The sequence below is a fragment of the Dendropsophus ebraccatus genome, chromosome 4 (genome assembly GCF_027789765.1).
Source record: "Dendropsophus ebraccatus isolate aDenEbr1 chromosome 4, aDenEbr1.pat, whole genome shotgun sequence".
Taxonomy (NCBI): domain Eukaryota; kingdom Metazoa; phylum Chordata; class Amphibia; order Anura; family Hylidae; genus Dendropsophus; species Dendropsophus ebraccatus.
This window is the reverse complement of record NC_091457.1, coordinates 44718840-44790928: the sequence shown is the minus strand read 5'-3', so window position 1 is coordinate 44790928 and position 72089 is coordinate 44718840. Positions and strand designations below refer to the sequence as shown.

The following is a 72089-nucleotide window of genomic DNA, read 5'->3' as shown; positions in this document are numbered from 1 at the left end:
ACACCCATAGAGAATGACAGGAGAGTCCAGCGCTCCGTCATTCTCTATGAGCGTTGGACTCATCTGAGGAGCGCGGGCTGCAGCTGCTGAGATCTCAGTGACCCGACCATCTCCAGAAGCGGGACCCGGCAGGATTAGGTGAGTATAAGGGGCTCTAACAGGGGGTCGGGAGCCTGTCACCCCGTCACCGGGGGTGACAGGTTCCCTTTAAGATTGTCTGGGTGGTCTATTCAAGAAAGCTTATCCTGGACTCTGTTCCTATTCTGTACCTGCACCCACACACTGTGCTACCCTTACAAAGCCTTGTGCCAATCTATCCGGGGGTGGGGATCACCACTCCTGGCCACCATAACAAATGCCCAAGTAAAACACCAGCTAGCCCACAGCTGTTACCATCTAGCAACCCCGGGTCACAGCAGGTGGTAACATTGACTCGTATATCATAGTGTTAACTGTTTCATGCTGCTTGTGACTGACTCCCTTTAAAGGGGTCAAGCCAGCCCAATGATCACTACAGATCTGGCATCTCTCACCCGTGGTGAGTTTTCTTGAAGGGACTGGGCAATGAAATTCCATCACTGCCGACACCTATCTCCTTGGCCTCATCTATAGGTGTAGTCTCGGGAGAGCCACATACACTTTAAACTGACAGTCAAATCTGCCGCAAGTGCAGGTTCTGCCAACATAAAGTGCATGGGGACCTTTAGGCCTTGTTTACATCTAATAATGACACTCTGTTGGTCTTGCATATCATTATACAGACAAATAGATATTCTGGCTTTTACTGCACTATACACCTAACATACCTATAGGATTTAAGACCAAAGGCTGTTGATGAGTATATTTGGTCTACTTCACAGCGGTAAACATAATTGTCTCACAGAATAATGAGGTAAATTAGGCTTCTCTATCCCACAAATAAAACATATGAATCATTAAGCAAACTAAACGTAATCACAAACTGACCACATTTAGTCTATTCAACCCCTAGGTCCACCATGTATAAATGTTGCAATACTCTTTTATTGGTAGTCCAACGTAGTACTGATAATGTGAGTATGACCTTAACCTCTTACTCTATAATCGTCATGCAGCCGTTAAGGGTAAACAGAGAGGGCTCCCGGCGTGACCCTTCTCTGCAGCCCATGATCCCCAGTTGCTATGTGCAGCTGGGGACTGCGGGTATTAGCCGGAGTGGCCGATCGCCGCTCCCGGCTAATTAACTATTTAAATGCAGCTGTCAAAGCTGAGAGCTGCATTTAAATAGTATCTGTGCCTAGTGGGGAGATCTCCCCCCCCCCCCCCCCCCCCCCCCCCCCCCCCCCCCCCCCCCCGCAATACAATCTCGAAGGAGAGATCCCTTGTACTGAACCGGCCGGGGCTCGGCAATCAGTGTATCTGGTCTGCTGCAGACCAGAATAATAGAGCACCGATCTGATGGATCATTGCTCTATTATATACACAGCATTGATCTCAATGAGAGATCAGTGGTGTGTATATAGAAGCCCCCAGGGGACTTCTAATTGCTGTATGTAAAAAAAAAAAAAAAAAAAGTTTTTTTCTTAATAAAAAATCCCCTCCCCTAATAAAAGTTTAAATCACCCCCATTTTCCCATTTTATAAAAATAAATAAATAAATGTGTTATAAGTGTTATAAGGATGGGAATAGAGCAATTTAAAACACATTTTGCTTTTTTTTTTAAAGGTTTTAATTTTTTAAAAGCCGTCAAATTAAAAAAAAGTCATGCAAGTTACATATCGTTGTAATTGTACTGACTTGAGGAATATAGATAACATGTCATTTTTACCATAGGACGAATGGCGTAAACACGAAACCCCTCAAAATAAAAGGAATTGCACCTTTTTTTTCCAATTTCACTGCGCATATATTTTTTTTCTGGTTTTGCAGCATATTCTATAGAAAAATTAAGTCTGTATTTGCAAAGCATAATTGGTTTCGCAAAAAATAAGGGCTCATGTGGGTCTATAGGGGAAAATATGCAAGAGCAATGGCTTTTTAAACACGTGGAGGAAAAAACGAAAGCGCAAAAAAGAAAACTGGTTAAGGAGGATTTCCAGGAAAAAATAATTGATAGCCTATCCACAACATAGTCCAGGTACTGACATCTATTAACTGTTTGGCGTTCACAGTACATTGAAAAAGGAGCTGGAAGCAGTTGGCTCCATTCCCTCTGCAGCACTGGGGTTTTCCATCATCGGTGCCTATTAAAGTTAATAAGAGCTAAGGCTGCGGTACCCTGATGCTGTTCTACATGAGGAACAGAGCAAACTGCTTCCAGCTCCAGGGTGCAGGGTGGGTGTGGACTTGCAGATTGGTGGTACTGCCAGGTGTTGCCACTCTACATAACAACTGTTATTAGCCTATCAGTCATGTTTTCAAGGAAACTTCCAGAAGTTGGCTGAATTCAACAATTTTTGCAGGAACGGACAACCATCTAAGGTGTAGTTGAGTTTAGGACACATTGGGGAGATTTATCAAACTGGTGTAAAGTAGAACTGTCTTAGCCCCTAGCAACCAATCAGATTCCACCTTTCATTTTTCAAAGAGTCTGTGAGGAATGAAAAGAGGAATCTGATTGGTTGCTAGGGGCAACTGAGCCAATTCTACTTTACACCAGTTTGATAAATCTCCCCGATTGTGGAAAACAAATCATACTTGTTGAAATAGTTGTATTGTGTTAGATGCAGCTACATGGTTATGTGAGCTCTCAGCTGACGTCACACTGTTGCTGACAAAGTCAACCTTTGCCCATGGGACTGTGTGAGGCGGAAATTTTTACAAAATGACCTGTAATCACAAGACTGAGATAATGTTTAGCATTTTGCTTCTCTGTGCGGGAATATCATGATTGACTGGGCACAATCATTCCACAATACGGTATTCTGGAAATTTACCATAAGCATTACTGTATTAACTAAAGGAAACCTATGTTATTTCTTACAGGAAAAACCATTTATGACCAATTTACGGTTTACAGTTTCCATAATATAAAAATGATTTCAAGAATACTTTATTTCTGAGTTTTCTCAGATCTGCTGCCTTTGAAAAGCCATTGGTACAAAAGTTTATCAGAGCCAGATTTTAAAGAGTACAATAGCCAGGATTTTAAGGAAAGGGCAATACCCAGGGCCACCGACACAGTTTTCTTAAAGGGGTTTTCTGGGACTTTAATAGAAAAACCTCTCCATTTGATGGATGAGGTCTGGCATACAGGGTACTGGGATTTCTTAGCTCTATACATTTATGGCACATGATGGGAATGTGTTAAAATATTGTAATGTCACACAGGGACTGTGGTTGAGTGTTGTATGTCATATATGCATTTATTAATTGCTAATGTGCAAATATACAACTGACCACCTATTTAGCTGCTCTGTTGATGGGCCAGCTCTAGGAAATGAACTGATTTCTTTTGTGGACCAAAGTTAATGTCTCATGGGCAAGAGTTTGGCATGCCTGATCTAAGGCTTCTCAGCAAACAAATGCTAGGTCATGAAGTCACTCAGAGTATGAGGCTCTATCGCAGGCAAGGAGGGAGGGGAATGAACAGGTTATATCGAAGGTCAAGTCCCAGCCCCACAACTGATTGGGGCCTGGGACTCCAAACTCCTGTATAAAACTAAAGCTGACTGGCAGCTGCATCTGCCAGTCAGGATGACAGTAACTGTGTGCAGCTGAGAGCCCGGCCCAGAAGTGGCCGCAGCGTTATGGCTAAGGACGCCGCTGAGCGCGTCTGACAGGTTGGCCACATGCTGTGGCCGTGCTGGGAGCCGAGCCCGCGGCCTGGTTCGTTACATTGCCTTTGTTATAAAATTAGTGATATATTTATTCATAAGGAAATAAATTATCATACAATAATGTCATCTGCGAAAGAAGAAGTTTCAAGAATAACAAAGCCTTGGGACTGAAAATAAGGAACTTATTATTATTACAACTTCTACTTTCTAAACCGATAGTTATGGTAAGTCCCATGTAAGTATTAGTAGTAACACATTTTAATGGGAACAAAGACAAAACTAAGGGCCTGATCTGGAAATCTGGAAATTTTGAAATGTGGCAAGAAACACTGTTCTCTAACCTTACACCAACAATCACTTGGCTTTCTTTATGCCAAAGTGCATACAAGACTAAAGTATAAAATTTAAACAAATCTGGTACAAGCCATGTACAGCAGTTTTTGGAAAAAGAAATTTGCACCATTGTGTTACATTGTGCACATCAGATGGTGGTAGTAGCTTCCCCAAGGCACACCATGAAAGATTTCAAAAATCTATGGGTGCTATTAATGTTGTTGTGCAAATTGGAGGTAAGAAGCTTATAGGGCAACTCCAGTGATTTTTTTTTTGTTTAAAATCAACTGGTGTCAGAAAATGCCAGAGATTTGTAATTTACTTCTTTTAAAAAAATCTCAAGTCTTCCAGTACTTATCAGCTGCTGTATGCCATAGAGAATGTGGTGTATTCTTTCCAGTATGACACAGTGCTCTCTGCTGCCTCTTCTGTCTGTGACAGGAACTGTCCAGAGCACTAGCGAATCCCCATACAAAACCTCTCCTGCTCTCTAAGACTGGTAAGAATACACCACCTCCTGGAGGGCATACCGCAGCTGATAAGTACTGAAAGTAAATTACAAATCTCTGGCACTTTCTGGTACCAGTTGATTTGAAAGATTTTTGTATTTTTTTTTTATTTATCTACTGTTATTGTTTTACTGTATTACTGTTTTACTGTTTTAATGTATATGGCACCTATATATTTCACAGCACTTGACAAAGCTTGTTGTGACACTCACAGTATCTAAAGGGGCTCACAAATTCTGTGTAGATTCCATGCAGACTTGATTTTCCAAAGTGTGTAAATATTTCTTACAAATCTCATCCACATTGCTGCTACTATAAACATTCCATGCTGAAAAATTCACAGTATATATGCTAAACGTGGCTGTACCCTAAAGCTAACATGTGAGCTACAGAAAACAGGAAAAGTCAACTGTAGTGGGCAGTATATAAATGGAGGTGCCTTAATATTTACAACTAAACATGAAAAAAAAAAAAATTCTATGATAATAATGTTTCTCTAAGTGAAGCGTCACTGTTACTAATTGTGTGGAGTAAAATATTACAAAAATGCCTTTCTGTATTTTAGTATGAGTCATTTTTGTCCTGTGGCCTCTGGAATGTATAGTTGGAATCCCAGATAGAAGTCATCAGCAAGTGCTAATGTGTTTGGTGAATGACCTTCCTGTCAACAGAAGAAGGGAGGAATACTTGGCAGATAACTTCCTTTTCCATTCCATTCCATGCACATGCTCAGTATATTGGGTAATGCAAGTCATGCCGGAATGTGGCCAGTTAAAAGAAAAAACGTCTTTATCCAGTTTTTCCATGTGATTGCTGGAAACTTATAGGTGATTTTTGCATGGCAACCATTGTTTTTTCATTCTTGTTAGGAAACATGTACTTAAAGTAAAGTAAATACATTGGGCACATGGTGGCTAAGTGGTTAGTACCGCTGTCTTGCAGCACTGCTTGGGCACTCCAAAATTATATTGGAAGGATAGCTACCTATGAAATTGCCCTAGTGTGAGACAGCACCACTTGTGTCTATGGAATGTGTCTGGGTTAAGGCTTAGCCTCAAGAGAATGAGGTGAAACCGCAATATCAAACACAGAAGATGGATAAGAGCAATGCTGTCTAAGGCTATGTTCACACTGCGTATGAATCTGTCCATAGATCGTACGCCACCGTACATGTGCGGCTGAAACTACGGGCGTGGGAAAAATAGACATGCAGCCGGATGCGTACGAACCGCGAACATACGCCTGTAGTAGAGTTATGCTTCCCTAGCTTGTTTCGAAGCGATCTGAGGCAGGTCATTTACTTGGAAATCTTCGCCCAGCCCGTAAACCTCACAGAACCTTTTGGGTCTAAAAATCAAGTTCAATTTGGCTGAGTACTATAGTATATATAGTATAAGTACTTCGTACGGGACGGCATGGAAATCCACGGCCGTGAGTTTCAACATTTCCGTCCTCAAACAATGGTCTTGTTCATTTTTCACGGTGCCGTATACGATCCGGCCGTAAGCTCATACGTAGTGTGCACTATGCGGGCCTATATCGTATACTATCAAGCGAATGCATCAACCTCAAAACTACGTGCGTATATTCGCGGTTCGCACTACGGACGGATTCATACGCAGTGTGAACATAGCCTTAACCCCTTGCCGCATAAGGACGTACCGACACGTCCAAATCTGCATACAGTTCCTGCAGATGGACGTGCCGGTACGTCCACGGGATGACAGGGGCGCAGGAGCTGCACTCCTGTCATCCCCGGCGGGGCCCGGCTGTCAGTGATAGCCGGGCACCCGCCGCAACTGCCGAGATCCGCGCCGTGCCCGGATCCCGGCAGTTAACCCCTTAGTGACCGCCGATACGGCGGTCACTAATGGGCCGGCGCTGCAGTGCTTTTCATCTCCCCCCACCGTGAATCCACGGTGGGGGGAGATGAAATAAGTGAATCAGACCCCAGATCAGCCCCCCCCCCTCCTAGTAGCCAGTCACTAACCCCCCTCCCCCGGCGGCCATCTTGGTTCCGATGTATATCTTCGTTCCCGAGTATATCTGTTCACAGCGATGGAAATGTAAAAATTTATTAAAACCCCATGCTCTCCGCCACCGGAGGTAGCGGAGAGCATGGGGCAGTGATCGGGGACCCCCCTGTGGGGTCCCGGAACAGGCGATCGGCGGTATATACTATATGCCGCCGATCGCCTGTTCACAGTGCAGGGATGCACTTTTTATCCCCTGTTACCATCAATGATTGGTGACAGGGAATAAAAAGTGTCATTGTCCGTCCCCCAAGTCGCCCCCCACCCCCCCAGTCACCCCCCGTCCCCCAGTCACCCCTCTACCCGTTATACGTTAACTGCTCCTGGAGCTCCTTCCTCCTCGACGTCCTGGCTGGTTATGAAGTGCGCATGCGCTACATAACCAGCCAACTCTGAAAATTTAAAGTGACAGAGACCAATTTGGTCTCTGTCACTGAACTATGATTACTGTGATAGAAAATATCACAGTAATCATAGTAATACAGTGAAAATGAATGTGTAAAGTACAAAAAGTGACAAACACACAAAAAAATAAAACACACACTTTTTATTATAGTAATAATTGCAGTTTACTCCTAAATTACCCCTACCCCCCCCCAGATTACCCGTAACTACCGCAGGTTGCCCGTAACCCCCCCAGGTTGTCCGTAATCACGTCAGATTGCACGTAACCCCCCAAATTACACGTAACCACCGCACGTTGCCCATAACCACCGCACGCTGCCCGTAACCACCGCACGTTGCCCGTAACCACCGCACGTTGCCCGTGACCCCCTCCAGATTGTCCGTAATCACCCCAAATTACATGTATCCACCCCAGATTACCTATAAGCACTTCAGTTTATCCGTAACAAATCTAGATTGTCTGTAACCCCCCCAGGTTGCCCTAACCACCGCAGGTTGCCGTAATCATGCCAGATTACATGTAACCCCCCCAGATTGCACGCAACCACCGCAGGTCGCCTCTGACCACCGCACCTTGCCTCTGACCACTGCACCTTGCCTCTGACCACTGCACCTTGCCACTGACCACCCCAAATTGCCAATGACCCCCTCCAGATTGCCCGTAACCATGCCAGATTACAGGTACCCACCCCAGATTACCTATGAGCACTTCAGTTTATCCGTAACCACCCCAGATTGCCCGTAACCACCCCAGATTGTCCGTAACCACCCCACGTTGCCCGTAACCACCCCACGTTGCCCGTAACCACCCCACGTTACCCGTAACCACCTCATGTTTAACGTAACCACAGCAGGTTGCCTGTAACCACCCTAGATTGCCTGTAACCACAGCAGGTTGTCTGTAACCACCCCAGGTTGCCTGTAACCACCCCAGGTTGTCTGTAACCACAGCAGGTTGTCCGTATCCACGTCAGGTTGCCTAACCACCCCAGGTTGTCTGTAACCACAGCCGGTTGTCCGTATCCTTGTCAGGTTGCCTGTAACCACCCCAGGTTGCCTGTAACCACCCAAGGTTGTCCGTATCCACGTCAGGTTGCCTATGACCACCCCAGGTTGTCTGTAACCACAGCCGGTTGTCCGTATCCTTGTCAGGTTGCCTGTAACCACCCAAGGTTGCCTGTAACCACCCCAGGTTGCCTGTAACCACCCCAGGTTGTCCGTATCCACGTCAGGTTGCCTGTAACCACCCCAGGTTGCCTGTAACCACCCCAGGTTGTCTGTAACCACAGCAGGTTGTCCGTATCCATGCCACGTTGCCTGTAACCACCCCAGGTTGCCTGTAACCACCCCAGGTTGTCTGTAACCACAGCAGGTTGTCCGTATCCACCCCACGTTGCCCGTAACCACCCCAGGCTGTCTGTAACCACAGCAGGTTGTCTGTAACCACAGCAGGTTGACCGTATGCACGCCACGTTGCCCATAACCACCCCAGGTTGCCTGTGACCACCCCATGTTCACCGTAACCACCCAAGGTTGTCCGTATCCACCCCAGATTACCCGTAACCACCCCATGTTCACCGTAACCACCCCAGGTTGTCCGTATCCACCCCAGATTACCCATAACCACCCCAGGTTGCCCGTAACCACCTCCAGATTACCCGGAACCACCCCAGACTGTCCGTAACCATACTGTTACTAACTGCGGTTTTGCTCCAGCAAATTGGCGCTCCTTCCCTTCTGAGCCCTGCTGTGTGCCCATACAGTGGTTTATGCCCACATATGGGGTACTGTTCTACTCAGGAGAACCTGCGTTACAGATTTCGGGGTACATTTTTTCTCCTGTTCCTTGTGAAATTTTGAAATTTCAAACTAAATGAACATATTATTGGAAAAATTCGAGTTTTTCATTTTTACTGGCCAATTTTGAATACTTTCCTCCAATACCTGTGGGGGCAAAATGCTCATCCTACCCCAAGATGAATTCTTTGAGGGGTGCACTTTCCATAATGGGGTGTCTTATGGGGGAGGTTCACTCCGCTGGCACTACAGGGGCTCTGCAAACGCACCTGGCTCTCAGAAACCTCTTCAGAAAAATCTGCACTGAAAATGCTAATTGGCGCTCCTTTCCTTCTGAGCCCGGCTGTGTGCCCATACAGGGGTTTATGCCCACATATGGAGTACCGTTGTACTCAGGAGAACCTGCGTTACAGATTTTGGGGTGAACTTTCTCTCCTGCTCCTCAATAAATTGAGAAATTTCAAACTAAAGGAATATATTATTGGAAAAATTCGTGTTTTTTATTTTTACTGTCTACTTTTGAATACTTTCCTCTAATAGCTGTGGGGTCAAAATGGTCACCACACCCCAAAATGAATTCTCTGAGGGGTGCACTTTCCAAAATGGGGTGACTTATGGGGAGATTTTACACCGCTGGCACTACAGGGGCTCTGCAAACGCACCTGGCGCTCAGAAACTTCTGCAGCAAAATCTGCATTGAAAAAGCTAATTGGCGCTCCTTCCTTTCTGAGCCCCGCTGTGTGCCCATACAGTGGTTTATACGCACATATAATGTACCGTTCTACTCAGGAGAACCTGCGTTATAAATTTTGGGGTAATTTTTTTCTCTTGTTTGTCGTGAAATTGAGAAATTTCAAACTAAACGAACATATTATTGGAAAAATTCGAGTTTTTCATTTTTACTGTCTACTTTTGAATACTTTCCTCTAATATCTATGGGGTCAAAATGGTCATTACACCCCAAGATAAATTCTCTGAGGGGTGCACTTTCCAAAATGGGGTGACTTATGGGGAGATTTTACTCCGCTGGCACTACAGGGGCGCTGCAAACGCACCTGGCGCTCAGAAACTTCTTTAGCAAAATCTGCATTGAAAAGGCTAATTGGCGCTCCCTTCCTTCTTAGCCCGGCTGTGTGCCCATACAGTGGTTTATGCCCACATATGGGGTACCGTTCTACTCAGGAGAACCTGCGTTATAAATTTTGGGGTAATTTTTTCTCTTGTTCCTCGTGAAATTGAGAAATTTCAAACTAAGCGAACATATTATTGGAAAAATTCGAGTTTTTAATTTTTACTGTCTAATTTTGAATACTTTCCTCTAATACTTGTGGGGTCAAAATGCTCATCCTACCCCAAGATTAATTCTTTGAGGGGTGTACTTTCCAAAATGGGGTGACGTTTGGGCGGGTTCTATTCTGCTGACACTACAGGGGCTCTGCAAATGCACCTGGTGCTCAGAAACTTCTTCAGCAAAATCTGCATTGGAGAAGCTAATTGGCGCTCCCTTCCTTCTGAGCCCCGCTGTGTGCCCATACAGTGGTTTACGCCCACATATGGGGTACCGTTGTACTCATGAGAACCTGCGTTACAAATTTTGGGGTGCTTTTTCTTTCATGTTCCTTTTTAAAATGAGAAACTTTAATCTAAACGTATATATTATTGGAAAATTTTAATTTTTCATTTTTTTATGGCCTAATGGTGAATACTTTGCTCCAACCCCTGTAGGGTTAAAATGCTCATTATACCCCTAGATTAATTCTTTAAGGTGTGTAGTTTCCAAAATGGGGTCACTTATGGGGGTTTCCAGTATACAAGCCTCCTAAATCAATGTAAAAAAAGAACTGGTCCCTAAAAAAATCAGTTTTGGAAACTTTCATGAAAATGTGGTAATTTGCTGATAAATTTCTAAGCCCCGTAACACCCTAAAAAAGTAAAATATGTTTATGAAATGAGGCCAGAATAAAGAGGACATATTGGTAATGTGACTTAGTAACTAATTTATGTGCTACGACTTTCTTCTTGTAGAAGCAGAGAATTTCAAAGTTCATAAAATGCAAATTTTTTTAATTTTTCATGATATTTTGATGTTTTTCACAAAAAACACACAAAGTAGTGACCAAATTTTGCCACTAATATAAAGTGCCATATGTGACGAAAAAACTATCTCAGAATCGCTAGCATACGTTAAAGCATCACTGAGCTATGAGCGCATAAAGTGAGACAGGTCAGATTTTGAAAAATGAGCCTGGTCATTAAGGCCCAAATAGGCTTAGTCTTGAAGGGGTTAAGGTGCCTATACACTTTATACTTACGACATCCCTTCACACTCTAGGTTATGTTCCCACAACATCTTTTTAGGTAAAAAAAAACATAGCTTTATGTCTACAAAGGAAATGACAATACCACAGAGCTCATTGTAAACTTACCAGCTGTAATGTCTTCACCTCTCAGGCAATGGGAGTATTTTTTAGATTGTATGGTATGGGTGAACTTGTTGATCAGTAAGAATTGAGGGTTTAGGTAGAGGGGCACTAAAATGTGTGTTAGTTTGTATTCATAGAAACTAACAATAAGAACTAATAGGTTGTTTGTGAAGCAACCCAAAAAAGTAAGAGTCCTCAAGACTCTCAAAGAGCTTAAAGAGATTCTGTCAGTAGGTTTATGTTGTCCTATCTAAGGGTAGCAAAACACTAGTGACAGAAAAACTAAGCAGAATGATGTATCACTTACATTGTTCTGTGCAGCTGATTCAGAGATTTACCCCCTAAATGACAACAATGAAATGGCAAATTAGTCCTTTCCATTATATGCATGTGCTCAGTAGTCCTGAATATTCATCAGCGCCAGCACACTCAGCCCACTGATTGATGATTGGCAGTTGTCTATCTATACTGTGCAGGAGCGTCGCTAAACTTAAATGTCCAGGGCCCAAGCCCCAAAGGAATAAAGCCCCTAGGCTAAAACATTTTTGCAGATGGGGGGGCTTTAATAATGATGTAAGCTGATTCCCAGGCATTTGCGGTAGAGCTCAAAGAGAATGGCGGCAGCAGCTCTGCTGGGAAGGAGGCAATGGCTGCAGCTGTAGGTGATGGGGCCTTGGTGAAGAGTCTGCAGCAGATGCAAAGGCCCGCCTGTTGGAACCAACATGGACCACACCCTGTATAAATCTGATACAGTTTCATGGTCTCAGGTGGCAGAAGGCAAAAAGAAGATGAATGAATGGACTAAGCCTATTTAAATGAAGGTCCTTCCAAAGACAATGAAATGGAGAGTCATAAATGCTGGACAATCCTTGCATTTAAGTAAAAACACTGGAGGCAAACAGCAGGACAGCTTTCCTGCTGTCGTAAAGCCATAAACCAGCCCCTGCGGCTACTTCAAAGTCTCCTTATCAGTGTCACATGTGGATGGGCATAACACGCCCAAAAGAGTCATCCAAAGGACAAGGACCTTACTTTACCCAAAGGATGCCACCTAGAGGAACATGTGTACCTCTGCATTGTCTTTAAAACATAAAGGAACTGTGATGATTGGCTGAGACAATATTTGGAGGTGTTCCAGGGATGGGCAATGTGTTGGCTATGAGTGTTTGTGTGACTGGTATATAAGGTTGCACACAGATGAATAGTTAGGCACTTCCTATCTCCCACCATCCCTTCCTACCACCCTCTCCCTTCCCTTATATTCCTATCCCTTAGTTAGTCTCCCATTTGTAGATATTTATGTTTTCCTCTTGGTAATAAACCCCTTAAAGATCTAGTTGTCCTTGATCAATTAATACGGCACCCCAAAACCCAAGCAGATTCTACATTTGGCACCTGTCCTTGATCAATTAATATGGCACCCCAAAAACCCAAGCAGATTCTACACCGCCCCAACCTGCTTAAGTTCTTCTGTAGGGACATGTTCAGCTACATCCATGAGATCTAGGTGAGGGGGCTCTGATCTCTGGGGCTCTCTAGAGTGGCGCACATCTTTTTTTACTTTGCACAGACTAGGGACATTTCTTAGGGGCATCCTTTTGGGACAGTGGGGGGAAGGGGGGATAACTACAATGCTAGGGGCATCCTAGAGGGGGAGGGGTTTATTACAATACTTGGAGCACCCTGGAGGGGTTAACTACAATTCTTAGGGCATCCAGGAGGGGGGTAACTATATTACTAGGGGCATCCTGACAGTGGAGGGGTAAACTACAATACTAGAGGCATCCCTGGGGGGGGGGATCAAATACAATACTAGGGACAGCCTGGTAGTGGCGACTAGCACGACTGAATAAAATGATGGAAGTAATATACCGATCTGTTCAACATTTCTGTCATTAGAAGGTATATAATGTACCTAGTGACAGATTCCCTTCAAAATGGGGTACTTCATAGAAAGTTGTGGAAAAATTCCACTATTGAACATAGGCAACTGGCCCTTGTATGGCAGTCACTATGAATTCTCTTTTACTATGCCCAAGCTTAGCTTGGTAGATAGAAAGATATGATATGAAAAAATCATACCATATCAAGCTACACCCCTATAAACCATGCCCTGTCAAAGCCAAAGTGACACCCAAAAGGTTTAGGTGTAAGCCCCACCTGTGACCGTCAAGGTTCTTTCCATTAAAGTCTTTGAGAGTTACAGAAACAGCTAAACAAGAGACTGTGCCAATTGTAAATTGGCACCTAGGGATGATGGAGACTATAGATATGCCAGAAATTATTAAAACAGGAACACACCTTAAATTAGTGAATGCCTACATAACCATGAGAAAAACATTTCTGTTACTATGTAACATTTTACATTGCCAAGTTACCATGTCCCCATTGGGATACACATTATTGTGTCGGACAAGCTACCAAAATGTTGTCCTTCTATAATTGTCTCTAGTTTACCCTTAAGATGTAAAACAAAAGTCAAAAATGCTGTGTCCAAAGTGATACCTGTTCTGCAAGTCTTTAAACACTTAGAAACACGGTTTAACCAGCGCAACTTGTAAACTAGCGGAGGTTGAAGGTCAATGTGCATTGTAGTCTAAAATTCAAAACAAGGTGTTAATGGAAAGGACAATTTACAACTTCATGGCATACCCTATCAGACGCAATTACTATGAGATGGTAATAACCCTTTTAGGGCCAGGTAAAAGACCAACAATTGACCACACTTAAAAGATAAAAATTTATTCTATCAATATTGTTCTATGATCTGATGAGTATAAGGGTCTCTCTCCTCTCCCCCAATAACCTATGGATTGTTCCTGCTGGGGATAAGCCACTCGTCGTATTGGATACAACATAAGCACTCAGCTGACTCTGCAGTTCATATTTATGGTTGCGTATAATGGCTATTGGTTGAATGACATTTACACAATGCAGGTGTGATGTTTAGGGCATGGTCACCCTGACCAAAACATGAAGATTTTTTTCTTTGTGAGATTTCAGGATCTGCGGACAATATATGACACCTCTGATTTGCTAATGTACATCTAGTGATATGAAGCAGGCTTATAGTGAAAACATTGCCTTAAAGTCAATAACCTTCAATCAGTGCATCTTCAAGAGAATCTCTACCACAACTATAAAATTTAGAATCAGTGCAGTTCTAGTTCATACATAGTATTACAATAAAAGAACAGTGTGACAATACTGGACAGCTGAGGCCTCACACAGAAAATGAAGACAAGGTTACATGTCAACTATGTCACACCACAACTATCTAATAATAGATACCCACTGGTAACATTGTACTGCATGTCCACCAACAGGGCTGCTTACAGGGAATTTTGCTGACAAAGTTTCAAACACACAAGGTGGCACATAGACTTCATTATTACACAACTTAACTATACAGTTCCTAAGCTTCACTGGTCTTCTGAGAGACAGGTTGCTTTTGCAGTTTATTTCTGTCCACCTTACCTCTGTTAGTCATTGTGGATGCTATCTCCTACCCTCAGCCTTCTCTATCTAGAAATGACTCCATGTTGGTAGGCTCTTGTGGTCCTCATGACTGTACATGTCACTACCTGCAAAAGGAATTACTCCCAACCAGTCTTACTCAAACTAGCAACACAGAACAACTTGGACTTAGGTCAAGCCCAAGAGATCGACTTGAGAGCTTCAGGTTACCTTCGCCTTTTGACCTGTAACATACCGGCTGCAACTATTACACATTGGAGGGGGTTTTCATCTACCCTTGGGCTAGGGGGAGATTTATCAAATATGGTGTAAAGTGAAACTGGCTCAGTTGCCCCTAGCAACCAATCAGATTCCACCCTTCATTCCAAAGAGTCTGTGAGGAATGAAAGGTGGAATCTGATTGGTTGCTAGGGGCAACTGAGTCACTTCTACTTTACACCATGTTTGATAAATCTCCCCCTAGTATATGTCCCATGTCTGCCAAAAACGGACATATTATAATCTGCCACTGATCTTTTTTTTTTTATTGACAATGCCTTCCTAAAGCATTGCAGTACACAGGCTACTCAAGTATACTGGTTCTTGGGCCTTGCTGCACCTCACAAAACTCAGGGTGCCTCACCGATTTCATACGACCACCATACAACTGTTACTCAGCAAAATATCATCTGCTTTGGCCTGCAGCCATCAAAGCAATATCAGCTTCCTCCTGACCGCCATAGCAGGTTCTCCAGGCCCCTTATTTTTTTCCATACTTTTTGACACCGAGACACTAAAGCATGGAGTTTCCCCCTAGTCCCTCCTTCCACCAGTGCTGGGCAATGTTTTCACACCACATCATTCGCTATGTTGGCTTTGGGCTATTCCTGAACCTATATTGGCACTGGCACTACTTACTGTAAGCTGCAATCCCAATGTTTTTTGGCACTCATGGTGCTCACCAAAATATAGTTGTTAGAGTTGAGGACTGAACAACCCAAGACTGGTGCAGCCCTGATGCTGGCACCCACCCCGCTGTCCCTGCCTACTTGTCTCAACTGTTTTAAAGCCCTATTACACAAAACGATTATTGGTCATATTCGGACAATAATCGTTCCGTGTAATAGAAGGCAAAGATCAGCCTGCATGAACGATGTCGGCTGATTGTTGCAGTCGTTTGTCTAGCAACGATCTGCTGCCGTCAACCCTGTGGAATAGGAGTGGCGACAGCAGACTGCCGCTATCCTCTATGGGCTGCCCAGACGATCTAGCGATCACCCGGATAGCTCCCCCGAGCCTCCCCGGGGTCTCCCCTGCACTTACCCGCTCGCTGCCACTGCATGTAATAGCGGCGGCAGCGAGTGGGGAACAAGTTTAGTTGCTCCGTGTAATAGGGGCTTTAGGCTGCAGTGGACAACTGGGCAGCAGTTCCTAACTTTATTAAGTGAACACGGAACAAGACAAATAACACAATAGAAGATGGTCAGAAAGTCCAAGTCAAAACACACACTAACAAGGCAGTACCAAAACCGCGTCCAAAATCAAAGTCAGAAGGGGCAGGGGTGTCAAACTCAAATACACAGTGGGCCAAAATCAAAAAATATGAACAAAGTTGCGGGCCAACCTTGATTATTGAAGCTCGAATGCGGCGGTCCTGGCACTGTCAGGTGTGTGCGTCTCCCAGCCCTGTGCACATGATAAATGAAATGATTAATTGCTATGATATGATTAAACCCAAACCTATGTAATAGGCAACCCCACCAATATTACCCCATGTTGTAGCCAACCCAACCAAAATTTCCCCACATAGCCAGCCCCCCCAAGTGTCCCATATAGTAGCCAGCCCTCCCCAATAGTATCATATAGTAGCCAGCCCTCCCCCATAGTCTCATAGTAATCAGCCCTCCCCTGTCGTCTCATATAGTGGCCAGCCCTCCCCTGTAGTCTTATACAGTAGCCAGTCCTCCCCATATTCTCTTATAAAGTAGCCAGCCCTCCCCAATAGTCTCTTTTATAGCAGCTAGCCCACCCTGTAGTCTCACATAGTCGTCAGCCCTCCCAATAGCATCATATAGTAGCCAGCCCTCCCCAATAGTATCATATAGTAGCCAGCCCTCCCCCATAGTCTCATAGTAGCTAGCCCTCCACAATAGTATCATATAATAGGCAGCCCTCCCCCGTAGTCTCATAGTAGCCAGCCCTCCCCTGTAGTCTCATATAGTAGCCAACCCTCCCCTGTAGTTTCATACAGTAGCCAGTCCTCCCCATATTCTCTTATAAAGTAGCCAGCCCTCCCCAATAGTCTCTTTTATAGCAGCCAGTCTGTAGTCTCATATAGTAGCCAGCCCTCCCAATAGTGCCCGAATAGTAGCCAGCTCCCCAAGTGCCCCATATAGTAGCTAGCCCTCCCCAATAGTCTCTTTTCTAGCAGCCAGCCCACCCTGTAGTCTCATATAGTAGCCAGCCTTCCCAATAGTGCCCAAATAGTATCCAGCCCCCCAAGTGTCCCATATAGTTGCCAGCCCTCCCCATAAGTCTCATATAGTAGCCAGCCCTCCCCCATAGTCTCTTATATAGTAGCCTTGGTGGGCCAGATGTAATTCAAACTCTGAATTTCCTGGCGGGCCAAAGATAATGCCAGGTTTGGCCCGCGGGCCAGAGTTTGACATGACTGGTCAAGAGCGAACTCAAGGTCTGAGGCTCTATAGCAGGCAAGGCGTGAACACAAGTGCAGGATAACTATGGGACCAGAAGTCCCAGCCTAGATCATGTCCAGCAGCTGACTGGCGATACCAGCCATCAGTCAGCCTGATTACAACAGCAAACACCTAATGCCGTTTGGCCAGGGTTTGTGAGGCCTTGGCTGCGGCTACATCAGGAGGAAGCGCCGCCGTGCCCCTAGCAACCAGCCAGGGTGGTCGCCAGGGACGCCATTGGTGTGTTCCCTGCACCCAGCCAGGCCGGTTGTCAGGGATGCCTTGGGCAGGGAGCCAATCACGTGCTCCAACAGCAGCATGGGCCGGGCATGCGGGTATCTTTCTAACAATAGTATACACATTACATAATACATATGCAATGTACCTAACATACCATATCAGATACCCTTAACATGGATTTACCCCACTGAATAGGGCCGATCTGTATTCAACTTAATGGCACACAGCTGTGAATCTATGAAAGAAATCTTTTGGCATCTCTCTCCGGTTTTGCAAACTTAAGGCCCTATTCCACAGAACTTTTTCTAACGATTTTCGTTCATAAAATCGTTCAAACGACCGCTCGTTAACGATATTCGTTCTGTGGAATGGCTGTAAACGAGCAAACGACAACAGCAAAATCGCCGTTGAGTCATTCACTATTTTTTTTCAACATGTCGAAAAAAAATCGTTAGTCTTTCAACAATAATTCGCTAATCTTTTTGTTGAATAAAAAATCTTTCAGTCATTCTTGAAATGTCTGACTACATTTCCCCACGTTTTAAACGACCATGTAACGATCACAAAAAAATCGTTACACTACAGATATCGTTCACGTTCCCACTCGTATTATGTGTTATCGTCGCTTAAAAAAAATCGTTAAGTGCTCGTTAACGAGCGGGTGAGTCTATGAACGATAATCGTTCCGTGAAATAGGGCTATAATGCTCTACATATCCTACTTGTTGTGTTCAAGGACAGAACACATTTTTATGTATACACAGTTAAGGAGGATTCCACCCTCCCCCCTGTTCTAAAAATCCATACTAGACTGAACCACTTCTGGCTTTGGCTAAAAAAAAACACAAAAGAAAACAACCAATCACAGCTCATTTCGAGAAACGAAAGTTGCATCCGTCTGCCTACACGCTGAATTTCATGTGAATTCATCGTCATGCCTTTTAAGCGCTCTCATTTCATACAGACATCTCCCATCTCATATGTGAGTTTGAATGAAATTCCTCCCCAGCTGCCAGGACGCCTCAGCCTGCGTAGTTTGTATCAGGAAACAATGCTCACTCCTCCCTCTAGTAGGAAGGGACTGGGTTGGGCTGGACAGGGTTGACTTTCCATTCTGTGTAGTGTTGCAGGGGAGAGAGGCTAGGGATTTGCAGAGCTCCAGGCTGCAGCTTGACAAGAGCTAAGCAAAGACAGGTAAATGTGATTCATTCTTTACATCATGTCACCTTCTGTTTATTTATCAGTGCATTACTATAGGTTTGCTCCAGCTAAGGCCCAATGTTTCTATTTAGAAATGTAACTTCATATAGTCAGCATGACACCCAGTGCACACAGGGATGACTTTGTACTCACTGATGTGGTGGTGTCACCCTTGAAGTGCAATGTACATTATCCACCATTCTGTTTGGATACTTACATGCTTATGATGCTTATGTTTACTTATATCATCTATTAGGCTGTGATATGTTGATGTTCCTTCCTTCTGCTATTACCCTATAATTAAGACGTCAGGTTGATGCATGTCTCTCTCATTCAGTATGATCTTCATAAATCTCACAATGACTCATAGCCATATAGTCTACGTACTAATATGTATACATTTGCATTGCCTGGGATTAAATATATAAGGCTTTTATATCTGTTGCATTTGTATTGAATGAGACTGGCCTTTATTTAGGCCTGCTTACCCGAAGCAATTGCTGTTTTATTAAGGGGTCTCTGTTATAGGAATATATATGCAAATATGTTTTTGGGGGTCTCTTTAATATATATATTTACAAATATGATTTTGATAACATAAAAAAATATTAAGAATAACCGATCAGGATATGTAAAATTGTAGAAATCCTAAATATTTTTGTATATATAACCGATATATTGTATTGCTTATTGTTCTGTAAATATTTGCACAGTGTGTTTATTATTTGCATAGTCTCGTATTATGTTGTAATAGAAACATGATAGCACTGGAAGGGGGATGTTTTATAGAGTAATGGGAAATCCTAGCATAGAGTAATCTTATGCAGAAAGCAGAGAATGTTCTGGTCATTGATCAGTAGTGTTCCTTCCAGAGCATTGGAGAGATCAGTCTCTCATAGCAGCATGCTCTGCAAAGCTGTGACCTTTTACCTACTTTTTGTGAAGCAGCAGTCATGTGGTTCCATAGCAGTTTTGGGGGTTGGGAATTATGACGTAGCCGGAGGGGGCGGGGATGGCTATAGGAATAGGTTATGCTGCTGGTTGTGTCCTTGACTGAAAAGGAAATTTGTATATATGTGTAGGGAAGGGTTGTGTGTATTAGGACAAGCAGATAGTCTCCAGATATGGAATGCATGCAATAGTCAGCAGCTCCTGGACATTGTGTCCTTTGGTTGGAGTTATGATCATGTATGTTTAGCTATCCAGGCTGGATTGCCTTCTTTGCAGTCTCTATAATAGTGCATATACTAATTATGACATTAAAGATGTGTTATTCGTGGATCCTGAGATACGGATAAGGATAAGACTGGACACGATGACATTTATACATGATCTTTCTGCTTTCTTCATTCACTGCGTAGATATCTGCACATAAGATACCCCTATGAATACAGAAAATGTGCTTAGATATAAAATAAGGTCCATTTAGAATGCAGATTAGGGAATATTACGCTAAAAGTACCCTGACTTACTGTACATTGGCTCTATATGAGAAAAAAAGGCATGTACATTAGGATACAGCACCGTTACGCACCCCTCCTTCAGGCTCACTGGATGGTGCAGACATACACCTAATATTGTCAGTTTCCTAGCAACACGATGTTATTACTCCTATAGCAACTTCCCAATATAGGTTTGTTATTAGGATAAACTCATCCTAATCGTTGGGGTTGTAAGGAATTTCATGCAATTTTTTAAAAATAAAAAATAGAAAAGGTTATAGACTATTGTGCCAGCAGAACAGAGGGCAGCTCCAAGGACCCACCACGTCACGGCATGTCCACAGTCCACTGATGTGTGAATGGGAAGTTTGACACTGAGTATTTGTGAATATGGCCTAAGGGAAAAGACTTGTTCTTGCTTATGAGATGTATCAAGATATCTGATTTAGGTAGTTCTTTTTTTTTTTCAATTTACACCTCACATTCAAACCTCAGATTCAGACAGGATGAATTTTCATATGCATAATGATCTCTGTGTCAGTGTTTATATCCAGGATACACTTCTTTTCCAGTCTAATCACTTCTCTGAGCTGGTACTGTAGATGCACAGGTGACATTAGGTGATGATCTTTGGGAGAAGACACTTCAGCAGTTGTCTCAACCACTGCAATAAAAATCTGCCTCCACCCAAGACCTCAATAAATCTCATTTATATATTTTAGTTATATAGCACCAACATTTTCTGCAGTGTACAGAGATTTCAGCAGTACTTATATCCAAAACATTCCAAATGACCATATGTCTTTGGACAAAAGGAGGAAACATAGGCGAACATAGGGAGAATATCCAAATCCATGCAGAATTTCCCTGCAATAAACCTGACCCCAGTGCCGCAGTAAACTCATTCTTACCTAATGACTGTTGACCCCAGGCTTTTCTGTGGCAGCCATTTTGTGACAATGACATCATCAAGAGGGAGGCGGGTCTAATCCCTGTTAGGCCAGCCTCTCTTTGTCAGATGACTCAGGTTACTCAGCTCTGATTGGCTGAGCAAGCTGTAAGCCATCTAACAGTTTTACAGAGTCAGTTAGACATCACAGGAGACAGAGTGCATCATGGGAAACCCCAAACCAGGAAGCGAAGAAAAAAATGAAGACACCAACTGGAGCTTCAGGTACCTGCAAACAGCGGGAAATTCAAACGGAGACAGAGTGCAACTTGAACATGCTCGAGTTGGATTGTTTGGCATTTGAATACCAAGAAAGAGGCTTTCTTCCTTTTGGTAGAGAGCTACAAACTGACTAGAGAAAGGCCCTGGTGCACCCCACCTGCTATTTACCGCATAGTAAACAGATGTCATCTGATGTGACACAGGGAGCCCTGATGCAAATACTACCTATGACCCCCTCAGTAGCTACACCTCAGACTAGACTAAAACATAAATCGGCACCAAATCCTTATTTCATAGGCACATGGCTATCAGCTCGTACAACTGTAGAAATAGGAAGAAATCTGTGCAGCCAAACTGGATGAACAGGATGCTCCATGTACTCCAAGTCATATAAGTCTCCTGTAAACAGAAATCTGACTGCATGCTAAACTAATAAAACTATTCCCAACAGTGTTGTCAGCTAATAGTAGTATCTGGTAGTAAGATAATTCACATCACTGGGGGGTTTTATTGGGTCCATTGGTATATAATGTTCTCCTTATCTGTGTATAGAGAGCAGCGCACCCATTCTTGGCTACAATTACTAGGACATGAATAACATTAGTTTGAAGTAAGTTGTAAAACAAAGCATTCTGGGTGTGACAACAGGTCCTTGGATGTTATCATCAAAAGAGCAGCTACATTATTCCCCCTGAGGGGTAACACAAACACTTGACTTGAGCAAGTTTATATCGTGTGTACACCGGGGGGAGTATATACGGTAAGCGATGTCACACAGAACTGTTATAGCTTTTTCAATGTTACCTTATGTATATTCTGAACCGGATTTTGTGTAAAGAAGATTTATAGAAGAAAAAAAAAACTTCCAAAATTCACACAATTATCCACAAAAAATGTCTGTAACTAGCTAAAAGGGGGGGGGGGAGGCTGACCCCTGTGTCCCTGTGATCTCAACAATGGAGATGCCAGTGCCACTTAAGAATGAAGTGCCAGGTTGCATACTGTATGTGTACCACTACAGTGTTCAGCTGTTTCCAGCAGCAATTGTGGAGAATAAATGGAGTGGCAGCATGTATGTAAAACCCACTGCACCATACTGATAGGAGACTGGGAATACCTCTTTTACAGGACAGACATGCATGAATCCTGTACAGTGGCATGCAGAATACCTGTCTGCCTATATGACAGACTGATAGATGTGATGGGTGTTGCTATATGGTCAATTCAAGACCGTTGCCTCTAGAAGGCAATACCTCTGTAAGGGTATGGTCACATGTACACTATATGATGAAGATTTGGGTCATTGGGGTGGACCCCTGTGGCTTCTCTATGGCCCACCAGCCTTAACTGATAGATTTCTGCCTATACCCCAACCGGGAGATCAATCAAGGCAGATGGGGAGAATACGCTGTGATGATTTGTGGTTTGGGCAGCATGAAAGTGATTACAGGTTACCCTTAAAGCCCTGAATTGTATATTAGTAAGATGTTCCATATTAGATTGGCCTCAACCCTTTCACTCCTTCGTCTTGACTGCAATTTTTATTTTTTCTTGAACTGTGCACTCAACATACAAAAAGACTCTGACTACCTCCATAACTGAGAGAGATTTAAAGGGGTCAACTGGGTTTTTTAGATTATTCGTTTATAATGCTTGAAATCATTGTCTTCTGTTAACCATGGTTACCTCCAAGGAAACCCATGCAGTCTTTATTGGTGTGCATCAAAGGAGCTTTACAGGCAAGGGCTTTGCTGCTTGTTCAATTGCCCCTAAATCTACCATTTATCGAATCTTCAAGAATGTCAAGTTGAGACGTTTAAATGCTGGGAAGAAGGCTTCAGGGTGCCTAAGAAGGTCAAACAAGTACCAGGACTATCTTCTAAGCAGGAGCCAGCTACTGGATTGGATCAAAGCTTGCTCAGGAATGGGAGCAGGTAGGTATAAGTTCTTCTGCATGCACAATGAGACAAAGGCTTTTGGCTGCAGGCCAGATGTCAAAAAGGACTTTCCAAAAGAAAAACATCAAGGACAGACTGACATTTTGTAGGAAATGCAGGTACTGGAGTATTATTTTCTCTGATGAAGCCTTACTCGGTCTGTTTGGGGCTTCTGGAATAAAAGATTTTCGGGAGAAGAAAATGTAATTGCTACCCTAAGTCTTGTGTCATGCCAACAGTAAAGCATCCTGAGAGCATTCATGTGTGGTTTGCCTCTTACACAAAGTAGTGGGCTCACTCAAAACACCATTATGAATAAAGAATGGCATCTAAACACCCTCCAAGAGCAACCTGAACAATGCTTTTTCCAGCATAATGGCACCAGGCAAAAGTGATAACTGTCCTGACAAATAAAAAAGTGACGTCTAGGATCCATGGTGAGGAAACTCCTCAGATCTAAATCTCATTGAGAATCTGTTGTCAAGTCTGAAAAGGTGGGTGAGTAAGCAAAAAACAACCCAGATAATATGATAACCTCAAAGGAATGATTAGGCAGAAGTGGGCGGCCATTAGTCGGGATTTGGCACTGAAGCTGATGGTATGCCAGGAAGAATTGTAGTCTTTATGCAAATACTCTATTTACAGTGTTTACCCTTTTTTACCTTTTGGTCACAATTGTAGTATGTGTTCTTCGCATACACATGACCAATCCCTTATTGGATTCTATACAATTTCTGTTGTGATGAGTTATGGAGCCCTGTGATGAGGGACTATGAGCAAATAAAACACCAAGTTGTACCAACCTAATTTGACTGCAGTTGAGTCTTTTTTATTTTTATGTATAAAAATAACCAGATGGCTTGTCTACACAAGCGTGTTCATTCTGGATTTTTAAGAAGTCAAGGGTGCCAAGTGACAGGTCTTGTTTCAGTGTCTTAGGTTTCAGCTGTTAGGAAGACTAGAAAAACAGATGTGTCCCTTATATTCCATTGTCTTTAAGAAACATGCTTAATATTTTCCACCCAGCTGCAAGAACACTCACATAACACTAAGTATTCATCTACAACCAGGTGAGCTACATTTATAAATCCTAATTGTACTATAATAACATCTGTATTACCATACAATGGATTATTTAGCAGGCCTTGTAATGCAGGACATACAACTAGAACTTGCACAGAAGTGTTAAGCTAGCTTTACCCTTTACAGGCACTATTCTTGTACTATAGACCCCTGCACAGTCATGGATGCAGGATACTTCCAAAGAGATATATTTTATCTTATCTTTAGAAAAGACTGTTCTTTTTGGAAGGCGATACATCCATAGATTATTATGTAGCGAACTAGAACAGAATAGGTCATCAATGTCTCATATCGGCATCGGCACCTACTGTATACACAGAGAACAGTGCCAGAAGTCCTGTACTTTGTACTGTCTATTGTATAGTGGTGGTGCGAGTTACTGCAGCTCTGCTCCCATTCAATTCAGTAGGAGCCAAGCTGCAGTTTCCTTACCCACCAACACCACCACAAAGTATACAGAAGAGGGCATCCAGTACCATTAGCTGAGTATGGATGGAGTGGCTCCTCAAAACAGCTGATCAGAGGAGGTTCAAGCTGTCGGCACCCTGGTAATCAGACAATGATGGCTTAACCTGTTGGATAGGCCATCAATATTATAAACACGTAAAACCCCTTCAAATTGTAAATGAAATGTAGTCCATCCCAAAATGAAATGACATCAGATAGTTTTATGAAAGTCTTATAATCATATTATTGACTATTTACAGAATGGAATAATATGAATAATAGTACTTGGATGGTGTAAATGGCCATCCAATTTATTCTATGTCACCCCTTTACCAAACCTTTAATCCAGGAGAATCTGTACAGCCAGTCTATTGGAAACTACAACTGCAGTATTAAACATTTGACGGATTTGTCAACCCCCCCCCCCGCCCCCATTGACTTATTACTGAGTCACTTTATTGGTTTAAAATTTGCTCCACCAGGTTCTTTCATGGTGTCTGTCATTTTAATGTGAAGAATTAGGCTGCATACTCCACTATTCTTTCTAATATGATGATATATATAATACTCTGCAATCCTGAACGGTGGAGCCTCCAACACAGATGTGAACCAAGTCTGGTATTCAGAATCTACAGAAGTTCTGTGGTCTTAGCACTTAGATATTTTTATCTCTTTCCGTATTTGGAAAGTTCTTTCTGTGGTTCTCAGAGAATTGCAGTTGACTAAATATAAGCCTTCTGTAATTCACTTTTTTTATTGTCTTTTCATATACTTTCTAGTTTAGGATAATCTCATAAATGGCAAAAGTTTCCATTCATATAACGATACCTGCATCAAACATCTAATATTGAGGAGGTTAATATACTTATTTTAGAAATGCATTAAAATACTTAAGGGCTTATGCCTCATTGTTATATCTTAATCCTATTAGAAGTTGGCAAGTTCAGTTGGTGCCTTAATCTCTAATGCAGAAATGTAATATCAGAGCGGGCACGTAGTTGTACAGACAAATCCATCTTACAGCAGAATGCAGTGGAAAACTAAAAATCCAGGGCAGACAGGGGTGTGTGTAACATAATAAGGGACTGATACTTACCCATCTCTGTGCCCCTGCAGCCCAGCACCAGCACCCAGCTTTAGGACCCCCCTACTCTTGAAAACAATGGCTGATAATCTGGCACTGTAGTATTTCAGAGCTGTTTGTGGGTACTGTTATAGGTTGGCTTGGCATCTCATGATGCATTATTGAGACATATAGATGTCATGGAGGAGGTTTCTCGCTTAGGACAACCTGGTAGTAACTTTGGTGGATTCATTCTTTTATTGCACTACATGGATGTCAATTAATTTAATAGCTGTAATATAATTCTATGGTTCTCATATAACAGTCACTGCCAGTCCAAAGAAACTATTTATTATGATCAATATGTTATATTTTATGTTCTTAGGGGCCTATTAAAAATGGCAGAAGCTCACCAGGCTGTAGCATTCCAGTTTACAGTAACCCCCGATGGAATCGACCTAAGATTAAGCCATGAAGCTCTGCGACAGATCTATCTCTCTGGCCTCCACTCCTGGAAGAAGAAGTTCATCAGATTTAAGGTAACACAAGCAATTATTCAATTTTGACTCCTGCTTATCCCAGTTCCTGGTCTGGACCAGGAACTGGAGCGGGTGACAGTGGACCCCAACACTGGAGCTGGGGAGATAAGTGTGTGTTATGTTTAGCCACCTCCTCCCTGGCTGTTTTTTTTTAAAAAAAAGTCAGACCCCGGACTTCTCCTTTAATAGTCATAAAGACAATATAAGGGGTGCTTTTAAGTAAGTAGTACTAAGTAGCACTCTGTTAAAATGAAAAGAAGATACTGAATGGGAACCTGTCTGAACCTCCAGTCATTGGGTGGTCCTCGGCAGCTTTGCCTCACCCCATCAGCCTTAATTGGTGAATCTTTCCCTATAGCCAACCATGGGGACATCTATGAATCAAGGCTGGTGGGGTGGAGATAAGCTGACAAGGACCACCCTGATTACTCATGGTTTAGGCTACATAAAAATGATGCCTGATGCCTAGAAAGCTGAAAAGTACTGTACTCATCTTTTCATATTTTTTATTGTTTAATTCTCTTTATTTTTTGCGTTTTCACGTTTTTGTGACAGAATGGCATCCTCACAGGCGTCTTTCCATCAAGCCCCTCCAGCTGGTTAGTCGTAGTGGTGGGTGTCACCTCAACATCAATGTACACCAAGGTGGATCCATCATTTGGTTTGATAGAAAAAATAAACAATGTGCTCGCTACTACGTAAGTTGTTCGCGTTTTTCTTTCTCTTTACATGTTATAGAAATTGTACAAGGTATTTTATACAGTATATGAATGTTCTGTGCAAGCATTATTGTGTGAGGTTGTTAACCAGCCATCTTTTTTAACAACGCTATTTTTCTGTCGATTCACTTTCTGCTGCAACTGTATTATACCTGGTAGTTTGTGGATCAGTGTGTTAGTACACTTATACTGTTTTTTGCAGTATCTGGCCCTAGGTTCAAATCTGACTGACACAACATGTATGGAGTTTTTGTTTGCTCTTGATATTTGTATTAGTTTTCTCCAGATTCTAAGTTTCTCTCACACAATCCAAAAGTCATACTATTCGGTTAAATTGCCCCTTATAAAATTGTTCTGTGTTTTTTTAAAATAGGGAAATTATATTGTAATGCTTACTGGGTGCAGGAAGCGATATAAGTCATATATTCATTTCATATATCTTGTACAGGCAGAAAATTGGAAGTTACTGCCCATTGTATGTACATACAAAAATTGCTAGGTATTGCTGGGTAATTCTGGGTGTTTTCTATAGAGGTTGCCTTTGCTGTGCTGTTAAATGCCATTTAGTTTCTAAACCAGCAATGTGCACTTTACTAATACAAGTAGAGGTAACAATGGTTTATGATGAGACGGGGCTTTCTTTCTTCATTATTACATTGTTTGTCCTAAGAACATTGACTTTTTCTAAACCTCTGGGTTCTGTAGAGTAAGGGTCCTATTACACGGCCCGCTGTACGGACATTGTTGTATTTACCTTACCATGTTCCCTGGTGTCCTCAGACCTTCCCGAGTTTTTGCAGCTGCAGCTCTGCCTTCTGTTCCGGTCTCTGCACTTACCAGCCGCTCCGTGGCCTGTCAGTGCGGAGACTGGACCAGAAGGGAACAGAAGGCAGGACTGCAGCTGCAGAGACCAGGGAAGGCCCGAGGACACCAGGGAACAGTAAGTAAATACTCAAATAATTAGAACTGGACCTAAAGATTTAGCCAATTGTCAGTCTGTGTAATAGGGCCTAAGACAATAAAACATTTAGAGAGAATGCTAAAAGGTAGGAAATACAGGTATGTAGAAATATCCATAGTGGTTAAACCAGTAGACAGGTAGTGGATTCCTTGTCCAGTGTAACATCTTCCCCAACAGCCAGTTGGTTTGTTACCAAATGCCACATTTTGCTTACTGCCATAAATCCATATTATGATTGCACAATACCAAGCTATCTTTACCAAGGCCAATATAAATTGTACTGTTAAATTGACGACCCTACCTTCAATTTCTTTCATTTAGAATCAATTTTAATTCTGAATTAACAGTATTATAAAGATTCTATGAAAAAAATATAGGGCTCGCTTGAAAAGTAGTTTTATTATATACTATATTGTTCCCAGTAAATTTTCACATAGGTGTGTGCTGGAAACAATTTCTGAAATGTTGGTTAAGGAATAAAAAATGTTTTACTCTCTATACTGCATGGTCATGTTTAACTTCAAGTATGTGACTTTGTTCTTCATTGAACAGTGGTTATATGTCCAGCCAGACCCAGCACATTGTCAGCAGTGCTATCTTTGGCACAGGCCTGTGGGTGGCCCTGATCGCAACAATGCGATATTCTCTAAAGAAGCTTCTGTCATATCATGAATGGATGTTTGAGGAACATGGAAAACTATCTAAGTCTACAAGGTTATGGATGGTGAGTATCCTTTGACTTTAGAGATCATAATTCATCATTCTTGTGGATAGATTGTATGGAGATTATGCAGCAAAGGTGTAGAGGCGCCACCATACAGTGAACGCATGGCATTTCTTAGGAAGAAATTTCAATGAGACATTTGAAGATCATAGGAACCTCACAAAAAAACTGACTAGGTGAGCAAAAAAGATGATTGTATTAGGCACGTGCCTCCATTGACTTCAATTGTGAGGTGGCTGTGCTAGAATTGGTATCACTCACAAGAGAACAGCTGGACTGAGACCATAAGGTTTATGACATTGTAAATAGTGCTACACCTCAAACTTCCAGTTTTCTGTCCTACTTTGTTTGGGATAATGCATTGTCAGGTTTATGGTAATTTCCATGCTTTTTTTATTCATGGAGAATTGCCAATGATCTCCTCCATAAGAGTCAGTCTGAAGGTTTATACAAAATATAATATTTGAATGCTTCTAGGTCAGACTTGGAATTGGTTATTCCCCTATTTGACTTGTAAATCTGAGCTATGAGACAGGTAAAGTAGCTGAACACATTCGTGTATAATTTAAAAACAAACTGGACAGAATGAGAAAAAATATACTATGAAAAAATGTCCCAAAACAACATGACCCTCTAATGGCCGTATTAGATGGCCCGAATCTTCTAGATTGGCGCTCGCTTATGGAGCCTATTACATAGCTTGATAATTATGCGGCCAGGGCTGCACAGACATGGCTAGCGATGTCCGTGCAGCCCCTTCCTTTAATCAGCTGTCATTCCTGCATTTCTTATTACATAGAGAGACACACGACCAATAGGCAATTTTCTTTTTATGTAAGCCAAAGAACAAGTTTTTTTTTTGCATCTGTCCCTGTGAAATACTGCTATGGAAAGTTGTTAAAAATTGGATTTCTACGTTATATTTCTTTTTGGATGGCATAACTAATGTAGTTTAGGAATTAATGTGTTAAGTTAGATGAACAGAGAAAAAAAAACTAAGTAGATGTACAGTTGTAGGAGCTCTCATTCCTCCCCTCTGCTGTACAGATGGAGTCCCAATCAATCATTGTAAATAGCCCTTGTCTATAAAATCTGAGACGACTACTGGTGAGAGTTGACAGCCTGCTACTCGAGGAATCTTGATTTGTGTGTCGGAGTTAATGAGTTTGTGTACTTTGGTTTCCAGGCGATGGTGAAATTGTTCTCTGGCCGAAAGCCTATGCTTTACAGTTTCCAAACTTCTCTTCCTCATCTACCTGTGCCAGCTGTTAAAGACACAGTCAGAAGGGTAAGTTTTTGTATTGATCCCAATAAAAAAAAGTTCTTATGTTATGAAAGTATTAATCCTATTGTAGTGCATTTACTCCCAACAAAAAGTCACATGTTAAACAGTAGGGCTGCTTACTTTACAGTATTGGCTCTAGGGAGCCCTGGAAAACATGGTTACTAGATATCCATGTTTTCCAGGCAGCCTTGGTGCTGCATCCAACTTCTTCAACCACTAGTAATCAAATGCTGGATGCTTAAGTTTGGCCATACCCAACCGAGCTTGAAGTTCGCTCATCTCTAATGACCATAGTGTATAAAGTGCACATGTCCTATTAATTAAAATTGGACTTGTGCAATATGCTTTCTAGATGGCATACAGAGATCTATACTAGGGGTGTCTGTTCACATGCTCAGGTTTTTAATTGCAATTATTAAATACAAAGTTCTGAACATCTTATAAAGGTAAGGGCCGTATTACATGGCCCAAAATTGAGAAGGAAGCAAGCGATGACCTGTGAGCTGAGCACTTGCTTCCTCCTCATTCCCCACTCGCTGTCTGTGCTATTACACAAGGAAGCTGCTGCCCGGACGATCCTTAGATCATCTAAGTGGCTCATTGAAGAGAGCGGTGGTCTGCTGTACCCGCTCCTATTACATGGAACAATGTGCAACAGAACGTTGCTATCATTATTTTTTTTTTTAGAACACAACGATCAGCCGACATTGTGCATGTTGGCTGATCGTTGCCTTTTAAAATGACCTATTACACCAAACAATTATCGTCCGGAATGACCGGTAATCAGCAAAGTTCAGCTGATAATCGTTTGGTGTAATAGGACCCTAAGTCTAAGAAGTCTCCTCTTCCCAAATCGTCTCCTGACATGTTAAAAATTATTAAAGGGAACCTGTCACCCCCCCCGTGCCGGGGAGAAGGCCGCCTTACCCCATCTCGCCAAGTCCCGCTCCCGAAGCCTGTCCTGGAATGGAGATATCCTTGCCGGAAGCTCGGCGTGCGCTGCATAGATGAGTCCGACGCCCATAGAGAATGAATGGAGCCGTCATTTTCTATGGCCGCCGGACTCATCTCAGCAGCGCACCGGGCTTCCGACAAGGATATCTCCGTCCAGGGAAAGGCTTCAGGAGCGAGACTTGGCGAGATGGGGTAAGTATCCGGGGCTCTAGCGGGGTGTCGGGCGGTCTTCACCCCGGCATGGGGGGGTGACCGGTTCCCTTTAAGCTGGCCAAATACTGTTTTTTTTATCTCTAGATAAAGGTCAGCATGAATTCTCAGTATACATACATAGTCAATCAACCACAGCACATAACAAATGTTACATGCCAAAAAAGCATATTGTAAACAAAACCTAAAAAGGGTCATTTGTTGTCATTTTATGTGCTCTTTTAGGAATGCGGGGAGAGCCAGAAAGGTTTGTAATGTTTATACAGTGCTCAAAATAATCCCCACTATCTCTAACACGCTGGGTTATTATGTCTTGTCTTCAAAGGAGTGTGACGTTTTTAGTATTGGCTTGAGGCTTCTTGGCAGATTTTTTGCGAAGTATACTTTGATCCACTGTTTCCATTTTATATATATATATATATATATATATATATATATATATATATATATATCCATCCTCTGGGCTATTTTATACTTACAATGCAGTATATATAGATTTTTTTCTATACATAGCCGAGGCCAGGTATATGCTGGAACCTGGGTGATGGCTACCATGTTACCATAACCCTTATATGTACATTACCCTTGGCATGACATAAGCCTCCCAGACTTGCCTGGTGGCAGCCATCAAAATATACCTCCTCTGCAGTGAGAGCAACCTTATATGTAAGCTATTATATGCACCTTGTACTGAGAAGCCCCAATGATCTTATCTCCCCTTAAAGAAACATAAACTATGTCTTACAAAAGTAAGTCTTATCTAAACTTGAGTAAACATGAGTGAAACTGTGATGCTCTCCTTTAGTTGTATAATTAGCTATGTAAGATGCAATAATTTTGATGCAGCATTGATGTGCATGTCATAAGGTTTTACTTTTGCTTTTTTTACACTAATATTCAGAAAATAGTTTTGTTTGCTGCTTTTTGTGAAGGCTATATATCATTACTGTATTACAATGCTTCCTCTATTCCGAGGGGTAACAGACAACTATGGAATAGGACACCACAATGACCACCCTTAGCAGAGGGCTCAAAACTGCTGCTCCATTCTGGGGGGAGATTTGGGTCCCTGTTTTCAAGACTGGGGGGGTTCTGCAGTCTGACTCCTGTGGATAGGGCATAAGTCTTAATGGTGGGATAGTAGTCCAGCTAGTTGTTCTACACTATAATAGCTGCTCTGCCTACTACCTTGGTTATACCCATGCTTCTATATTAGATATGTGTTTTCATGGTATTGCAGGCAAAGCTACCATGTTATCACCATGTTTTTTAAAATAGCAACGTCCTCTGCGCTACTTATTTTGTATAGTATTTTTTCAAAAGGCATATAACTCGGGGTGCAGTTACATTATGATGGTGCTTTCTGAAGATATGTTTAAACATGTCAAATTCTGTGCAGGGACATGCTCATATACATGCAAAAAAAAAAAATTACAAGAAAGTAGTCAATAACTGACTACATTGGGACCATAGTAAATGAGGTCTGTGCCAATTTTAGCTTAGATATGTTGAGTTCCAATATATCTATGCCCCGGAAGACACAATTATAGTGTGGAGGCATCACTGTTTGCCCCCTTTGAATATCTTGCTTTGGCAGCATGTGATTGGACCAGTATTGTCTTTGGCCTTCTGCCAAAGCTATGTGGCAGGACAGCTTACCGTTTTGTTATGGCCTTTATTGCATTGGACTCATTCAGCTGATGGTCACAGGTATAGAACCAATGTTGCCACTTTGACGTAATTCGAAGACAATTGAATGTCTCTGGGGTCAGGCGGGATAAAAATAATGAAAATATTTTAACTATCATCTTTCCTCTCTCTAGTACCTTGAGTCTGTGAAACCGCTGATGGATGAGGAACAGTTTCAGAGAATGGAAGGTCTTGCCAGCGATTTTGCCGTCAGCCTAGGACCAAGACTTCAGTGGTACTTGAAACTGAAATCGTGGTGGGCTACAAACTACGTAAGGGTCATGTTTAAATTACCTTAATACACACTTCCATACAATCCAGGCTTGTATAGGAATATCATTCAAACTGGACTGCAAGAGGGGCTGGAAATATCCTACATTATGGGATTGGGGAATAAAACTGGATTTACAACTTTGCTTAATGTAGGGTCATATTAGTTAGCTCTGTTTTTGTAGATGTCTACTAGTGATGTCTGAACCGAACACTCATCTCTAATGTCTATTGTAAAAATGTTCCACAAACAGAGCCATGCCGAAGGACCCCAGACACAAACAATGGCCAATTTCTAGGAAATTTACAGAAATGTACCCTGCTCTTAGGGTTGGCCATTGGGCCCTGACTCCGGCTGGCTTCCGTGCCCCAAGCCCCCCCTTTCCCCCAGGGTTACTTCACAATACTTAGTTTGCAATAATTGTTAGAAGTGAAATATAATGCAATTCAAGGCTTTATTACTTGATGTTGGCACGAACACAAGCAGGTGCGCCTTATAAAGACATCTTCATTTCTGTAATGAGTAAATTATCAAGAATGAGTTTGTCCATTACATTATTGCTTCTGGTTGCACAAACACAGCTTGTGTGGGTTGAAAAAAATGACGGTTTTGTGATTTCCTCCAAAACACTGTTCCCATTGTATCAGTGCTGCCTATGTTTAGCTGAACTGCTGTGAAGTTTCTGGAAGTGTAACATCAATTATTCTGGAATCCAAGACTTTTAGGGTGATGTCACATGCAGCAGATTTGCTGCAAATACTTATCCCAATGAACTATCCCAATGACAGAGATAAAAGGAAGTGGTTTTCAGTGTCAGAAATCCAGCTATCCTGGTTATTGATCTGATCATCAGGGGTGTCAGCTGTTAGACCTACTGTATGGTGATCCATTGGTCACCAAAAAGGCCGATGTGATAGTGGGTGCCCCATATTGGCTATTTATACACTGTTGGCCTAGGAAGGAAGTTGGGAATCTACCCAAATTGATGTGGAACAAACAAGAAACCCATGGGCGAACAGGTTTGCGACAGCATGAACTCAACTTTGATACTTATTCTTCCCTCTGTATATACGAAGGGCCTCTTACCTGTACATATAACTAACTTGCTGCAATGTTGTGAACCATTATTTAAAATAATTGCTAGAACTGACAGTATTGGTAATGATATAGTGCATGTAATAATAATAATATTTTTTATTTATATAGCCCCAACAGATTCTGCAGCACTTTACAATTCTAGGGATACATACTGTACATAGACATTACAGAGATATACATATAATTATCCGTACATGAGGAGTGAGGGCCCTGCTCGCATGCATGAGCTTACAGACTTACAGACATGTTTAGAATGTCTGATCCAATGTGGCTAAAGTGAAATAGAGGGCTAGCATTCAGTGAGTTGTTTAACTCTACTAACTTTGTGTTTCCAGGTCAGTGACTGGTGGGAAGAATACATCTACCTCAGAGGCCGGGGACCAATCATGGTCAACAGTAATTACTATGCAATGGTAAGTCTACTATAGTGGCTACTATAGAATGGGAAAAGTAAAAAAATTCTATAAATGTTCATTTATAATTGATTACCAATGCAGTCCAATTTGTGGGCATCATGTTATAGAGCAAGAGAGAATGAGAAGATCAGCCTAGGGTTGTTAGAAAAAGTCTAGTGTCATTGGTTATTTATTCATTTAAATCAACCTTCATAGTATTAGGCTGGATTCACACACTGTAAAAATGAAATTATAAAAAGCTGTAAAATAGATACAAAACACAGCCATTTTTCTGTATTCTATTAAAGTCTATGAAAAAGGGACCAAATAAATCCAACATAAAAAATTTTGGCTGTTTTTTTATTTATTTTTTATATATATAATGTGTGTGCTTATGGACAGTTTTCCGTAGACTAAAAAAACAAAAACAGTTTTATACCTATTTTATAACAGCCCTGAATTGGAAGAATAAATTGACTGTATTGTAGTTGTATCCCCCTGCTCTATAACATGCTACCTGCAGATAGGACTGCTTTTTCAATGTGTTACTACTTATCTAGGGATCTATTCCTAGGTTTATACCGCCCAATCTGAGGCTGGCATAAACCCAGTGCTATCTCACTACCTTCAGTGCCATAATTTTTGTGAAAAGTTGATATGCTAGAACTATGCATTGGGGGAACGCTCTGTAGTTGTCACTCAGGACCACCCACTTGCCACAGCTTCCTGCCTATGCATAGTATTGCTAGAAAGCTGAGGGTGCGTGGTTAGAACATAGCTCATGCACATTTCTCAACTAATAACATTTACAGGCTAATAAGACTCATTTTTACAAAAGCTATGGCACTGACAAACTACAACATTCAGGGTCTGTCACCCACTTTACACGGCCCGGTCCAACACAGATTCCCTGGTTATATTGGCCTAGACTACTATAGTTGGTTGGCAGGGTGGGGTTGATTTGTGTTTCAGTTCTAAGGCCATGTTTACATGGTGTAAGACGGCAGGTGTGAGAGAAGATCTTCCTGGCTGATACTGCAGTACTGGCCGGATGCTCTTTACTGCAAGTAAATTCGGATGCAGGTGCATCCATGCGGGCCCGCATCCGAATTCGCTGCTGCACTCAATTGTGTGAACTGACATGTCAGTTTCTTGCGGCACCACTAGGAATACCGGCCAGAATGTATACCATGTGTATGCACTCCGACCAGGATTTCATAGAGGGCAACACTACGTGAGCTACTATACGTAGTAAATAAGACCGTTGTAAATAAGCTTACGTAGTGTGAACATAGCCTAATAAAGTAAGGGACAGGTTCCTGTGCAAGGCCAGTGATGACTACACTTCCCTTGTGGAACAGTATGCAAACAACTTACTTTCTGAACAATTTGCTTTCCCATCTCGATTGTTGACTTCCAGTTAATTTGCAAATATGATTAATTTATGACTTACTTATAAGCCGTCTTATCTCCTTGTCTGTACTGTTACTAGAAGGATGTGATAAAACTTTTCCAATGAAGCGACCAAAGTTCAATACAACAGTACACAGTTGGAACATAGTGTAGCTGGGAGTATTTTATGACTGTAAATTTGCACACCCTTCACCATTTCTCTGTTTCATCAGGTATATATGTTATATAGTGAAATTAGGGTCTTATTCTTTTACAAGATCAAGTTGATTCTGATGGTTATCATGTGTCGGTAACCATTTATACAGGGTTCGGCCCTAACATTACTGTCTGATATATTGAACCTTGAAGATCCTAAAATTAAAATGTTTTTTACTTAGTTTAAGATATCATTTTTATCAGTTTACAGTAAGGAACTTGAGTTAGTAGAAGGAGATTCACCCATAGCGAGAGGAATGTGCGATGACAAAGACTTCATTCACTCTGGAGGACCCGGTACTTTCATGCATTACACACAAAGAATATTTATTTGAATGGGTTCTGTAATGACATAACTCCCCTGTGATGGCGCTGCAGGGAGATTGAGCACTTGCTGCAAGTTTTCAGTGACCTACATACTATCCTATATACATAGTTACCTTTTTGATTCATCAGCAGAATTCCCACATAGTTGATCCTTGCCATTTCCAAGTCACTCATGTTAATAAACCTGTACAGGATCATGCAGTGCACAAGTGAAACCTGCCATGTAGCAGAGACTGCCTGCCACTATCATGTAATGTCAGGTTATTGTCTGTCTTGTAAAAGAAAGGACAGCGGAATAAGGATCACTAGAAGGAAGGGACCAAAGTGTGCAGCTGAGTTTCTGTTCGATTCTCCTCAAAAAGCTGAGACTTGGGCGTGAAAGTACCCAGTATCACTGGGTTTATTCAGTGAAAAAAAAATTCTTTCAAATCAACTGGTGCCAGAAAGTTATATAGATTAATAATTTACTTCTATTTAAAATTCTCAAGTCTTCCCATACTTATCAGCGGCTGTATGTCCTGCAGGAAATGTTTTCTTTTCGGTCCTCTGCTGACATCTCTGGCCGAGACAGGAACTGTCCAGAGCAGGAAAAGTTTTCTGTGGGGATTTGCTTCTGCTCTGGACAGTTCCAGTTGATTTGAAAGAAAAAGATTTTCTCAGAATAACTCCTTTAAGCAGTTCTGCCTTTAGCAAAGCTTTGCAGTGCAGCCTATCCTAACATTGGTGTCCTATGATTCTGATGCACTCCCCTAATGTTTGTATTTTGTAGCGTCTGATAACTACGTTATCCTGTTTTCTTTACCTCTCAGGATTACCTTTATGTGTTGCCAACCACAATACAAGCTGCTCGAGCTGGAAACGCAATCCACGCACTTCTGCTCTACCGGAGAAAACTGGACAGGGAGGAAATTAAACCGGTACGTTTTGTTTTATAGCAGCGGGGTGACTGGCTTTGTTTTAACTTATTAAGAAAACATTTCTCCATGTTACTATAATAATACTGGGAAACATAGCTTAGATAAGGTATTAAGCAACCTGGGAAATTATTCTATCCTTTATATTAGTAGTTACCAGCCTGTGGCTATAAGCTGCTGCAGAACGACCACTCCCAGCAAGCTGGGACATAGTAGCTAAGATTACACAATATGTAACTCTACCTGGACACAGCTATGGAAGCCAAATTAAAGTGATTATCCATAGTATAGTTTATATTAACATTTTTCATGCATAAACATTTTAGGGCCCTCTTAAAGTGACTTTGTTTTGAGGCAGGATGGTATAGGGAACAAGATGATGTACTCCGAGATACATATGTATCAGGGATCAAAGAAAATCCTGTAACGCCATCTTCCCACCCACAGTTATGGACAGGTCTTCTTATGTACAAAGATTGTTGTCAATCACACAGTTAGGGTAGGGAAGTAAGACTCACAGGCTTTCCCTTTCAGCATTTAAAGGGGAACAAAAATACTTTCTTTCAAATCAACTAGTTTTAGAAAGTTATGTAGATTTGTAATTTACTTCTATTTAAAAAATCTCATGCCTTTCAGTTCTTATCAGCTGCTGTATGTCCTGCAGGAAGTGGAGTTTTCTTTCCAGTCAAACACAGTGCTCTCTGCTGCCATTTCTGTCCATGACAGGAACTGTCCAGAGCAGGAGATGTTTTCTATGGGGATTTGCTACTGCCCTGAACAGTTCCTGACATGGACAGAGATGGCAGCAGAGAGCACCGTGTCAGACTGGAAAGAAAACTCCACCTACTGCAGGACATACAGCAGCTGATAAGAACTGGAAAAGTTCAGGTTTTTAAATAGAAGTAAATTACAAATCTATATAACTTTATGACACCAGTTCATTTGAAAGAAAAGAAAATAGCCGGAGTACCTCTTTAATGGGAACCCATAATCACTTTCATGCTGCCTGAACTGTAAGTCATCTGGATGGTCCCTGGTGGCTTCTGACTGTCCTACCAGCCTGACAAATCTGTTCATATGCCCAAACAGAGAGCTCTATTAATCAAGGCCGGTGGGGCAGGGAGAAGCTGTCTAATCCAATGGCCCATGGTTCTGGCATCAAGAAAGTTAATTAAAGGGAACCTGTTGCAGTTAATACATATATTTTAGTAATGAACAAACCTCATCCTCGTTTGAACCCAAGCGTGCGCCATTTGATTACTGGTGGCTGAGGAAGTGTTGGATGCAGCCCTAAGGAGTCCTGGAAAAGATACAGTCCATGGCTTCTTTAGCCACCGATAATCAAATGCCTCTTTTTAGGGTTCGGACTAACCCCAGTGTGCTCGATGTTCGTTCATCTCTAATATACTTCGATATATTGTATGGTCGGGAAAGTCAGAATAACTTGTTATACATTGATCCTAATCTATGCACATTCTAGGTTACGAGTCCAGGGGGCAGTCCTAATCTGTGATTGACAGGCTTCCCTGTATTAGTTTACATACTATGATAGCTTTCATTCACTGATTTAAACCTCCCACTGGACTTAAACTTAAAAAGAGCAAAGGTTTAGATCAGAAAATACTGCATAAAGGTTTCCTTTAACTTTTTGCATAAAAATGCTATATATTCTCAAGCTTTACATCTTTTTAAGAAATACTCGATTCTAGACCCTTTGCTCCATGTTGATATTACTTGTAATTCACTTGTATTAAACAACATAATAGATTCTGTTGTATAAGAGAAATCCCCAGGAGCTACACAATATGGTTCATCAATATTTTATAACCTGTCAGTTTATTCATGAGATGTTTATATAACAGGTGCTGTAAGCACACACTATATATATACACAAGCAGCATTAATCTATTACAGCTCCCCAACCCATACACCACACTGTCTTAAACTTAGGGCTCAAGCTACATATTGTAATCAGGAGTGTATTAGATAATAGGAGCACATTTAGCACTTGGCTATAGAGAGACCTCCACTAAGGCAGTAGGTGTTATACTATGTATTCTGATTTTGGTTATTACAATGATTATTGTGTGTAAATGATGGTTATTCATTTAAATGTTATCTGGGCTTTTATATATAAAGTTATTTGACCTTTTAGCATACATAAATGTTTAAAGGAAACCTGTTACTAGGCCTATGTTGCCTTAAATGAGGGTAGCATAAACTAGTGACACAAATGCTGGACAGATCGCTGTATTAATTACATCATTTTGTTCAGCCGTTCTCCTAATATGCAGGAGAATGGGATTCCTGCCACACCCCTCCACCCACCCTCCAGCTGCTGATTGACAGGTGACTGCCTATACAAAGCTTGGATAGATAACTGCCAATTAGCATCTGGTGGGCGGATTTTTGTGCTTCTCATCAATATTGAGGACCATCAATGGAAAGGACTACTTATTGTCCATGTTATTCAGGAAGATATCTCTGAATCAGCTGCACAGAACAATGTAAGTGATATATCATTCTGTTCAGCTTCTCTGTCACTAGTTTATGCTACTCTTAGATAGGACACCATAAACCTACTGACAGAGCCTCTTTAAATTTCTTTGGTGTATATGCTAGGAAATTCTCCCAATCTACACCAAATGTATCCATCTATCTGATTTATAATGTAATGGCAAATAACCAAGTTATGATCTGTGGGGGTCTGACCTTTGGGACTCCCACAGATCCAGAGAATGAAGGGGCTGCAGTGCTACTGTAGCATTATGGTTCCCTCTGAGTTTTACCCCTACATGGTGACACCACCTGGCTATACAGGGAACTGCAGCAAAGCTCCATTCTGTCAGGCTGTAATTTCCTGCAATCAAAGCTGAAAGGGGTTATCAAGTGGAAAAATTCATTTAAATCAACTGCTTTCAGAAAGTTATATAGATTTGTAATTTACTTCTATTTAAAAATCTCAAGTCGTGCCATACTTATCAGCTGCTGTATGTCCTGCAGGAAATGTTGTTTTCTTTTCAGTCTGACAGTGTTCTCTGCTGCCACCTCTGTCCGAGACAGGAACTGTTCAGAGCAGGAGAGGTTTTCTGGTTCAATGTTTTTATTAGGTTTTTTAAGAACATATTACAAAAGAGAAAATCTATAAGCACTGACTTTAGTGCCAACAGTAAAGTTAACATGTTTGTACAACAAGCTAACATATGGGTTAACAAAGAATATAGAAACAACAGTAATAACATTCGGTATATTATATAGATATAAAATTGTGGTACCATACATTCAGCATGGTAGAATTACATTAGGTGTAGCACCTCCTAAACAAATTGGTGTAAAGTATACTGGTTTGTCAGTAAAGATAAAGGTGAAAAGCGAGAAATAATATATTATAATATAATGTAAATGTCCTCAAAGCCCATATGTGAACTGCTCATTGTGCGTGTGTACAGTATGATGATTCCATCCATAAACCCCACTTGCGTAGAAAAGGTTGTGTGGAGCCAGCACCATATGCTAAAACCTTTTCAAAATGGAAAGATGATGATATACTCATTTTCCGGAGGGAGGTTACAAGTTTTCCAGTATCTGGCTAACACTATTTTTGCGTGTATAAATAGTAGTCAAGCTAATGGTCTGATTGTGGGAGGAATAGAGTGGGTATCCAAGAAAAGAAGGATCATGTGGGGCCCCAGGGGCAGCTGTACCTGGGGTACTCTATTAATGATTTCAATACATTAATGAGTCCCAATACGGTTTCACTACAGGGCACTGCCAAAGTAAATAAAAGAGCGAGGAGAGGTTTTCTATGGGGATTTGCTACTGGTTTGGACAGTTCCTGTCTCAGCCAGAGATGTCAGCAAAGAGCACTGTGTTAGAATGAAAAGAAAACAACATTTCCTGCATGACATACAGCAGCTGATAAGTATGGGAAGACTTGAGATTTTTAAATAGAAATAAAATACAAATCTTTATATTTTTCTGAAACCTGTTGATTTGAAAGAAAAAGTTTTTCGCTGGATAACCCCTTTAAATGAACTGATGATCAATAGGCTCTTACTAATAATGGCAGTATAACATACAAGCCCTTAAGAAGAAAACAGAATGCTGTGCCTTATTGAATTGTATCCCTTTGTATGATGATATGTGTTTCATACTTCTATTTATTGCCCATTCGGCACACCATTTGGCTATGTGGTATAGATTCAACTGATGGGGTCCACAGTTCCGTTATGCTCAGCTCAGTGGGAAAGACTGTTTAATACTTCTCGTATACCCGGAGAAGAGACAGGTAAGAGCTGCCCATGGCCATAGTACCAATCCCTGCTATCTATCAAATATTAGCTGTGAGACTTCCTGGTTGTGATGACTTCAAAGCGCACCAATCGGATTTGTTTTCAAAAACATTGTATTATGAATCTGACCTAAAGACCCTTACTGAAGATTGGTGGGAATCAATGGGAGCTGGCATCTGCTCACTGTATTGGCACTAGATTTTATTCATGTTAATTCATGGCGCCAGATGCACTGGTTTCTGCCAGGCTTCCAGGACTACCTTGATGGATAAAACCAGTTGAGTTCTCTTCTTGGTTTCACAGATAATATTTCATCAGATACCTTGGTGTTTCCTCACCTAGAAAGCTGCTTGGCGATTCCTCTCCTATATTTTGGTATTTCCATCCTAGGTTCATCTGGGTCCTCTCTTGTGTTTTGTATTACGTGTATGTGAATTTTACTTTATCCTTGTTCTGGTATTATTGGCTTTTCCATTCCCTTCCCTCATTTGTTTTCACCCCTTATTTTACCTTTCAGCTTATGATTAATAATACCATTCCAATGTGCTCCTACCAGTATGAACGACTGTTCAATACTAGCCGTTTACCAGGCGTTGAGACAGGTACAGCCTTGGTCCTGTCTTCCGTGTTGTTAGTCATCACAATTTTAGCGCATGTGCAGCAACACTTTAACACACGCACGTTGGCAATGATTTTATGTCGCCTGTCACAAAACAAAGTAAAAAATTGAATCTAACACCAGAATGAACCATTTACAAACTGATGAGAGCACCACTATTTCTTTTGTGTTATTTTAGAAAATTTTCCCTCTGAAACCAACTCGGGAAATCCTATTTTTATGGTCTTTATTTACCTGGCCACTCATCCTATGATGTCTTCTTATATCATCCCATGTTGCGAGATTTTCCCAAGGCTGGAGTTAGCATAGAAGACAAATTTCTTAGTAAATTTTACATTGTTGTTTCTGGCTTCCTTCCTTAAAGGTATTCATATTTTTATAAGATATTGCTGCAGGTGAGGGAAAAATAATAAGCAGCCTATTCTCGCCTACCATGCTCCCTCTGGCTTCTCCTGGCTTCAGAATGCTCTGGCCGCTACTTCTAGGACAGACCCATCTCGGCAATGACAGCCTGCTCAGCCAATCACTAAATGAATTAGGACTGTGCTATACCCAATGATTGGCCGAGCAGGCTGTCCCTGACAAGACAAGTCCGTCTCAGAGGTAGTGGCCAGAGCATTCAGTGGGGGTCCCAAAGAAGTGACAAAAGAAGTCTGGTAGGTGAGAATAGGCTGTTTCCTCTGTAACTCCAGCAATATCTAAATATATATACATGTGGGGGGGGGGGGGGGGGGATTTATCAAACATGGTGTTAAGTGAAACTGGCTCAGTTGCCCCTAGCAACCAATCAGATTCCACCTTTCATTGAAAAGAGGAATCTGATTGGTTGCTAGGGGCAACTGAGCCAGTTTGATAAATCTCCCCTTTGGAGTATCTAATTTTACAATCTCTTTATGTTAGGCTAACTATTCCCCCTACTCCCCTCCAGATTTCCCTTATAGGATGGACGTAAGACCACATGCTGGACACACACTGCCTATGTGTATATACGCACTGCCTATGTGAATATATATGTACACGGCAGAGTGTTTATAGAAAGCAGAAGCCAATCTTTCTTGGGCCTCCCAAGGTCTTGTTTGTAAATGGTTCACTCTGAGAGCAGGCTTACTATATTACTGTGGTGAATAAATAACTAAGAGTATGTTCACACTGAGCAAATATGGCGGAATCCTGCTGTGCTAAGTGTCCTACAGTGAGTGAATGAGAGGGTTTGCTCCCCTCTCCGCTCAAAGAAGTGACGTGTCACTTCTGTGAGCGGAGAGCCGCGGCAGTGGAGAAACGCACGCTCTCCCATAGACGGGCTATGGTACACAGAGCACCGCGGAATTCCGCCTGTTTTACTCAGTGTGAACATACCCTAGGGTTGTATTCTAGATGCCACCAAATGCTTTTGCCTCACAATTTTTACCAATTTATTGCCTATCTACACTTTATCTTTCTTCTTGCTAATAACCTCTTGGCCTCCTCTCCTTGCATGTTCAATAACTTTACTAAAAGCAATGTAGCTGAAAGTTGTCATTTTAGTCTTTTGTGTAATTTACCCTAATTGCTATCTGCTCTTTAATCCATGGTTTGTGGTGTGTGGATTGTTAATGTGCTTTTGTATAAATTCATAATTAAGATGTATACTTAAAGCATACTTAAAAATAAATAAATTTAAAAAATGATGTCACACAGACAAGTCGTATGGATTGATTGGTTGGGGTTTGGGTGTTCAGACCATCACCAGTCACTAGAGGGGCTCCACAGCTGACTGCTCTGTCTCATTGTAGTCAGCTTCATAGATTAAAGGCCCTATTCCACGGAACGATTATCGGCCATTACGGACAATAATTGTCCCATGGAATAGAAGGCAATGATCAGCCGACATTGTTCATGTCGGCTGATCGTTGCAGTCATTTGTTTTTCAAACATGTTGAAAAACAAGCAACTGATATAGCAGTAATCTGCTGCCGTCGCTCTGTGGAACAGGAGCGGCGGCAACAGACCGCCACTATCCTCTATGGGCTGCCCGGACAATTTAGCGATCACCCAGGCAGCTCCCCGCGGCCCCTCCCAGACTCACCCGCTCCCTGCCGCTGCGTGTATTAGCAGTGGTAGCGAGCAGGGAATAAGGAGCATAAGAGCGCTGACAGCGCTTGTTTGCTCCTCTCCGTCGGCCTGTGGAATAGGGGCTTTAGCCATGCTCAGGGGGAAGGTGAACATCCAAACCCCAACCAAAGGAAAATTTTGACTTGTCAATGTGAAATTAAAAAAAAAGTATCCAGCACATCCATTAGAACTTGCTAAAGTATATCTATAATAGTTTAAAATTGCAAGACTGCTATAAAAATTCAGAGGTTTTTAGCATACCATTTAATCAAGTAGTGTGTACCATCCCACCCCAGTAAGATGACCTCAATAGGATGAACCCTTTACTATAGATGTACCTCTCCTATGCCCAGAATTTGTAGGTTTATTGTCCTAGAAGAGGTATATCTCTTACATGTAATCTGACCAGGAATTAGTTGGAATTAGTATTAAGGCCCTATTACACGGAACGATTATCGGCCGTATTCGGCTGATATCGGCCGTTATGGACGATAATCATTCTGTGTAATAGAAGGCAACGATCAGCCGACATGAGCGATGTCGGCTGATCGTTGCAGTCGTTTGTCTTTCAACATGTTGAAAGACAAACGACTGTGTTAGCAGCAATCTGCTGCCGCCGCTATATGCTACGATCTAGCGATCACCCGGGCAGCCCCCCCCCCTCCGCAACTCCTGCACCTGTAATAGCGTTGGTAGCGAGTAGGGGAACGAGGAGCAAACAAGCGCTGACAGCGCTCATTTGCTCTACCAGCCACCCCATGTAATAGGGCGTTAGGCTATGTTCACACACAGTATTTTTGCTCAGTTCACACACACAGTATTTTTGCTCAGATGTTTGTCTTTCAACATGTTGAAGACCAGGAGTGGAAGTTTAGTGGATGGCCGTAATTTTATGACAAATAATGGCCATTATGTCATAACAACGTCCGAAGTTTTAAAATAACCCCAGTTATTTACCATTAAATGACAGCCATCCACTAAATTTCAACAGTGTGTGAACATAGGTGATCTGTGTTTTCTATCCACTCCTGGTTTTGGTTGCAATATAAAGACCTAAATACTGAGCATAAATACTGTGTGTGAACCCAGCCTTACTCTGTATATGAGGCAGCAGTACAGCTTGCTCTTATGGTAATTTTGCTCCTTCATAAACTAGGCCCCTTATGTAAGATTTGGTTCACATCACTTTGTTATAGTGCATTGCTGGTATACATGGTGAAACCTGCCAAAAAGGTATTCCAGCATATACAACAGTGTACTGACAGCTGGCCCATTACATTCAATGGGTCCAATATAGTCCATTCTAATAGGCCCACTCTTTTTATGAGACTCAAAAGTGTAGTATGCCAAAATAAATAAACAGGGGGAGATTTATCAAACATGGTGTAAAGTGACATTGACTTAGTTGCCCCTAGCAACCAATCTTTCATTTTCCAAAGTTTCTGTGAGGAATGAAAGGTGGAATCTGATTGGTTGCTAGGGGCAACTGAGCCAGTTTCACTTTACACCATGTTTGATAGATTTGTCCATCAATAAATAAACATACCTAACGTAGTCACCACTTTACCATATTTAGCCCAAAATCAATGAGGCAGCTGTCAGTACACAGTGGTATACACCGGCATACCTTTTTGGCATTTTTACCATGAATACCAGAAATGCACTGATGCAAAGTGATGTGACTTCAGCCTAAGTCAAACTAACTGTTTCAGGAATAAAAATAATTTTCTGCTTACCCAACCAGAAAATCTGGTGCAAGTAACTTCCTGTATACGTAGGTCTATTTAAAGTGCCTACAGGCCAGAAAATCTAAACCTAATAAAACATATGGTTTGTTTCCTCCTGCATAGGCTTAACCCTGAAAATAAGCAATTAGCTCCTCATTCACAACCCTTTCCTTAACCATGTCCTTGAATATCAAGTTATCAGCCCAGTGGTCAGTAGGTCCACTCACTGCTATGGTCCTGCAGTAGGGGTGTAAGTTGAGACTGAACGTCATAACTTTGTCTTTATTGCAAACTTCTGACCATTTCAGACACCCTTCAACATGTCAAGGACAGCAAACACATTGTTGTCTACCATAAGGGACGCTACTTTAAGGTGTGGCTGTATCATGATGGAAGGTTATTGAAGCCAAGAGAGATTGAACAGCAGATGCAGCGAATTATTGATGATAAGTCAGAACCACAGCCCGGAGAGGAAAGACTGGCCTCACTCACTGCAGGAGACAGGTATGGCACAATTCCATTGTGTAAAGTCATGGTAAGAGTAGCATTGTACGGTTCCATTGTTTCTCATGAAATTCTTTGTACCTTGCAGAGTGCCATGGGCTAAGGCTCGTAAAGATTACTTTGGCAATGGAAAGAACAAGCTTAGCCTAGATGCTGTTGAGAAAGCAGCTTTCTTTGTAACTCTTGATGACACAGAGCAAGGATACAACAAGGAAGACCCAGTCAACTCCCTTGACAAATATGCCAAGTCTCTCCTACACGGAAAATGCTATGACAGGTAGTGTGGATTATTGTTATTATTATGTTTTTGTTTGGTTGAAAAAGTAAGCTTGGTTTTCAGGAGATCGATAAGTCCTCATTATTAATATAAGACACTACGTAGATGTCTCCTCAGATACAGTATACTGAGTCAGGGAGCAGCTGTGTTTATGCTTGTTAACCGTACAACAGGAAAGAGTTTGGTATTAAGGCAATTCACGTTTAAGCCAAGAGCATGAGGTTAGCTTAAAGAAACTGCTGGGTGTTTTGGACAATTATTTCCATTTTATTTATAAGTTCATGCTAATGGAATAAAGCTGGCTCCCCACTCAGGATCCCAATCTGATAGCGAGAGTGAGAAGCCATGAATGGATCTGTGCTCATTCACCATTGACCTAGTTCTTTGTTGTTATAGAAATTAAGGGGTAAATGGCTCCTGAGAGCCTGAGTATTGTTCCCTTTACTATTACTAACCCGCTTTGGCCAATTTTTCATCTACTTTTGGCCTTGGTTTAGCTTTGTATTATTAGGTGTCTTTTCATTTTCTAGTCATCTGATGAATCCTTCATCATAGTGGGTGAAATGTGTTGTGAACCATGCCTTTTTTGTATGGGAAATATGAGGTTGGGTTCCTTACTGTATTAAATTGGTCACCTTTATATCATGATGGACTATTAATGGCCAAGTAAATATTCAAAACATTTTGGACCACTATTCTATTGTTGAAGTTTGTTTCTTTGTTGGTATATTAAAGCAGGTACTATATTTTAGTGCAATCTAATATTTTCACCTCAATACATTTCGGTGATAGGACCATTGGCATCCCTTGCATGATAATTTCATGGGGGTTGTGCAATGCTTAGTATTTGCTACCTCTAGCAAGTGGCTATCTGTGTGGCGGTATACAATCTCTATAGAACCACACTGCACAACCCTATTCAAATATTTCTCTCCCTTCACACTTTACATTTAGTATAATGACTAGAAAATCTTCATAGAATTAGATTATTATCACTTTTTACATTTATACTCTGGGCCTCCGGGCAGGACATTTTTCTATGTGGTCAGGAAGTGGGTGGTTGAAAACAATAACCTTTACTTACCGATTGCCTTTACAATTATAAATGAATATGGTACAGCATTTCCTTTCCAGTGATTTAGTGAATGGGGAACCTTTGTTAATAGCAATATGTCATCTGTTCTAGGTGGTTTGATAAAACAGTAACTTGTATTGTTTTCAAGAATGGAAAGTTGGGCTTGAACTGTGAGCATTCCTGGGCCGATGCCCCCATTGTGGGTCATCTGTGGGAGGTAAGTTGTTCTTCTATAGTATTAGTATATGACAGAATACAAAGGACATTAATTCTAACTACTGCACAAATCAGTCTATTATAATAATCAAAAAATTATATTCTCCATTGATTTTATAAAGTGAGACTCAATGTTTGCTTCTTCACTAATCTCTAAATGTTGCATAAAACATGACATTGTTGGCATCTTACCAATAAGGTGCTAGGGTAGGAACTTAGCTTTCTTCCAAAAAACCCTATTCCATTATGGTTTGTCATCAAGTAGATTTTATTTTTAGTATCTTTCTAATCTTCATGCTATCACTACCTATCTACATGCTTGGATTTGATTATTTGCAGTACGTCATTTCGACTGATAAGTTCGACCTTGGGTATGAAGAAGATGGCCATTGCAAGGGAGATGTCCACCCCGGCATTCCTGCTCCAGCCAGACTGCAATGGGAAATCCCAGAAGAGGTCAAAGCAATTACATATCTATATTATTATATAATATAAGTAATGCAACATTTCCTTTATGTCTTCCTGATCTGCTGTCAGAGTAATAAGTTACTAAAAAAAATCTACTCTAGATTTTCAGTATCCAACTTCTACAATTCCAATTTTTATCAATGTCATAGGACAAATTCTCCTAAATGCTTCGATCATATACTGTGTTATCTAGCCGGGACCCAAACCTCTGACCCTCCAGCAGTCGTAAAACTACTACACCCATCACAGCCAGCCACAGGTTCAGAAAATAGTCCCTAAAACCCTCCTCCCTCTCCACCACCTGTATTCACTGTCAGCTCTCAATCTCTTTCTTTGTCTGCTTTGTGGAGGCTTTTTGAGGTTGAGCAATAGAGAGGTATGTAGATTACAGTACAGTTTTCAGGGTAATCTGCATGCATTTCTTAGGCACAAGACGCTTTCCCAACAAAGAATGTAGTGGAGGAGATCTTGAATGTAGATGGAGGTGGTCCTGAATATAGCTGGAGGTGGTCCTGAATATAGCTGGAGGTGGACCAGTTCCTGTGCACAGTGCTAGTCTATTCACAGGCCCCAGCCCGCCTGCCCCCAGTATGATGATCTCCCTTCTGTGACGCAGCTCCATTAATTGTAATGGAGAGGCGTCACAGAGGGGAGGCCGTTTTATCACACTGCAGGCAGGCCAGCCTGCCTTCAGTGCTTCAGGCAGGGGTGTTGCCCGGGAATAGACCGGCACCATGCATGGGAACTGAGCCTCGGTTCAAAATAAGGACTTTGGCACCAGCATCCCCGCTCCGGCCTATTCATATGAAAACCGATTAAAGCAATTAAAGCTTTAATGCTTCAATTGGTTATTTGAAAATAGTTTTCTGATAAGTTTAAGGTTGTCTCATCACAGACCCCTTTAAATGAACATTATCACTCTAATAATTAATTTGACCTCTTGTAGAGACAACTCAAAAGTTTTAATCAGCTGGGGTCTGGTTCATAACACCAATCACCCTGACTGATCAAAACTTTTGAAATGTCAAAATTTTAAAAGTGACAACTCCCCTGCAGATCAAGCCCCAAAGCATTTGATTCTATGGTGTAAATCTGCTGTTGGTTGTTCATTTCCCCTGCAGTGACCACCACAAAGAAATTGTTGTATTTCATGGTGGCCATTCAAATGGTTTAATAAACCTCTAAAATATACATAGGCTTGGTCTTCTAGAGTGAAAGCTGTCCTTTGCCTATGCTCATGTGCCTTAATATGGCATATGAAAAAGGATTGTCTTCATGAGTCCATCAGATTGACAGCTTCTGCTTGTTAGTGGCTTTTGATTCCTAATCCCAGGTCCACAGCCGTGGATCCTTTCTATGAACGTCTCTATATGCCCCATGAAACGATAGGGTTGTCCTGATGGGATGATAGATTTAAAATAAACTGCAATAACACTTGGCTTCAGTCTAAACCTAGTAATCAGTCCCAACGATTTTAGCTGCTTTCCAGTAAACTGTTTCACTGACAGTGAAGGGAAAACATTTGTGATGAGAAATAATTACCTTTTTTTTTTTTTATTCTTCAAGGTCCACTTTGTATGTATTGTAATTGTTGTAATCTTTTGTCAGTGCTATCCTCTGGCTCACACTTATCCTTGTGCTTACTTTTATAGTGCCAAAATGTGATTGAAAGTTCCTTGACTGTTGCCAAAGCCCTTGCAGATGATGTTGACTTTCATTCATTCCCCTTCGACAATTTTGGAAAAGGCCTCATCAAGAAAACTAGAACAAGCCCTGATGCCTTTGTTCAGCTGGCACTTCAGCTGGCTCACTTCCGGGTGAGTTGTGCCTTTAGTGAACTACATATAAACTCTTATGTGACATTTAAATAGTGATTTAAGGTACAATGTCTTCTTCATCTGCCTGACTATGGATGCTATTATTACTTTAGGATAAAGGCAAGTTCTGTCTGACTTATGAGGCCTCCATGACAAGATTGTTCAGAGAAGGCAGGACTGAGACAGTGCGCTCATGTACTGTTGAGTCCAGTGAATTTGTTATGGCCATGACAAATCCCAAGGAAACTGTAAGTATTTTAGCGCTATAACACTTTTTTTTTTAAATATATAAATATGTTATTCTATGGTTCATCTTTATTCTTTCAAGGTTCTTTTTCTCAACTTTATTCCAATTGTCTTAGATCAGGGATTGGGGAACCTGCAGCCAATGATGGACTAGCCCACCAGAGGACCGGAGAATCCTCCGGTGGATCCTCAGCTTTAGAATCTGCATTGACACTGACTGATATGTTGTGTGTTATTGGTTCTTCATTGGTGGGCCCCCAGGTTCATTTCTTCTGGTTGGCCCCAGATGCCTCAGTCCGACACTGTTTGCAGCCTATTGAGCTGTTGCAAAAGTACAATTTCCATCAGACCAGGATAGCCGAAGCTTAAGCTTTAGTTGTTTAGACATAATGGGAATTGTAAAAGTAACATTCTTAAGTCTATGCTATTTTTTTATTTTTATTACAGACTGAAAGCAGAGTTAAGTTATTCAAGTTAGCAGCCGAGAAACATCAGCAGATGTACCGTCTGGCCATGACTGGGGCAGGAATCGATCGTCACCTCTTCTGTCTATATGTTGTGTCCAAGTACCTGGGAGTGGATTCACCTTTTCTTAAAGAAGTAAGACAAGACTGTCAGAATCTGGCATATGATTGGAGTTTCTTATTATTTCTCAGTGATATGTGTATTTAAATGGGCCTTATCAAGATAACCATTGTTTAATATTTAATTACAACTGGCCCTCTGAGTGCCACAAGCCCATCATTAGTAAGGGCCCTTTTACAGGGCTCAATGTGAGGCAGAAAATGAGAAACCATCAGCGTTTGCATAGCCTTTTTACAAGTCTGACATTAAGTATTACATGCCAGCAATTTATCTTGCCAGAAATTGACAATATAATATGTTGACAGGTCTGCCAAAGTGAAAACTGCACTTTGTTATGATGTCTGTATCCCCCTAACAAAGCATTATGGAAAGGTGTTAGTTTAACACTTTCACGACCTGGGATCATTGATGCCTCAATGCCTAGGTTGTGATTTGACATAAGGTACAATGTCTTCTTCATCTGCCTGACTATGGATGCTTATCATAATGATCCCACAGTTGATGTCTCCTGTGTCTGCCCCCTCTCTGCTGTCCCCTGTCACTGTCATAATCTTTTGACAGCGACAAGGGAGAGAAGGGAGAGGGCAGAGCGCACGGCCGTGCGCCCGGCCCGCGTCCTGCCTTCCCTCCTGTCCCCCGCCAGGCCTCCGTAGCTAGAAACCGAAATCTATGGCTACCATCGGGGCTCTGCGATCAGTTCACAAAGCCCCGATGCACACCGGGTAGACAATTCTCCCTCTGTAGAGGGAGAATTGTCTCTCCAGAGCCCTATAGATACTGCGGTCTTGCTGACCGCAGTATCTAAAGGGTTAACTCTCAGCACCGGAGCGCGGCTTCGGTGCTGAGAGTTCCGGCAGGTCCGCGGCTATCAGTGATACGCCTGTGTCATCCTCTGCAGTAAATTCACGTTGCTGCAGCACCAGGCCATAGGCTGCAGAGACGTAAATTTACTGTGCAGCGGCAGGAGGGGGCTAATTGGATATCTTCTTAAAGTGTACCTGTCATATTGAACAATCCCATTTGCATCTGGAATGTCCGGTATCCAAGGAGACCAACTCAATGTGGTTGTCTCCATAGATACCCAAATTCCTGGCAGGAAATTGATTGAATGTCGTTCCTAGAATTCGTGACAGGTACACTTAAAATTCAAAGAAGATGTCACAAGGGACCCGAGAAAATATTTTTTTACTGAAAGGGTAGTAGAACGAACTTGGAACAAACTTCCAGCAGATGTGGTTGGCAAATCTATAATAACTGAATGGAAACCTGCGTGGGATAAACATATATATCTATCCTATATAAAACATATATCTAAACCTGGTGGTGTTTCTATGATTGTGATGGAAATGTAGTATGGCATGGTCCCTTTTTGAATGAGCAACCACATAATGCTCTGTGAATACACTGTGAAAAATGGAAGGCCTTTCCTTATGATATCCATATACATATGATTAGCTTATAGAATGGAGCTTTGGTTTACTCTTAGAGCTCCTTTCTTAGAACTCGGCATGTTGTTTTTATTCCTGAATAGTTACGAATAAATTGACAACTGGGTCTGGGCATTCTCCCTGTGGAAGGGGTGTGTCAGGAAGTAATGGTGGCACATTTCATTGCTTTAGGTTCTGTCAGAGCCATGGCGACTCTCAACAAGCCAGACACCTCAGCAACAGGTTCACCTTTTCCAACTGGACAAGTATCCAGAAAATGTCTCAAGTGGCGGTGGCTTTGGACCAGTAAGTCACCCAATAATAATACGGTTTATATATTTTTATCATTATGTGTTTAAAAAAGTAACAAATATCAAGCATTTTTGTGTTTTGTACTAATATAGCATATCAGTTTCTCTACAAAGCTGGAGGTCACTGACATGTTTGACTCTTGACACCAGAAGACTGATGATGAGTATAGACACAAGCTTCAAAAGTTCTTCCCAATAATCTACTGATATATTTCATTTTTAGGTTGCTGATGATGGATATGGTGTTTCCTATATAATTGTGGGTGAAAATCTGATCAATTTCCACATATCAAGCAAATTTTCCAGCCCAGAGACAGTAAGTGCTATGTTTATAGATTGTACATTTGTGAGATATGGTCACATGGGGTAAACAAGGTACACATTTTCCATCCATGACATGAATTAGCTCATATATGTTTTTAATTGAAGTTCTTATATTTAACAATGTGTTGCTTATACCAGATAAGTCCCAGGTTTAGATGCTTAAAGGGGTATTCTGGGCAGGGGCCTTTTCTGTAATATGCTCAGGAATTGGTTGTTTAAAAATAATAACGCACACCTACCTCCTTGGCTTACCAGTTCACCCCATTGTGAAGCTGCTCCCGGGAACCTGTTGTGGTGACATTGCGATTTTGCGGCTGTACTCTAATTGGCTGGGCAGGCCTGCAGCATCACAACAGTTCCCAGATGTGGCCACACAGTGGGACAGATTGGCAAGATACTGACGTCACCACAGGAGGCAGATAGGTAAGTGTGCTCTAATATGACTGTTGTGCAAACAACGGACGTTGTTATTAAATACGGCCATTATTTTAAACATTTCTACATATTTCACATTTAGGCGTATAACCCATGTCTTTGCTCGCTTTTCTTTCAAAAATGTGTTTTATCATTGATGGACAATGTCACCTGGCCGGGGCTGTATGGCTGTCGCAACCCATCCCCCCGCCTACATCAGCGCCATAGTCCCTGTCCCCTCCATAATGTCATTGGAATGGACCGCTCTGCAGGCCTGGATTCATCTTCTGTGGTGCAGACGCAGTAAGAGCAGATGGGGTTATGGCAACATCACTGCCCAACCATGTCTGCAACACAGAGAATGAATCTGGATTTAGAGCATCTCATTCTGATGACTTTAAGGAGGGGGCGAGGACTACAGCACAGGTAGATATGAAATGTACACAATGAAAGCTTAAAGCGACTCTGTACCCACAATCTGTCCCCCCCATACCACTTGTACCATCAGATAGCTGCTTTTAATCTAAGATCTGTCCTGGGGTCCGTTCGGCAGGGGATGCAGTTATTGTCATAAAAACAACTTTTAATCCTGCAGCCCTGGGTCTAACGGCTGGGGCTTACATTTGTATATGCATTAGGCTGGCACCACCTCTCCGTCCTTCCTCCCCCCCTTCTCATCATTAGGAATGATCCAGAAACATTTACTGCTGTTTGAGCTTTGCACAGGTGTCTTAAAGGGGTTGGCCACTTTATAGTAAAATAAGTTAGTACAAAGTATTAGTAAGTGTACTCACTGTATATACTGACAGCAGCTCCCTGTGTACCTCATAGAGCTTAAATCAGACTCCTCTCCTCCAGGCTGGGCTGCCCTGCTCTGTTTTGTTTCAGTCGATAAAATGGCTGACATGGAGGAGCATGTGACCAGGCCCTGTCCCCTGTGTCCTCCATAGACATATACAGGCTCAGTGGTGGACACTGGGGGGTGGGGCATGGTCACATGCTCCACCATGTAAGCAATCTTATGGACCAAAACACCACAGAGCAGGGCAGCACAGCCTGGAGGAGGGGAGTCTGATATTAGCTCTGAGGTAAACAGGGAGCTGCTGTCAGTATATACAGTGAGTACAGTTACTAATACTGTACACTGAGCAATTTTACTATAAAGTAGCCAAACCCTTTAACGATCCAGCCCATGTTCATTATGCACACAGGTGGCGAATAGGAAGCAATCTGCCTGGAGCATTCCTAATGATGAGGAGGGTGGGGAGGAAGGACAGAGAGGGTGTGCCAGCCTAATGCATACACTAATGTAAGCCCCGGCCGTTAGACACAGCGCTGCAAGATTAAAAGTTGTTTTTATGACAATAACTGCATCCCCTGCCGAACGGACCCCAGGACAGATCTTGAATTTAAAGCAGCTATCCGAAGGTACAAGTGGTTTGGGGGGGACAGATTGTGGGAGTCGCTTTAAGAATTTTATATTGAGGTTGTCGATTCACCATAAACTCAGTGCAGATATTTTACCAGGACCCTGTAATGCAGTAAATAACATGGGACGATTGTATCCCTAACTTGCTTTAGTCCCTATCTCCCCAATAAAGGTTCCACTCTATGGGGCCTGTCTTCTGTATTAAAGTACCTCTATCCCTGAGTAATACTTGTGCCCCAACTAATCAAGGAATTGGACATCCCAACCCATTTCTGCCACAGCCTTCAGGGCTGTCAAAAAGCGTAACAAACGTGAAACAGCTTTCGCCTGATTACCTTTGTCTTCTCCATGTTACCTGTTTGGTGAAGAAATAAAGCATTGTTTACATTTTTGGCTAGAATTAGTGAGTACCATATCTACGTCTCCTATGTGTTGACATTTCTGCCCAATAAATAGTGATTTTACAGAGGACTTATCTGATAATAATATGCAGTTGTTTGATTAGTTGGGACACAAGCATTATTCAGGAATAGAGGTAGTTAAGTGCAGGAAACAGGCTCCGTAAGGTAGGGACACCCTTTTCAGGGTAGAAACCCTGCCGGATAAGTCACTCTGGATCTCATACGGATTAGAGCATGGAAGGGATACAGTCATTGCATTACAGATTCCCTGTGAGATAACCAACCTGTCACAAGTTCATGGTGAATCAGCAACCTAAAGCAGGAGACAAATGAGAGGTCAACAGTATTCCATCTCTCAGTTCTGAACTGAACCATCGGAACTCTAAAGATCCCCATAGACCTTAGACTTTGATTAGCTGAACCCGTTGGTCGTAGCAGATTCGGGCTTTGACCATCCTGAACAACCAGTGACAGATGATGTGGGTGGTGATAGGAGTCGGCCGGGATTGAAAATTATTTCACAGAGACATAAGCCATGGAGTGCTCTTGTTACAGCTTACAGAGAACACAGGAATGCTTGGCCATGCCGAATGTTCCTGTGTGTGGGGAGAACGGGCAGCAGGCGGGAGATATAAGTGACGGTGTGGACCGATGTTTTGGCCGTCAGTTATTAAATGTGTAAGGAGACATTATTTCATCTGGGCTTCATGAGTGATAAAAATCTTCTATAGAAATGCAATATGATCTGTTAGCAGAACATTTCTTAATGTAACTCTCTTGTCTCTGTAGTAAAATAGGGTAATCCTATCAGTTGGGTTTTCGCGGCTATTTTTTTTTTTTTTTTTTAATAAAGTTGGTTACGATTATGTTTTAGTAAGTTTTTTGGTCAGAAATATGGATCCAGTAGAGCACTTGACCAGGCTTGAGCTATATTAACATTTACATTGGAAGCTCGATTCAGAGTGAACCAATATATGATCATACAGAGCCCCCCAGACAGAATAGATGCTCCTACAGTAGTATCCATATGCCCTAATGGGCATTAAGGTTACATTCTGCATTCATACTTTTCTCTTCCTTGTCAATTTGTTATCAGGCACTTTAGATACAGCAACTGAGTATGAAATATTTTTAACTTGGAGGGTATTTATAATGGCTTTGTTGACTTAAGCTTTAAATAGTTACCAGCACTAGTCCAGCATATGGAGCCAGGGGATCAATTACAGTAATGCACAATTCCCTGTGGTTTTGTATTGTTTATTTCTTGTCTAGGCCCTGACCAACATCACACACATTGATCTCAAGTGTCAAATGTGTGTATGGTATACAAAAGTCGGACCAAGGAATTAGAGGACCACTAATGGACATATACAAACAGATTGCCCTCTACGGGCATATAATGGGAGGTCCTGTTTTACTAATCCCCAAAGGGATATTAAAACGTAACTTTTAATATTCGATAAAGTAAAGAAAAATGCACACCTTTAAAAATATCATGTATACCAACCGACTGTTCAGATTTGTCAGTAGTGTATTATAACTATATATTTTGTACTGTCAAAATCAGTATTGTTGTTATGTGCAGATATCAGGGTCTACTGCAGATCAACCCCTCTCAGAATCAGGCGGCAGACTTGTGCCTTTATCAAGAGGTGGTGGGGTCAAATCAAACCTGCTGTAGCCCCCATTGTGCCAGGGATGCTGAGGAGGAAAGTATGTGCCTTACCTTCCTCCTCTGCACCAGTCCCACACTGTTAAGCCCCTATTACACGGGGCGACTGTGAGGAGCAAACAAGTGTTGTCAGCGCTCGTATGCTCCTCACTCCCCACTCGCTGCCGCCGGGGGCCGCAGAGGGGTGCGGGGGGGGGGGCTGCCCTGGTGATCGCTTAATCGTCCAGCCCATAGCATATAGCAGCGGTCTGCTGCCACCACTTCTAATCCACGGTGTGACAGTAACATATTGTTGCTATATTAGTCGTTTGTTTTTTAACATGTTAAAAGACAAATAACTACAACGATCATCCGACATCGTTCATGTCGGCTGATAGTTGTGTTCTATTACACAGGATGATTATCGACCGTAATGGACGATATAGGCTGAATACGGACAATAATCGTTCTGTTTAATAGGGCCTTTAGTCAGGGTAAACTCCGCTAACAGTGCTTAGGAGCAGAGTTTAACCCGACTAACAGCGTGGGACCAGCAGATTCGTCTAACTTGCTGATAGTTCCCCTTTAACTTACTGCCTCTCCATGCTGCTCCACCCTGGGTGCTAGGAAAAGCTGGATCCAGTCCTGAGAAACTGGGAGACGTTTCCCAGGACTGGATCGAGATTTTCCCAGCTCATTTCTAGTCCCTTACACAGTCTAAAAATCTTAGTACATGGCACGATAATTAGGGGAAAATGAGCGCCGACCTGTCAGGTCAGCACTCACTGCCTCCTCGTTTCCTGCTCTCAGTGTGTGCTATTACACACACAGACTGCGAGCGGGGTACAGCGGGAAGGACTGTCTGAACGAGCCTACTGCCGCCGATCCTATTACATGGAGCAAGAGCAGTAAACTGTTGCTGACTAGAGATGATTGAACATTGGAAAATGTTAGGTTTTATAGAACTCGAACCTTCCTGATGCCTTCCTGGTCCGTGGAGAAGGAGGAGACAGCCCGGGTACCTCCTGGAATTCCGGGATTCAGCCTATTGCCTTCCCCGCGGACCGGAAAGCATCGGGAATCAAATGCGGAAGGTTCAACAAGGTTCGAGTTCTAAGATTTTCCGACGTTCGATCATCTCTATTGCTGACATGATCATGATTTTTCAACCATTTTGTTTGACTGTGACTATAAATAACCATAAAAAGGAACTATCATCTGTAATTACCAACAAATTAATATATCACACACCAGATCCATAATAATGAATATTTCTGGTGATATCATTTTAGGACTCTCACCGATTTGGACAGCACATCAGACAAGCCATGCTGGACCTTATGGGCTTATTCAACGTCACTACAAACAACCACAATAAAGGAAAGAAGTAGAACCTCCGAGTTTGCAGATGTCAACGGAAAACAAAAATATAAAAACTTCCTGACCCATATTCTAGTTTTAAAATTCATATACTGCAAGAGTCCTGACAACTAACTTTGTAGTTGCTGCTTTTAGTGACTGACAGTCATCAACACCTTCAGGGTTCCATAACCTTCTGCCGGTTTAATAGTCTTTTTAAAAAAAAACATTTTTATGTTTCAAGGTCTGCGGAACATATGTGTCTTTTATGTAATTTCAGTTGCTACTGGAACGTCATCCAGAAATGTTACAAGGGCTTTTCATGTTTTGGAGACATACCATGATGTGTAGGGTCCTCTTCTTTTCATTGAACTGTTTCATTTTTTTTCTCCTTTTTTGGGGGGGACAACTTACCTTTGGTACACTAACCACCTTCCAAACATAGGTATATTTTGCCAATCTATAACCCTTGGCAGGGTTGTTCTCTTTGGGTCCATAACTTCATCTGTATATTTGCTAACAGTCCTAAATCTTTTGGCACCTCAAGGTGTGGACTTACCTCTAGTTTGCATTAAAATGGCATTCCTGGTCTAATTTAAGGGGTGTTCTCAGAAAGACGTTTAAATGTTCTGTATATTGGTATCCAGTTGTTGGTACCTATACATCTGCATTCAACTGCTTGATCTCATAAGCTTATTGTTGTACGGTATGTTTCACAGTAACCATTCATTGGACCATTATGCTTTCTCTTATGATCTGTATGCAGTGTAGATATTCTTATTGACACAGAGTGGATGTATCTTGGGGAAGGCCTGATCTAAGAAAGTGTCATCTTATTAGAAAATACTGTAACTGATGCAACCTAGTACTTGAACAACATACAAACTTATTGTATGTTACATGTAAAGCTACATTTAAACATTTTACATTGGTGTCAGGTTATTATTTGTATAGAACTGGGGCTTACACAAATAGAATTTTAATTCTGGGGTGAATAAAAAAAAAAAAAATAGGCATCAATATGACAGTCATAGCTAGGCTTTCCTTTACTCGGACAAAGATTTAGTTTACTAGTTCTGTACCTAAATGCTGAAGCCATGACAGTATGACTCACGGCACATGGTAAGTAGAATGTCAATGTTCAGCCTCTTCTAAAAGTGAAAATTCATTAGTAAGCCAGGGCCAAACAAGAGGCTACAAAGTTTTTTGGGTTCAACACTATTTAAAAAAAAAAAATTAAATTTCTTTATGGTTTTATTTCATGTAATATGTTTATTCACTTTTCCACTGATGCAAACAATTTCAACACATGAATACATTTCACCATGTCATGCTAAGGTGCAATATTCTGTACTGATTCATCTGTACACTACGTTCAAACACTGTTGAATTTTTTTTTTTTGTGACAATTTGTCTGCCATATTTTAGCTATAGCCCCAATGACTGCTATTGCCATTAGGGATATATGTGTACTCTGTGGACACTGCTTTTAATTTTACAGCTGTAATAATTTGGCCTGTAGTTTTAATACATGTGGGAACAAAGTGCCCACAAAATCGATAAAAAACTGTATGAACATGGCATATAGTAATCAGGGATCTTTTTCTTTTTTTTATTCCCCTTCGTAGACATAGCATCAATACATAAAATTCTGGCTTCCAAACTACTTATACATTAGGCTCATTATAATCTATTATCTAAATGGTCTGTCTCACCAATAACACTTATCCCGTACTGGCAGGACAGGTTCTAAGTAGTGTTGAGAGGAGCGGCTGAACTGTTCAGATTTGGCAACATTTTCCGAACGAGAATGCTCAGCTTTTGACTCCCCGCAGCTGCAGAAGACCTGGAAAACATGGATACAGCCTATGGCTGTCTGTCTATAGCTATGCAGCCATGGAGAGTCAAACACTGAGCGTTCGGGTTCGGATAATGTTGCCGAACTCAAACAGTTCAGCATTTCCGATTAAAACTAGTTATAAGTGTGTGTTTACTGAGATTTGGAGCTCTGTATTGTGAAAATGGCTGAACACTGACATTCTGCTTCCTGAATTGCTAGTGCGAAAAGGTGTACGTGCGATTCCAGAAAAACATATTCCGGAGTATATCTAGACTGCTTCCTTGGTTCTAAGGGCAACTGGGCCAGCTTGTTTTTCTTGAAAATGTTTGGACCACATCTATTGGATGGACATGGATCTTATCTGGTTATCTTGACTAGTCATTTGTACATTAGACTTCCCTCCCCATCCCCCATTGGACATTGGAGAGTTTACTATGTTCCAGTGCCTTATGTGTACAGGCTGTGGTGGGTGAAAGAGATTAATTCATTATATATAAGAATATCATAGTTCTATGACTTGTAGTATATATCCTATTCACTGCCAGAATGGTTTATAGACAAGGGTTAAATAGAAGTCGTAACTCTATGTGCCTCGTTCTCCACGTATCACAATAGTCACGGTAAGGTGTCTTTAGATCCGTGTTCATATCTTGTACACAGACTCATAAGAAGAATGTTAACATTTTATAGGAAACATACCACTTCTGTTAGATACTGAATGTATTTGTAAGTGAAATACACAGCGGCTAGGCTATATTTTACAAAAGGTAACAGACAGATTTTACACACAGATTAACCTCTATAAGACGTCTGGTTTGTAGTTAAAGACAAGGGGGAAGTTTGTCAAAACTATTGCAAGGATTTTTTTTTATCTGATTATTTGCTTTAGGCAACTGCTCCTTTTTTTTGCAAAAGATTTGACAAATTTCCAATTTTTGTTCAGTTTTATTTTATTTAAAAAGTTGAATGTTTGTAAGAAAAATCTGATTTTACACTTTTAAAGGTGCACTTCCTCTGATGGTGAATATATGAATGTGTTTCCTGAACAAAGGCCTTGACAACAAATCCCCTGCCTTAAAACATGGGTCTAGAGTTAGAAAAAAGTTCCCCCCGGCATATCACCTCATTGGGATGTAGGCCAGGCAGCAATACTAGATATATCCTATGGAAAGGCATAATTTGTAGAATTAATGTTTTACAACCCCATGATGCATCTTATTTTATATAAATCATAAAAAAGTAGCTTAGGAAAGGGAATCATAGCGTGGCTGCTGCTAAGCTGCTGTGGATGAGTCATTTGAGACAGACTGGTTGCTAAGGATACTTTGCCTAACAGTTTTATCAGCTAAATCTGGTTGTCAGGCCAAGAATCCCTAGCAACCAGTCTGCCTCGGATTACATGAGTCTATACTACATTGACACTGAGTTGAATGCTGACAGACAGATTTACAGTACTCAAATTCACAATTTCTTATTTTATGATAAGAATGCATATTGTGACCTCCTAATTCTTCCCTGACCTCCTTCATTGTATTTCAACTACCTGATCCTTTTGTACCCTGAGATATAAACTTGTGAATAGGGAGATCAGCAGAGAGAGAACTGTTGGACAAGCAAGCTGTTCATCTTTAAAGGGAATCTGTCAGCTGTAATTTATTCGAAAATGCTGAAGATGCTGTTAGGACAAGGAAACACCTGGTATCTTTTATATATCTGTCTGTGCTTCCAGAATGTAGAAAAATGATTTCATTTTCCATGGAAAAGTGTCAGGCTTTCCCAAGCTCCTGATCTCTGAAGGCTGTAACACTCCCTCGCTTCCCCTCCTATCCCTGGCATTTGTTTGGTGCTTAGCCTTCAGCTGACTGTCCATCACGCAGAGATAGGGTTGGGAGAGGGAGCAAGGAGGCATTGTAACTTGCAGCATTTGGGAGCTTGGGAACACCTCTTTGACACTTTTATGTCAAAGGATAAAAGGATTTGTCTACCTTATGGAAACACAGATGGATATATGAAAGGTACCATGTGCCTCCTAGACCTAACAGCTATCGAACTATGTCAACATGATTTACTTCTGACAGAATCACTTTAAAGGGTATGTTAGATCTCACTGTGATCCATGAACTGTGTCTGATATTGCAGGTCCACGCCATACGAGAAAGTTGGGCAGAGTTGCAAAAGCAGACACATCCCATGGATAAAGGTGGCCATACGCCTTCAATAACTGACAGCTGAATGATCGTTTGGCCATCACTTATCTTTCCCATCCAGCAACTGTCGTCCACTTGCATAGGAACATATGGCAAGAGAAAATGTTCTCTATGGGCAGGGTTAAGCCGCAGTCAGAGAGCTCTGGCTGCAGCTTATCTTTCCTAGAACAAAGGGGTCGGGCAGTGATTTTCCATCACGCCCAACCCCTATCTGTAACGACATCATCTGTTGGTGGACGGTCAGGAGAGCCCCATACACCGTAGACTGACAGTCGAACCTGCTAGCGGCAGGTACAGCCAACAAGAGTATAAGGTGTATGGGGACCTTAAGATCTGTCTTTTCATTTCAGACATACTCTTTAAATTGACGCCAACTCCTTTTGCCATCATATGTTACTTAATGCACTATGAGCACCAGTAAAGGGGATCAGTCTCAGAACAACATTCTCCATCAGGAACCCTTGCTCCCAACTTTGGTAGACCAATTTCAGGAGTTTCTCATCTCTAGTCCTTTACCCCCTCCATCCCCTTTAATATGTGCTAATGATTTTGAGATACAGTTAATTAAAACATAAAGGCGTCTTTCAAGTCAATAAGTCATTTACATATAGTTAAGGATCAGACATACATAAGCACCTCAAGAAATAAGGGGGTTTACTAATGCGATAAAGTGTTTACATGAACAAACAATTACGAACAATAGAAGGAGTTGCACCTTTACATTTAATGAAAGGGTAGTTCGACATTAGAAGAAGTCCACTTCCCCCCCCCCCAGAAATAGCAAAAATAGCACCACTCCTGGGATGGCCGCATCTGGTATTGCAGCTCAACTATATTCAATTGACAGTGGCGGAGTTAGGATTCCAGAGAAGGTGGTGCTGTATTTGGGGGAAGAAAGCAGACCTCTTTTCTTATCTCAAACATCCCTTTTTGAAAACTAAGTGAGGAAGTAGGAAAAGAATTGAAGAAAAATATAATATTTGTACATAATGCCTATTAGAAATTTCTTTAAAATGGTGGTGTGTCACACAAGTATAGCTGCTACTCTGAAGAGGCTGTATAACGTGCACTATTTATGTAAACTGTTGACCAACTGGTGTTAAATTAGAATATTTCCTTAGCTTTGTGGCGTATGTGTATTCTGAGGGAATGTGGGTTTAGAAGCTCAATCAGCTGCCAATAAAAATTTGTTCTGAAGACATTATATTTGTTTGGGGAAAAAAAATTCGAAAAAAATATTAAAGGTCATTTTTTGACGGAAACTTGTATTAGTTTTTAATTTGAAGCCATTGAATTCTATAAAAGTCTTTTTCTTTTGTGCCGTCAAAAAACCACATGCATGTAAATACAATAATGTGTTCCTTTGGGTGTAAAACTTTAAAAGTTGTTGGATTTAGTCATTAATAAAACTATTAAATTTAATGTTTTTGATTCTTCTTTAGTTCTCTTATTCCATCTAACTGGCTACATTTTTACCACATTTCTGTTTTTAACATGAACAGACCAGACCCAGTGTGACAAAACCCCTTGCCCCTGTGACGCAGCTTCATTGATTCTAATGGAGCCGCGTCGCAAAAGGGAGGGGAGATTTTCACACTGGGGGTCAGCGGTTCAAAAAAAGGCCTCCCCACAACAGTGCCGGTCTGTTCATGTAAAACTAACTATAGCAATGTACCTAGCGGTACATTTGCTCTAAACCTTCTTTTAAACATGGCACAACTTTGTCCAGTTGGGCCTACATAACATAAAGCTGAACTGGGTGCATAACATGTGCCTACTGGCCGCCTCGCTTATTCAGGGCTAAGAAACCTCAACCCTGTAGACCCATAAACATCTGGGCATTCAAGTATTCCTGATGGTGCACACACAGTTGGTCATCTGTGGATGTAGAAGTGCAGCCAATATGGTTGAAGACACCGCTTCTGGTTCTACCACTACAAGAGACGGTTGAGGCATTGAGATGTCTGCTGACTTGGGAACTGCAACTAGAGGTGAGGTTGAGATAATGCCTGCCGACTTGGGGACTGCCACTAGAGGAGAAGTTGAGATGAAGTCTGCTAACTTGGGACTGCCACTAGAGAAGTTGAGATGAAGTCTGCCAACTTGGGACTGCCACTAGAGGAGAAGTTGAGATGGTGTCTGCCAACTTGGGACTGCCACTAGAGGAGAAGTTGAGATGGTGTCTGCCAACTTGGGACTGCCACTAGAGGAGAAGTTGAGATGGTGTCTGCTGACTTGGGGACTGCCACTAGAGGAGAAGTTGAGATGGTGTCTGCCAACACGGGAACTGCCACTAGAGAAGAAGTTGAGATGGTGTCTGCTGACTTGGGGACCACCTCAGAAGTAGAAGGCACTGTCAAGGTGGATTCAGCTGCTTGGGTGAGTGGTTTCTGCTTCTGGTTAAGGTGTCAGACACAAACCATTAAGTGTCTCCAACAAGGCCTGCTCAGGCTGTTGTGGTTTTTCTTTCTTCCATACCTCAAGTACTTTTGCTGATAAAGGAGGTTCCCAAGGCAACACACCCGGCCGGGCGTTGGCAGCAGCCCACCATCCTTGTGGCCCCCCTGAGCTCTTTAAGTAATTTTTGGCAGTTCCTTTTTAAATGTGGGAGGTTGCTATACACCTAACTGTGCACGGTAAATGTATTCTAAGTTGTTTTATTTATCTAAAAACATATCTAAGGAAGAGAAGAACATATCAAGTAATCAGGACACCCTAAACTATTCTATGATAGTAAAAAAGAATTGTACAACAACAAAAAAAAATATTTGAGTAAGTTTTTAAGTTTTAATATTTTATTTTATTTTTTTATCTTCATTTTTTTATTAAGATTTTAGAATTTTTACAACAGCCTTAATTACTGTGACTGTTTTAATTTAATTCTTGATTATTCTTTTTATTGCCAATTTATTGAATTTTTTTTGTTTTTGGAAAATGAAGAGAAAAGCAAAAAAAAACAATCCATTTATTGCTAAGTGCCATCCTAGTTTTAGCACTGGGTTCAGTAAATCAGTTAGTCCAATTCAACACTGAAGTTTTGATTGTGGAAACTGGCTCTTGGGCAGAAGCAACTCAAACCGAAACAATAATGATGATGTAAATGACGATTGCTATAATTGTTAAAACTGTGGCGGCAATGTTTAATTTCCTGGCATTGGCACCATAAAGCGTTGCTGCAGTTCTGTCTCCAAATAGTTTCCGATCTCGTGACTGTGACAAGAGAGACAAGAAAAAGCAAGAGGTTAAATCCAATGTTGGCTCAACAGAAAAATACTTCAAAAGTGTTATCTGGTGTTAGAAAAACATGGCCACTTTCTTCCAGAGACAGCACCACTCTTGTCTCTAGTTTGAGGGGGCTTTTGCAACTCAGTTGTATTGAAATGAATGGAGCTTAAAGGGATACTGTAATAAAAATCTTTTTCTTTCAAATCAACTGGTTTCAAAAAGTTATATAGATTTGTGATTTACTTCTATTTAAAAATCTCAGGTCTTCCAGTACTTATCAGCTGCTGTATGCGCTGTAGGAAGTGGTGTATTCTTCTCTGTCTGATACACTGCTCTCTGTTGCCACCCCTGTCCATGACAGAAACTGTCCAGAGGAGGAGCGGTTTTCTATGGGGATTTATATTTAACAGGAAAAGAGCCCGGCATTACTGATTCTATTATAATTAACCTATGTATGTATTGTAGCTGAATCCGAGTTTATCACAAACAAAACTTACGGGGTGATCACTTCTACAAAAAATTGGACATGTTAAATGTTTTGAATGCTTGGGGTCTAGGTGATCAGACCCCCACCAATCATTAGATTTAGCCAGGAAAAGCGCTCCGCTAATTAATACATCAATGGTCTATGGAGATCAACTTCTGCAGCAAGACGGAAAACACCAGGAGCCAAAGAGTGAAGTGCTCAGCCAAGCACTTCTCCCAGCTATATCTAATTGATCAGTGGGGGTCTGAACCTTTGCCTTTAGGAGTGATAGGGAACGTGAAATAGCCTACATTTATATTATTGCATCCAGTAGAACAAGAAGGGTTTATATCATATAGTGCCTCCTTAAATGGGGACAAATCACCTTATGGGAATTTCTACCTATTTAGATCTTTAGTACAGTGGTACCTTGGTTTAAGAGTAACTTGGATTGTGTTTTGCAAGAAGAGCTCACAGTTTTTCAAAATAGTGACTTGGTTAAAGAGCATTGCTTTGGTGTAAGAGCTCGCTATACTGGGTGGGAGGGGGAGTGGGGGAGGGGCATGGTCTGCATAGCGGGGTCTACAGCCCTGTACTCTCCCTCACCTTCCAAATCATAGCAGATCCACTTCAGGCTGCCGCTGGGGCTTGCATCAGGGGACAGGACTGTGGAGGTAATCTCTCCATAGCTGTAACCCCTCTCTCCCCGGACAGAGAGCGCTGCTATATACTGTGCCCACATCTGCCCTGCTCATTCCTTCATGCTCCCTGCAGTCTGTGTCCTCCCTTGTGTTTTCCATCCTCTCCATTACTGTACAGTAACTTATAATATGACATATTCTGCTGTTTCTAAATTGTTTTTTGTTTTTTTTTTCCATTTATTTTAAACGTTATTCAGACTAAAAAAATCATAATTTTTGGGGCGTGGAACCAATTGTTTGCATTTCAATTATTTCTTATGGGAAAATTTGCTTTGCTTTAAGAGTGGACTTGGATTACAAGCACGGTCCTGGAACGGATTATGCTCGTAACCCAAGGCACCACTGTATAATTAAAAAAAAAAAAACATGTTTGTTTTCAAAAATAGCACCACACCTGTCCACAGGTTGTATGTGGTATTGCAGCTTATCCCCATTTACTTCAGCTTAGTAGTAATGCCAGATACAAGATGTGTCACTGTGTCTGGAAGAGAGTGCCCATAACAGCAGATAAACAGCAGATACCCATTTAAAGAACACAAACCTGCAGCTACCTAATACATTTGGTCTTACCCATTACTATCACTCACCTTTACAGAGTATGTGAGAGCCACAAATCCTAGGCAGCATACATTCATATAAATGGTGTTAAAAATGGACCACAGAAGGTCATCTCGTATAGGAGGAGTATCCTGTTGAATGACAACCACTGTAGACTTGCTATGGACATTCTCTGTCTGCATCCCCACCTTGTGTGGGTCTTGATCATAGCTGGGATACGCTGGACCTTCAGGGGATCCATAAGGAGGTAGAGAAGCAGCCCCTGAATCCATGATTTACACAGCAACTTAAGCTGGTTGTCATCTGAACATCTTGAGTATTAGACAGATGTTTTAAGTGGTATAAGAGTAAGGAGGAGTCAATGACAACATTTCCTATTCTTGCATATGGAATTCCTCTTTTTTCCCTCCATCTAAACTATGATGACAAACACTTACGTAAGGAAATGTGCACATAGAATTGTTATGTGCACATGAAGGTGTATTCCGCCATTTTTAAATAAGTGATATAGTGCTGGGGGAATGGGGAAAAAAAAAAAAAAAGCTGTACTTACCAACTGCTGGTCCCCTATGGGTCAAGCTGAAGCTCCCGTTCAGCTCCCTGCAGTCCTCCATTATTCCTGTTTGTTGCTTCTGGAATGGGAGCTCGGAGCAGGCCATGCCCACTCAGCCAATCACTGGCTGCAGCAGTGGCCGGTCTTGGCCAGTGACTACCTGTAGGCAGTAGGCAGGAACTGCTCCAAGCTCTTGTCTCAAAAGCACACAGAGGACAGGAGCAAAGGAAGACCGTAAAGAGCCAAACGGGAGCTGCAGTGGGACCTGTGGGGGATTGGGGGTAGACTTTAGCTCTTTTTATCATTATTATTACTATTTCTCTAAAGGCCCAGGTCTAAAAACCTTTTAAAGGATTTGCTAAGCTTAGATACAATAATAGCAGTAATGAGTTTAATAATGTTATAATGAATTTGCAGGTCCTATGCAGGTAAACATTACTTCACAGTTAAAGCCAGCATATACATCCAGAAGAAAGTCAGGATGAATCTTCGCATTATATATTTAATTGTAATATTTAATATATTTAATTGTAATATGCATGTTGACACAAGATGGTGATCATCATGATAACATAATAAAAATAAAAAATAATTACAATCAGAAAAAAAAAACACATTCCAGCATCAGGATCTTATCAGTAAAAACAAACCTAGGCATTACATTGCTTTTAGGTAAGGCCCGTATTACACTGCCCAATTAAAGGGGTATTCCCCCCAAAATTATTTTTGCATTAATACGCTGCCCACCCGTAGCTTTCCATCTTTCCAATATACAGTTATTAAGGATTCTGCACAGTTTTGCTGTTATCCAGCTGCATTCACCCCCAGGGATTGCATAGAATCATTAGACCTCAGTCCACACCGACACGCTCCCTGCTCCTGGCCCCCACCCTCCGTGTCGGCATCACGTGTCCTCAGTCCCAGCACAGTGAAGTGACTGAGAACACTGATGGGGATGCTGTTAGAGAGGGAGACAGTGATCAGCGCAGCTGTGACTGCACCCCTCTCTAACAGCAGCCACCCGGTCACCCCCAGCCCAGAGCTCACCCCCTGTGTCCAGAGCCTCCCGGCGCACGTCCAGCACTCACCAGCAGCACACAGCCCCCTGGCCCACAACCAACCGCCCCCCCCCATCACCCGCGGCATCCCGCAGCTCAGCACCCCCCCACCGCGGCAAGCTCCGCCCCCCATCCCCCGGCGATCGCCCGCGGCTAGCTCCGCCTCCCCGCAATCGCCCGCGGCTAGCTCCGCCCCCCGTAATCGCCCGCGGCTAGCTCCGCCCCCCGCAATAGCCCGCGGCTAGCTCCGCCCCCCGCAATAGCCCGCGGCTAGCTCCGCCCCCCGCAATAGCCCGCGGCTAGCTCCGCCCCCGCAATCGCCCGCGGCTAGCTCCGCCCCCCGCAATCGCCCGAGGCTAGCTCCGCCCCCCCCAATCGCCGCCATCACGGCCAACTCCGCCAACTCAGCTCTGCTACGCTGTCACCGCCAACTCAGCTCTGCTACGCCGTCACCGCCAACTCAGCTCTGCTACGCCGTCACCGCCAACTCAGCTCTGCTACGCCGTCACCGCCAACTCAGCTCTGCTACGCCGTCACCTCCAACTCAGCTCTGCTACGCCGTCTCCTCCAACTCAGCTCTGCTACGTTGTCACCACCAACTCAGCTCTGCTACGCCGTCACCGCCAACTCAGCTCTGCTACGCCGTCACCTCCAACTCAGCTCTGCTACGCCGTCACCTCCAACTCAGCTCTGCTACGCCATCTCCTCCAACTCAGCTCTGCTACGCCATCTCCTCCAACTCAGCTCTGCTACGCCATCTCCTCCAACTCAGCTCTGCTACACCATCTCCTCCAACTCAGCTCTGCTACGTCGTCACCGCCAACTCAGCTCTGCTACTCTGTCATCATCTCCTTCATTGTCTCAGCTCTGCTACTTCACCATCATCAGGCAGAAGCATTGCATGATGGGAAATGTAGTTTTCTATCTTGGTTATAGATCGGCTTTTAGAAAAACTTGTAACTTGAGAACGGCAGCAGCTAGAAAGATGGGAGACGGCTCAAAATACTCAGGGGGACTTGGTGAGTAAGGCAAGCTAGGTTTGGGAGCATTTCATTTTTTTAGCTCTTGGGGGGAATACCCCTTTAACACAGTAAGTGAGCTTTGCTGCGTTCCTGCAGCCTTTGATTTAGATAGAAAGTAATAAAGATTATACTTACCTCTCCAGGTTCCCCTAGTGTCCTGCTCTCTGTTCCCCGCTCACCGCAGCCATTGTTGAAGCTCTGTGCAGTGACAGGCCACTCAGACAATCACTGGCCTAGACAGGACAGTGCTTGGCTGAGGGGCCTGTCATTTTAGAGAAGGCTTTAAAAGCTTTAGTGGCGGGTTTGGTGAGCAGGGAACAGGGAGCAAGACACCAGGGGAGCCAGGAGAGGTAAGTATAATCTTTCTTACTCTGTCATCAGCCTATGCATCACTATTACAAGTAGTGATATGTGGCAGGTAGCCAAAAATTTAAAAACGTGCTAAAAAAAAAAAACAGCAATCAGTCGATAATGGGCTTTTCGGCTGATTGTTGTCTTCATTACACAGAGGCATATGTGTCCGAATTGGTCTGATTCAACAGATTTTGGCTTTGTGTAATAAGGCCCTAAGGGTTGCCGAAAGCAGTGAAGCGATACTGCAAACAACTCAGCTATAAACTCCAAAAAGAAAACCATCTCTTAGCTAATAACAGTGGTTACTACATTGGCTTTGTAATTTGCAATCATTACAGTTTGAAAAGGATGGTTTTGAAATCAGGAGTTCATTTACCAACAAGAGAAATACTGTCCCGGATAGCATGCATAATGCTTGGAAATCTATAGGCTGTTTGGTAACTTTGGGGAGATTTGCACATCCCCAGTGTTGTAACATCCATGTTCATATACACATCAAACCTTTACAATTATAAATGTATTATTTGACCAGTTTTTGACACATGGTAAAGCTTTAATGTAAAGTTTTTGGAAGAAGGGTGATGCTTCCTGTACTGCAGGAATTGTGGCACTGTACTCATCTGTCCAGGTTGTTAAGGCATCATTTGTGTTAACATTTATTTATATATTTTTATTTATTTTTTTTGCACTTTTATAATATGGTAAAGTATAAATGGTAGTCAATGGCTGCACTCTCTTGCCTGTCCCACAACTTTTTATTTAAACGGCACATCCAGTCCCTTACAACCTCCTGCCACCTCAACCTCAAAAACCTCCTATATCTATTCTTTCCTTATCTCTTAGGCTGCCTTCACACTGCCTCTATTTTTTTTTTTTTTTTTTCAAAACCGGGAGGGTTATCTTACCCTCTGGTCTTCTTTCCGTTGGCTTCTCATCAGCAGCTGAGCAGGGACACTAGCAACAATTTGCTGCAGCAAACTGTAAGTGCCGTATAGAATTTGTTTTTTATTGTTTTAATTTTTTTTAAATGAGGTTCTTAGCAAACCATTTGATCAAACAGTATGTATCAACTCGCCGTGCACTTCACCCAGCTCCTGTAGGTACATAGGGGGAGATTTATCAAAGGGTGTAAAATTTAGACTGGTGCAAACTGCCCTCATCAGCCAATCACAGCTCCTTTTTCAT

The 72089-nt window shown here is 41.9% G+C and overlaps 2 protein-coding genes across 3 annotated transcripts; one reads left to right on the top strand and one right to left on the bottom strand.

Moving 5' to 3' along the window:
- Window positions 1-18755: 18755 nt before the first annotated feature.
- On the top strand, window positions 18756-64389 carry LOC138788153 (carnitine O-palmitoyltransferase 1, liver isoform-like). 2 transcript variants are annotated; one of them, XM_069965756.1, is made up of 19 exons: window positions 18756-18844; window positions 26379-26532; window positions 27088-27230; window positions 28765-28936; window positions 30123-30224; window positions 33209-33346; window positions 34779-34856; window positions 37583-37690; window positions 42497-42581; window positions 46725-46920; window positions 47009-47197; window positions 48384-48489; window positions 48828-48944; window positions 50609-50773; window positions 50887-51021; window positions 51467-51619; window positions 53224-53337; window positions 53566-53658; window positions 58854-64389. In XM_069965756.1, the coding sequence occupies exons 2-19, from the start codon at window positions 26392-26394 to the stop codon at window positions 58950-58952; spliced, it is 2334 nt and encodes a 777-aa protein (XP_069821857.1). In that variant the 5' UTR covers window positions 18756-18844; window positions 26379-26391; the 3' UTR covers window positions 58953-64389. The 2 variants fall into 2 exon arrangements, with proteins under 2 accessions (XP_069821857.1, XP_069821856.1); XM_069965755.1 differs by lacking the exon at window positions 42497-42581 and adding an exon at window positions 41888-41975.
- Window positions 64390-65788: 1399 nt separating this feature from the next.
- LOC138789619 (dispanin subfamily A member 2b-like) lies at window positions 65789-68206 on the bottom strand. Its single transcript, XM_069968352.1, has 2 exons — window positions 67947-68206; window positions 65789-66177 (listed from the first exon to the last, which is right to left on the bottom strand). Exons 1-2 carry the CDS (start codon window positions 68187-68189, stop codon window positions 66040-66042), a joined length of 381 nt encoding a protein of 126 aa, XP_069824453.1. The 5' UTR covers window positions 68190-68206; the 3' UTR covers window positions 65789-66039.
- Between the last annotated feature and the right edge of the window lie 3883 nt (window positions 68207-72089).

Bases quoted from the DNA above. Each gene is read 5' to 3' on its own strand.
- LOC138788153 (XM_069965755.1), top strand. From the start codon at position 26,392: ATGGCAGAAGCTCACCAGGCTGTAGCATTCCAGTTTACAGTAACCCCC. The intron at 48,945-50,608 runs GTCAAAGCAATT...TTACTTTTATAG, and splicing joins AATGGGAAATCCCAGAAGAG to TGCCAAAATGTGATTGAAAG. The intron at 53,659-58,853 runs GTAAGTGCTATG...ATATCATTTTAG, and splicing joins AATTTTCCAGCCCAGAGACA to GACTCTCACCGATTTGGACA.
- LOC138789619 (XM_069968352.1), bottom strand. From the start codon at position 68,189: ATGGATTCAGGGGCTGCTTCTCTACCTCCTTATGGATCCCCTGAAGGT. The intron at 66,178-67,946 runs GTGAGTGATAGT...CTCTTGTCACAG, and splicing joins CTCTCACATACTCTGTAAAG to TCACGAGATCGGAAACTATT.